The sequence below is a fragment of the Schistosoma haematobium genome, chromosome 2, assembly GCF_000699445.3.
Source record: "Schistosoma haematobium chromosome 2, whole genome shotgun sequence".
NCBI lineage: Eukaryota > Metazoa > Platyhelminthes > Trematoda > Strigeidida > Schistosomatidae > Schistosoma > Schistosoma haematobium.
The window spans coordinates 36,896,616-36,968,704 of NC_067197.1; the positions used below are offsets into that span (position 1 = coordinate 36,896,616).

At 35.9% G+C, this 72,089-nt stretch overlaps 3 protein-coding genes across 4 annotated transcripts in view; 2 read left to right on the top strand and 1 right to left on the bottom strand.

Annotated features, from left to right (window-relative positions):
* The window catches only part of EVX1 (Even-skipped homeobox 1), a gene marked incomplete at its 5' end in the record, with an annotated part of 17,502 nt that extends 16,953 nt beyond the window's left edge, over nt 1-549 (top strand). The window contains one exon of the mRNA XM_035733100.2: nt 1-549. This exon is cut by the window's left edge and continues 978 nt beyond it.
* A 17,446-nt stretch (nt 550-17,995) lies between these two features.
* On the top strand, nt 17,996-42,182 carry RNF6 (E3 ubiquitin-protein ligase rnf6; the record flags this gene model as incomplete). The annotated part of the gene is made up of 6 exons (XM_051215107.1): nt 17,996-18,195; nt 25,032-25,121; nt 30,074-30,465; nt 35,531-35,787; nt 37,378-37,731; nt 39,615-42,182. The coding sequence occupies 6 exons, from the start codon at nt 17,996-17,998 to the stop codon at nt 39,684-39,686; spliced, it is 1,365 nt and encodes a 454-aa protein (XP_051068287.1). The 3' UTR covers nt 39,687-42,182.
* A 1,069-nt stretch (nt 42,183-43,251) lies between these two features.
* Nucleotides 43,252-59,511, bottom strand: MTHFD1_1 (C-1-tetrahydrofolate synthase, cytoplasmic). Of its 2 annotated transcripts, none has more exons than XM_051215108.1 (7): nt 56,514-59,511; nt 56,399-56,478; nt 52,659-52,772; nt 52,562-52,621; nt 49,605-49,681; nt 47,653-48,035; nt 43,252-46,213 (listed from the first exon to the last, which is right to left on the bottom strand). In XM_051215108.1, the coding sequence occupies exons 1-7, from the start codon at nt 56,554-56,556 to the stop codon at nt 45,966-45,968; spliced, it is 1,005 nt and encodes a 334-aa protein (XP_051068288.1). In that variant the 5' UTR covers nt 56,557-59,511; the 3' UTR covers nt 43,252-45,965. The 2 variants fall into 2 exon arrangements, with proteins under 2 accessions (XP_051068288.1, XP_051068289.1); XM_051215109.1 differs by having other exon boundaries at nt 45,620-46,213; nt 52,562-52,772; nt 56,514-56,571; nt 59,024-59,202.
* Nucleotides 59,512-72,089: the final 12,578 nt, after the last annotated feature.

The window sequence follows — 72,089 nt, forward strand, 5'->3', positions numbered from 1 at the left end:
AATCAATTCATTCTAGGAAGAAATCTTTTATTCACTACTTGATATGTATACACATAAGTGTACGGATGAAAAGATTACTATTCGGTAATTGACCATAACTTTCACATGATAACATTAGATAATATAGAAGGCATCAATGAATACTGTATACTTCTAGTATCTCGCAAGTAATGTATGTAATATACAAAACAATTTTTCTCACAAATTGTTAATTAATCAGTTTGTTTAATAACTTCATTACATTGTAGAATATTGATGACTAACAATAACATTGAAATACTTCCATCACAAATCTTACTGTTATTATCATTTTTTATTCTGTTCAAGTCAATTTTTTTATGTAAATGAAAATAATCTTTCTTGAACTACTTTAAATGTATCTTCTGCATTTTTTACCGCATATGAATGTAATTTTCGTTAGAAACGTTATGAGTTATAGTTTGGTTAATGATGTGGTGTGAGTTACTTATATCCACACAAGTAGTATATAACGGTGGTCAGTCATAGAATGTATTTCAGTAGAAGGTCGATGAGGAAAGAACGGGAACGGAACGCAATCAATATGAAAACGCATGAAAAATGAAATCTGAGACAATGGACTGATATTTGCAAAAGGAACAGTGAAGTTTCAGACGATGAATTGACATTTTGCAAATTAACTATTTATTATTTATTTCCTTGAAAAAGCTTGAACCAGAAACGTTGGATTTACTTCCAAATTCATTCGCTGAGATTTTACAAATACATTATTCCTCTTTAATGACTCACATTAACTCGGCTCCCAAATACTATGAAACTATTCAATCAAATTTAGACGAAAGTTCTTATTTATTCAATATATGGTTCTCAAATTTTATTGAGATGCTCTGTAATCTCGTGTCAAATACATTCCATTGTCCCTATTCGTGTTCTTATTCATTACAATGATAGAGTGATTATCAAAGTTATGAATGTGGTAATCACTCGAAAACCTCTTGAATTCTGTATTAATAATAATAACCAACTGTACAATTTATAAACTTATCAATACTATTGGGAGACAGGTTTGAGGAGTACATAATGGAGATAGGAAATATTGTTTAACAGTACAACTAGTTTAATGTTATTCTCTACATACCATTGAATCGATTCTAATCACCTATCAAACATACATCATTATTTAAGAAATATTCAGTCTTTACTTATTAAATTGTTTACTAGTCGATTCATAGTTAACAGTTTCTTAAAATGTACACTTGACCAATTTTATTCTCCTAAATTAGATATTAGAATTGTAAATATACAAATATCTTGTAAGGCAATTTTTGTATTTTGTTTTATTTACAAGTCTTTTAAGCAAATCAAATGAAGAATTCTTTATAAACAATTACAAATTACTAGAATCTAAACGAATCGAAAATGCATCCTTGAAGTTAGACTACTTGAATTACAGGCATAAATTTCATGGAATTACTAAAATTGCTACTACCACTACTACCAATTTTAGCAATACTATTAATACTACTAACACTGTGTTGTATGCAATTTATGTTGACAGACATAAGTAGTATGTCTCATCGGTCTGGGATAGAAAACCTGACAGCAAAAGTCTAAGAAGATCAAGGTGAAGAGAATCGAAAAAGAAATTTTTTAAAGTGTAAACTAGAAGAATCATACAGATAGTGAGAGAAAACGATGGAAATTTGCGAATGAAATAATCAGTGTATGGACCTCATATTTTACCAAGATATCCTATAACTATGTGCCGGAAAATTAATGAAGGCTCAAGTTTTCATTGCTCACAATAGTACAGAAAATAAGAATTACTTAAGAATATATTTTTTTATCATTTTGATATTATGTTTACAAACTAGAGCGTAGTACTCTGTCGGTTTGTTTTTTCATGAAACAATAACTAACCATAACATCAAATCCATCATTTAACATCGATACAAAATTACAGACACAGAAATATACCGCAAACGAAATGAGATTTTTACAAATTCTTTAGTGTTAAACAATAAAAATTGAAATGCTATGCGTTCAGAACTTTGAGATAATGGAAAAGATTTGTAACTCAGATGGATGGTTTTGATGGAGTTTCGTTCTCTGAGCTGAATGGTTTGGTCGTGGAGCTTTCATCCTTATTCTGAACGACATCATCAGCAAACATTTCCAAGCTTCTTAAAAGATCATATTTGACGTAAATCTACTTATTGTAATTGATAACCATGCCTACAGTTTGATATTTCATTTCATAGTGAACATCAAAGATTAATCTTGGTTAAAGCTACATTAAAAATTAGAAAGTGTTAGATCTTTGTTCAGTCAAAATCAGTCCATAATGTTAATTATGAACTTCACAAAATCTTCATAAATCTCCCATAGTCAATATATTTAATTATTGACTATCAAGATATTTGATCTCATAGTTTGTGATTGAGATATATTTAGTGTAGGTTTTCAAATTAATTCAAGCTATTTGATTTTAGCTCCATAACCTAATCAAGTCTTATGACCTACCGCGAAATGAACACTTTGTTGTGACTATCATCTAAAGAATAATGAACAGGAAAAAAGCTTGTTAGATAGTCAATAATTACTTTATAATATTCGTATGATTGACATATGCAAAGTTTAAGATTAGAAAAAAACTTTACTTGCTCACAGCTTATCAAGAAAAATATAAGCTTCCGGGTCACATTCTACACCAATCAATTTCGATTTACATGAATTAACCCATACAACTTATTTACGCCTTTTACTCCTCGTGAAGGAGCATAAGCCACTCACCAGAATTACTTTTTTGGTTAGCGCTTTTTTAGCGAGTTAGTTTTCTACGGGATTGGGTCGCTAACCCCATGCACAACCCTCCTCCTTTACACGGGCTTGGGACCGGCAGTAACTCTTGAAGAGGTACAGGTGTAACGTGGTTTTTTCATTGAATTTTTGTCATAAAACTTTAAACATTCTTTAGTTGTATACCAATAATGAAGCAAATTAACTGCAATCAAGATAAACCTTTACAAAAGTTCCTAATTTTTTAAAAAAAACAAACAAACATTAAGACAAACTAAACGAAGAATACACTGTACGATACTTCACCAACAAGTTTTACAGTGATTAATACAAATAAGGGTTTGTTATGTAATAGCCAAGTTGAAGGCAAATACACCCTTTGAAAATTACAGTATACAGATTTAGAAATAATTTGTAAAATAAAATAGAATTTCCTATTTTGAAATCTTTAGTAATGTAATGTTAAATTAGATAAATTGAGATGTCAATCGAAATTGTACAATTAATAGTTAGAATAAATGAGGATAAACTGAGTGAGAAATAATAAAGTAATCACAAATCCGTCAAAGACTAGGGAATGAATAAGTTAATATGAGCTAAGTAAAAAATAATAAGGTGAATTAAGTGTTAGTTAAATTCTTTATGTGTTATAACTGATCTTTAGTGATAGTTATAAAAAGATATATGAATAATAATAACAATAATATTTGAATTCATGGGTCGAATAAAGTTAGACGGTGAACAGTCACGTTATATCGTGGATTGATTGAAGTTTGACATTAACACCGCTGGATGTCGGCTCAATGGTCTAGAGCTTAAGCGTTCGCGAGTCAAACTGAAGGTCCTGGGTTCGAACCTCGTGTGAGGGATTATGGATGCTCACTACTGAGGAGTCCCTCATTAAGGTTTTATTCTAATTAATATTTTTACAGTTAAGAACGAAATATATATATTAAATAAGCTGTGGTCAGCCAATTTTACAATGTCTTCCGTAAAACAGTAATCGGTTACAAGCTCAACAGATGTAAAACTACAAAAAAATAAATAGGTGACATTGTACCAATGATTAACTATAACAATTTGTTACATAAGAATGAGAATTAAATAATTTTGAAATTAAACAAACGACTATAAATGTTTACTGTTATTTCTAAAGCTAATAGTATATGATTAATATGAAATGGTGCAAAGGAAATTAGAAAATCAGATTTTTATGTAAAAACGAAAAAAGAGGTTTGGCAAAATGCTACAAGTTTGATAAGATTCTAAAAATAACTTTGGAAGCTAAATTCATAATTTATGTGGTGACCGATAACTATTAAATGTAACAAAAGAGAAATTCTTATTGTATTATTTTCTCTTTTAATCAACCAAGAGAGGTAATGCTTAGAAATATAGTGATGTATATACCTGGTTGTAACTCCACCTGGAGTCCCTCCGGGGGCTACCGCTGGTCCCAAGCCCGGATAAAGGAGGAGGGGTAGGGATGGGGTTAGCGACCGCATTCCGTAGGAAACTAACTCGCTAAAAACGCTAACCAGAAAAAATTATTCAAACCATTTAAACTCCGCCCCGTCAGTCAGAAGGTCTTCATTTAGAAGAGTTATGACGCCTCATGGTGAAAGTAGAGTTCCTTCAGAAGTCACGAGGCCGATGCCCCTTGTGACAACCAGAGCAACCATTTATTTAGGTATACGGAATGCTCGTTCAATGTTGGAGACTGGGAGAGCCTTCCAAATTGCTGCAGAAATGAGGATATACCTGGTTGTGCATCCGATTTAACCAATATAACAGTTGAAGTGAAAAATGCACATAAAGGCGGTAGAACTAGGAAGTTTATCTTTAGTTTGTGAACTCTATCGACTGATTAAATAAGAAAAGACATCACTTAACTGTGTTAGCTGTTCGTTCTATAGCTTTTCCTATATTTTATATCACTATTTTGTTGATCATATCATATTTGAACTGTAATAACATTTTCTCCAGTGTTGTCAGTGATTTTACTTTAGGTTCCGTTTTATTATAAAGTTTGGTGGGTAACAGTTTTTACTCAGTTGATCATGAATCTATTGCGTCAAAATAATCATAACAAAATTGATATCATGTCGTCTAAATGACTCAAATGTGGTTAGTGTTTTTGGACTGTTGAATATGACCAAAATTACAGGAAAAATGATTTAACTTATTTTCTCTCTCAATAGGTAAACATGAATTTCATAACACTTTTTTTAAGCAACCAATATGAAAGCTACATGATTACTTCAAATAAACTACTTTACTATAAACAAATCAATCTAAGGTAAATAAATATCTAATCTATAAACGATATGTGGACATCACAAAATCTAAGTTTTCCTTTAAAATTGAGGTTTGTCGTTATATATCAGGTAGATTCAACGTTGTAATATCTTAGAAAAATGTCATGTAGTGTCTTTGTTTTGTTGTAAGTAATGTGATTTTATTAATATTCCAAATATTTCTCTTCTTTAAGTAGTAGATTCTTTGAGCTAAATATTTAATCGCGGATCTGTTATTATCGTTCTGGACAATATCAGCAAACCGAATGGTACAACAATACAAGAATATAGATGCAACTTCATCTGCAAAATACATTGCAGCAGTTATGAGGAATATTACTCTGGAGGAAGTGGATATCTTCATCACATACTCATGGGTGAACACAAATTAGTAGTTAGGTTACAGTGACTTACTATCATTGAGATAGACTCACATGGACAACCATATATATGAGTTTGATTAGAGAAGCTTTGATGTTATGAATCGTGGGAACATTAAGAGTTTTAAGAAATTTCTAAAAATATGGCATTGACACCATGTGGAAATCAATAAACACATCAACGTACATCCAATTTATCAATCTATATTGAAAAGGTCAAACAGTCACTGACAAAAGGTATTCAACATGATCACGGTAAACAAAATGAAAAGTGCACAACCTATAAAGACTACCAATTGCGAAAAGTTATCAGAACGAACTTTAAAGCACTGATAATGTTGTGCAGAATAACAATGAAAGTTCCACAATTAAAGCATTTATTTTACAGAACACATTAACACCAAAAGCTTCCACCTAAGTTATGAATCTTACCCATCATTTTGAAGCTAGTCTTTATTGTCCAACCTGCGTTCTATATGTTTCACTGATTCCAAACACCTCCAGATTGTATCTTTTCATTTCTGCAGCAACTTGGTTGGCTCTCCCGATCTCACACATTGTACCTAAAGTAATGGTTTCTCTGGTTGTTAGATGGGGCATCGACCTCGTGACTTACGAAGAAACTCTGCTTTTGTCATGAGACGTTATAATTCTTCTAAATGAAAACCTTCTAAATCCCAGGGCAGAATTTAAATGGTTTGAATTATTTTTCTGGTTACCGTTTTTTTAGCAAGTACATTTTCTACAGGATGGGGTTTCTAAGCCCATACCAGACCCTCCTCCTATATCCAGACTTCAGCCCGACAGTAGCCCCAGAGGGGCTCCGAGTGGAGTTACTCATCATTCTAATTATGCAATCTATCCTTACTTCAGCTATTCAATCAACGATATAATTCTTAGTAATGAAAATCTACTAATCATAATGAGCATTTTAATTGCTATTTCGATCAATTTGGAGTAGTATTAAAAAAATAATTAGATAAAACAACCTTAATTATGATGCCTATATACCTTTTCATATAATAAATCCAATCAATGCTAAACTACCTAACCTACCTATTTTATTTATATATTACTTTAAAGGTTACAATTATATTTTATTTATTTATTTTTGTTATTATTGTTGTTTTGTTTAAACTAATCATGTACTCACTTTTAAACAATCACACTTCATCTATATATGTATATATTTCATTATTTCTAGACAGTTGGTTATCTCATGGGATTTCGATTCATTTCACCCGATAAGAAAATAATTGAACAATCATATACATATATATAATACGTTTATTTGTTTAGAAGGTGAAGGCAATGGTGACAACTAACTAATTACAATGAGTTGTTTGGAAAAAAACCCAATACAAATGACATTAAATATATTATAAATAATTTGTTTAAAATTTATAGTCACCAAGGCTCATTTAATGGTAACAGAAATTTAATCGACAAACATAAAGAAAACTGTTAATTGTCTGCTTTTTACACCAACCACCCGTTTATTTATGCATACATATATATTCAAAGGTTGTTATCTATATATTATTTTGTTGCTTATTACTAAATTAACTTTAATCCTCTATTAACATAAAACACCCACATACAACTATTTGTCTCCGTAGTCAGAAATTTTCGGGGAAATATTAGGAAAAACAGTGAGTCTTTATATATCTCTCTTTCCGATTGTAACACCCCTAGTGTTTTCTAGCTTTTCATTTCAATCATTTAGTTATGACAAGTAATTAAATGGGCAACAGTTTAGGTGTTAAATTTATTATATGGATACATTTATGACGATATATATTAAGATGCGAACGCACATTAATAAACTTAAATGTGTAACAAATAGTAAAGTCATTAAATTTTAGTTAAATTGTCATTAATATAGAAAACGTAATTATAATTAATGAGAACGTTGAAATCATTTATTTGTGCCTGTATATCTTTGTATATCGATATATATATACCATTGGGAATTAGAAATAATAAAGAGGCTGGTTTTTCTTTTCTTCGCCTAATAAAAATATTTTATGATTTATTTTCTAAAACCTTTTCCATGTTTTACAGAGAAAAAAAAAGTATATATATTCTAGTAATCATTATTTACAGTGTAAGTTATGTCAATTTTGATTTGCCTGGAACTCTGATGTAATCTAAATATATCAGTAATACTCAATACCGACTGAATATGGTAGCGTGTAAGTAATGGGTGAAACTTTTCATAGATTGTTGACTAAATAGTGATGGCAAATCCATCCTGTTTATTAGGATAACTAGATTATTTTGAATTGGGTCTCAAAACCTTATAATTGTACAAAGTCACCATATAATTGACTTCTGTTTTTATTAAGTTGATTTTTATGGTGCTTTTTTTAACATTAATGGATGTATCTCTTTAGATACATATGAAAACATTTTTGGTGACCCATCTTAAAAGTATTCCGATCAAAATTTACTAATAAATTCATGGATAGTTATTTAGGTTTCTTGAATGTTACAAGGGTGATATAGAGTCTACAAGCTTGATCATATTTGGAAGATACCTTTATGGGGCAAAATGTTGAACGTGAAATAAGAGTGATATATAAGATACCAGATGAAATTAGTCATTCAGAAAATTTTATATAGATTATGTAGATATTTCTCTGTTTTGTTGTCCGTCTACATATCTATCTGTTGACTGTTTCATTATTATCTTAATCTATAAATACTTAACACAGGCCCAATAACTGACACTTTGGAGAGTTTGTATTCATTTCAGTACCACACAGATTAATCAAGTCTTTTGGAATCTTGAATTTATCATATTACATTACAATTAATAGATATTCTATTTCCAGTGTTATTTCTATTCTAATACATTTGCTAGTGTTTCCAAGTGCCATTGTCAATATAAATTAAATTCAATTACAAAGAGGACCGAATCAGTTTCCAATTCAGCAATACTATTATTCCAGTTCACTTGTGGTCATACAACTAAGAAATACTTTAATTGTTGATCACTCATGTATATACTTGCGAATTCAATTACTGAAATGTATGTTTGAGAATATTTGTATTCTAGCCCTTGCTTAATGTATTTCTCGTCAGTCATCGAATATAACGATAACGAACATAATAGTTTACCAGAAAATATAACAGTCAGAATATCCAAGCACCAAAATATCCATAGGAAAATTATTTATTCGATCTTTTTTCTCTCTTAGCTTTCACTTACCACTCAATTACTAATTTGTGATTTTCTATCCAGACCATATTGCGTAAGTCCAAATTATATCCTCATCTGTATGCTACAGTTATCATCCTCATTGACGATTTTACTTGTCCCAATTTTAAATGAGTATCCTTCTTGAAATCTATTTTTAAAGTTTGTTAATTATCCATACATTTTATATCTTTCGCCAAAACTATTTTACTTACATACATGATTTATTCATAAAGTAACGATTATTTTATCAGTGGTACGATTTCGTTATACAAACTATCAACTGATCATAGACCCATTCGTATACTTTTATCCTAATTCCATTAACTGTAGACACCTAGTGTCTAGTAAGAAACGATTGAAAATATAAATTTGTTAAAGTGCAAACAATATAATATAATTGTATTATCGAGATTATATTTATCGTTCATTGATTCGCTTACTAAATTTTGTGGGTGATTGGTTGGTCACTTGTATATTTTGGCCCTATGAATACTGCTTATAACTTTAACATAACTGACTATTTCCGTTCAAGTAATTCAATTCCTTAAACTTGGACGAGACAAATAATTATTTAAAGCCAAAACATTTGATCAAGTAATTTATCACAATTTTACTGATCATCATTAATAAAGACAATAAATGTTAGTATTGGTTGTGAGTTATTTTTACTAGGAAACATAGTGTAACAGAAAGAATGTGCTGGAAATCCATCCATAGTATTTTATTGGACAGTATTGTTATTTCATTGTTCTTTTTCCCTGACCTGTATTTTAATCTCTACTCAGGTCTCTTGTAACCACATTTTGTTTTCTTCAGTCTTCTTTGTCTGGACATTTACTATTCAACCTTGGCTCAAGATTTATATCTATTATTTCATTCTACTGTTGTGTGTTGCCGGATCATTGACTATGGGGTCGTGTTTGAATAAACTCGAGGTTACGACGTGGTTCAATCAATAATTGTTGACCTATGATCGTCATCTGGGAGCAGTCACTCGAATCTTTGCAGATAGATATTTGATCACATATTGTTGGGGATTCCCTTATTAATTCTCAGGTACTGGACAATTATTTAACAACCATTCCTTTTTCTGTTTAGCTCGTTATTTTGTGCATGGAAGACCTTCGACTGTTTAGCATATGCTATGCCATTCGAGGTGTTCTGTACTTTTGATAAATTCTGTTTCCTTTCTTAAATTAGGACCGTTTAAATTGAGCTCAGTGTGTGTTTGGATATAATTCAATACAGTTGTTTATAGATTACTGTGCATCTTTGGTGTTGTCGAAGGTAATTCTCCACGTTTTAACTTCATACAATAGAACTGTTTAAATTTTAGTGTTGAAAACTTTGACCTTCGTCATTCACTTTGAGTTCCAGATATTTTCCAGCTGAATGAATTTACCCCTTGCTTTACCGATCTGTGCAATGATTTCTCCACTGGAACTTCCTTATTGCTTAGGAATGCTGTCCAGGTATATAAAGTTGTCCACATTTTCTAGAGTTTCATTATCAAGTGTGATTTAGTTGGTGCTCACTGCATTGTACTACCTGATCTTACTTTTCTCCTTATAAATTCTGAGGCCCACTTCTGTAGACGCTGCTTCTATGGCGACGATGTTTACCTGTATTTATGGCTGTGTTTGGGGATAGGAGGGCTGAAGCATCTACAAAGTTCAAAACATTCAGCTATATACAAACTATCTAGTGTATTCCACGCACTTCGTAAGATGTGGGAGTCCTCATAACTCAGTCATTGGCTAACAGAAAGGGAAAAGTTGAGAGTAGCTAGCCTTGTCTAACGACAGTCTTCACTTGAAATAGGTGTGTTGATTGCCCCTATGCAAAACTTTACAATTCAGTCCCTTATTAAAGCTTCACATGATAGGGATGACTTCAAATTCTTCATAGTGTCGAATAAGATTCCTCAGAGCTTTCATATGCACCCTGTCAAATGATTTCTCATAATCAAGAAAGTTTACGTATGGTTATGAGTTCCATTCAATTAATTGATCAGCAGTTGTCTGAAGTGTCGCAATTTGATAGTTAACTGACATATCCTTACGGCAGCCAGCTTCTTGGTCACAAAGTTGGTCATCTACTGAATCCTTCCTTCAGTTTTGTAACATTCTATTGAATAACTTTCCAGGCACTGACGCAAATTAACGCTTCTGTAGTTCTTACATTTACTATGATCTCATTTATTTTGCATCATGACGAAATGTCATTCTTTGCAGTTTGTGGATACTTGTTTTTCCTAAATATATTTGAACAGAATGTTTCTTGGCTTCGAGATAATTACTTGGGCTGCGTATGTCAGTCACCGTAATAACCATTATTAAGTAAATCTTAACGGTGTATGAACTCAAAAGGCGACACGAAGTGCTAACCACAGTCCATTATAAGACAGCGCAGATCACAAAGCTATTTTATGTAACGCCAAAAAAATATTGAAAAGCTGACGAGCTTTTGGTGATGCACTACAGCAGAACTGTTTGATGTTTGTTCAGTACTCTGGTGGTAAGATATTATATCGATATAAACATATATTTTACTATCGAGGTTCTTAATAAACAGTATTGTTGTATTTTGTCAGTTGAATGGTGCTTTTTATATCAGGTCGTCGCTGATTGTTGTGATGGAAACGCTTATTACTTATACTCAGAAAGAGGGACCTCTGCAGATCCCACGACGCGAAAGTAAGAACACAAAGACTGGTATAACTGAGGATTTATTAACCCCAAAACACTATGACGGCGACGAGCATAGTCGAAAAACACACTTATTTATATATTGATTGTACACCCATTTCGATTCGTAATTAAGATGAAATCACATATATGAAAAATACTCAGTTATAACAAATCACATAGTTCATGTCAATTGAATACAAGAATATCTTATATTATACAGAATATAATATCATACGCGAAAACAACTAATACACTCAATAATCATCACATTAAGTGAAAACGGAAGTAATGTCGAACAAAACTCATAATGAGTAAATCAATCGAAAATTGACTTTACTTTCCATCATATCAAGTGTACAACAATTCAATTAGCAGTGATATTTCGAAAGATTTGAATTATTATTCAAATTCTAAACCCCAAAATAGCCCAATTTAAACGAACCAGATCTAGGTGAGCACAAACGAACCTATTCTATTTGAAGTTCGACATCAGACAGACACCAAGTACCAAAAAATCAGTACTTCATAAAAACACCACAATAACTCTTAAGTTTCTCATGGTATTGTGTGAAAGACGTCGTAACATGGTCTCAGCCAAATACTTATACGGACTTATGGCGTCAAGGAAAATTAATAAAGTATGTCAAATAAGTGTATTCTTGTAATCCTAAAACTTACCATAAATAAGTTTAGTATGTTAACCAGCTTTATACATCTGTTTTTGCATATGTTTGGGTGTATATCATCTTTCTATATTTACCCACTATCGAATCGTCTATAAATGTGCTCTTCTAGTGATTTGTAACTCGGATATTAAACCATATTCAGTCTAGGGTTTCTCCATTATTTCTTCAACTCATTTGCTTGATAAACACTTGATCTGCTGACCAAGCTCATTTGAAACAAATCATGATCATTCCAATAGTGTACATGGTTCAGCCCATGGGAATAAACGAATTTGTCCAGGGCAAATAATGTTTATTCAAAAAATAAATATTTGTAATTTATAATATCAATGGGTTATCTTCTGGATATATGTAATCGAGAGTGGTACTTTGAATAAATTCAGTAGAACTGTAGAATTATGGTCTACTATGATATTAGTACTGCTATAATAATAGACCTGATCCTAAACTTGTACATTTGTCATGATGTAACTGCATAATCTATAAGATCTTACGTGGAAGTCACAGCATTGTACACACTGACTCATCGTATAGAAACAAACCAGTATATGATGAAGAACACATTCAGCCTGAAGATATAACAATATATTTAATATCAGTAAAAGATATGAGGTAACATTCAACAGGGACTACGCCTGCAAGGCCGAGCCATGCCATCCGATCAACTTCAATTAATTCAATTCCTTGCTCCCGCCTTCCTCATCGTTGAGTTTTTCTCTGTGTTAAACGTCAAATATCTATTTTCCCAATTGTCCCGTGTTCAGCTTTGAGGATTGTGTGGTTATGGCTCATTGCCATCACAGAGCAACATAACATATTATTTGCTTACAAAATTTTCGATACAAATCATCGGAACTTTAAGCACGGAGGATAACAGAATGTTATGAGGAACATGGAAAACATCAGAGTTAGAACGTTTATGGCTTAAACAAGATTCCTTTGCATATAGTGATCAGGGATACTAAGTAAGTGTCAAGCTCATCTAGTCAACTTTGAGATGAACAGAAATGGTATCCAGCAGGAAACGCCTAGAAGCCGCAAACGCAAGGCTCGATCGGTTTCTAGCGGGAAACATAACCCGACCTCCTAAATCGTCGAAAACCCTTCGTGATCCCACAGTATGTTTGACGCAACTGTGGTTGCTTCTCCTAGCAACGTTGACGACTGGGTACAAATTGTAAGGAAGAAACAACATAACCATATAAAAAGGGATCCTGTCCCCATAAAAGTAGCCGAGAAATCGAAGGCTGATCACAGTGACAGATCAGTTATTTTTCATAGAACCAAAAAAACCGTCTTAAGCATGACATTGTGCTGATAAAACAGCTACTTGATCAACTCATGCCTCCAAATATCACCGGAGTCACCTTGCTAAAGGTGTTTAGACTAGTTAGTCTAGCGAACTTGAAGCCCAATCAATCCAGACCGCTTGAAGTAGTATTCAAATCTTCGAACGAACGTGACCTATTTTACAGAACGGACACAAATTAAAAGGTTGAGGAGTTTTTATCCGTAAGGACTTACCGTTGGCAGACCGCGTAAAAAGACGAGAAGCTGAAAAGAAACTACAACTTGGGTTAGACGCTGGCGAAAAGGACCTGAACATTGTAAATTTTCGGGTTGTAAGGCTTCGACAGAGAATGATGCCGAAGCCACTCTGGGTGAAGCACGAAGCCACTTAAACAGGCTTCGGATCTGTTACACCAATGCCCGGAACTTACTTATTAGGCTATCGGAACTAGGTGTACAGACTGACTCTACAAAGCCAGACATAATCGCAGTAACAGAAACCTGGCTGACACAGGCTATAGATGGTATGGAACTTGATTTCGAGGGTTTTACGTTAGTAAGGGCTAACAGAACACAAAAGCGTAAAGGAGGGGGAGTAGCTCTATTCATTAGGAATGCTATCCCATTTGCCATTCTCGACAGTATATCCCATGAGAGTGGGACGTGTGAATTAGTTAGTCTCCGCTTGAAATGCAAGGGACAAGAGCTGCTGATTGGTTTGGTCTATCGCAGTCCAATCTGTGAGGCAAATGAAGTCCTGTTAAGCAGACTCAATACTTGGTCACAAAGTGGTCAATGTCTAATTCTATGGGACTTTAATGAAACTATGGTAGACTAGAAAAATCTGTGGACTGAAGCGTCAGATAATTCCTTCAAGCAGGAACTTGTTGATGCGGTTATCACATGTGCTCTAGTGCAACGTGTGAAAGAAGCGACAAGGTACGATCCGGACACTGTATCATCCTTATTAGATCTTATACTGACTCACTATGAGGATGATGTTGCGAACCTCCATTATATTCCACCCCTAGGTAAAAGTGATCACACAGTTTTAACTTTCGACTTCCATATAACTGTTAGTCACTTGTTAAGAAATCCATAGAATGTCCTACACGCTTGTATTCCTATATAAACCAAAGGACAAAAAGAAGAGGAAATATTCTCGCACTGTGGGGAGACAGTACTGCCGCGTCATTAGCGGAGGACGACTTTGGTAAGACTCAAGTGTTCTCGAACTACTTTAGCAATGTATATACCATAGAATCTCCCTTCCCGTCAGCGCATACAGATCCCCCACACATACATTGGATAGCGTGACCATTAAAGAACTCGTTGTCTTTGATCTACTAAATAAGCTTGACATAGGTAAATCCACGGGGCCCGATGAATTACATCCTAGGCTACTGAAGGAGTTATCTAACCGTTTAGGTATATGCTTTAACCTATCCGTAACTCAGGGTCGTTTACCAAAAGACTGAAAGAACACCATAGTAAGTCCTGCCTTCGAAACAGGTAGGAAACACAAACCTGAGAATTACCGCCCCGTTAGCCTGACTAGTGTGGTTGTTAAAATCTTATAAAAGATTATTCGGAAGCAGCTGTTTAAGTATCTCGATACAAACCGGATGCTTTCGGAGAAGCAGCACGGCTTCAGAATAGGTTATTCTTGTCTCACTAACTTATTAATTGCTCGTGAAAGCCGGTGCGCTCTTAAGGACCAGAAGCTACCTGTAGACGTAGCCTACATTGATTTCAACAATGCTTTTGACAAGGTTCCGCACAACCGGCTGTAACATAAGCTAAGAAATGTCAGAATTGAAGCCAATTTATTGATGTGGATAAAAGATCTCTTAGTTGGGCGTCAACAAAGAGTACGGGTGAACTCAAAGTTATCTAGCTGGGAAACTGTGCTTAGTGGAGTGCCCCAGGGTACAGTTTTGGGGCCGGTGCTATTCCTCTTGTATGTAAATGACCTTCCTCATCTCCTATCATCATCGGTCTTGCTATATGCTGACGATGTCAAGATATGGAGAACGACACGATGTAAGAGTGGTAGCTTAGAAATTCAAAATGACCTGAAGAAGTTATCTCAATGGCCTCAAACCTGACAGTTGCCGATAAATACTTCCAAGTGTGTTGTGATGCATATCGGTCATCAAGGTACAGATACAGATGAATAACACTGAGCTGACTGTCATCCAGATCCATAAAGACTTGGGAGTTATCGTTAGCCAAGACTTAAAGACTACTGCACACTGCCGTGCAATAGCCGCCAAAGGTTTTAGAACGTTACGGTCAATACGAAGGGCTTTTAGTCATGTCGACGCTAAGACATTTTTGACTTTATATACAGTGTTCGTACGTCCTAAACTTGAGTTCTGCATACAGGCGGCTAGCCCCTGCTTGAAAAAAGACAGTGAGCTTCTGGAAAAGGTTCAGAGAACGGCAACTAAGCTGATTCCCGGAATAGCGAAGCTTCCGTATGAATCTCGACTGGCCAAGCTGAACCTTTTCCCGTTGTCATATCATAGAACTAGAGGCGACTTGATTACAGTTTTCAAATTGCTTAGTGACAAATTTGCACCTGATATGCCCTCATTTTTCTTGTGATCCAAAACAGAGAATTTACGAGGACACTCCAAAATAGTTCGCAAGCCCAGAACAAATTACTTGTCAGCTGACTATCGACTTTCCCACTGAATCATCAACGAGTGTAATTCATTACCTCAGCACGTGATTGGGGCTCCATCCATCGACTTTTTCAAAAGAAAGTTGGATCAACTGAGAGACCATCATTGCCAGGGCTAACACAGGTCATCAAGCCTTCTGTCCTTTCCGAACTGAAACTGAAACTGTAGTCGCTCTTTTATATATGGTTAATCTAATAGAGCCTTATTTTACTTTCTTAAACATGGTCACTAAACGTGTTTAAACATTTCATCGATTACCTACAAGTAGTATGGAGATAGGTGTTCTCATGACAACAATTCAATCCAATTAATTTCCAGAAGATAATAATTGTTATTGAAAATGAACATTTAACAAAACTACAGGCGAGTAACTTTGCATAAATAACTATAGTAGGAATAGATATTGAGGTCAGTAATTTCCGTTTCACAGGACGACAGCCAGCTGAGAGCGTACGACTGAGGATTCGCTGAGGCTACGTCACAGCCTGCCACATTGCTCATGTCTTACTCAGTCTAGATATTTTAGAAGTCATACATTACTCCACATCCGCGTAGGCATCCGACATACTTTTAAATCAATGTTCACCCTTATTTGTTTTAGCTAGATTGCGAAGTCTTTGTGAATAGCTAGTGTGAATCAACTTGGGATAAGTTATTGAGTTCAAAGTAGAGCCTCATCTCTTTGGTGTCGTCCCGTATAAGTAGTCTACCCGCTCTCATGCGCAGGTATGAGTGAATTCGATAGTTATATATATGCAAGCAAAATCTCGAACTTAATTCAATCTCAACCATTGAAATTACTATCATGTCCACAAAACCCCTCTAGAAATAATAATACGTATTTGTTCAGTAACAGTAGAGTTTTCACAACCATTAGATCTCACACTATAATGAAAAGTGTTGCTACAAAACTATGTGATTGAAATGCCGAGGAGAAAGGAAAGGAAGTAAATGGGTTGACTATGTAAAAAGTCGTTTGCAATGGCGCAGGTGCATCCACTCTTTGTGTTCTCCCAAATTCTAATCTTATAAATTCTTCGTGTCCCTTTTTTCGCTTTACAAATTTATTTCGCTGGATTATACTCCTTGAATAACATCTTCAAACCCTAATGTTTCCGATTACTGCTTATACTTTTACTATCTCTACCACTATGGGATCTGAATCAATAACTGCTTCACTGTGGTAATGTGGTTTAGCAACCCGAACTGATGTGCGTACGTTCGAAGTTCTACGTTGTTACTGACTGACTAGATGAATAAACTGTTAGAATGACAGTTGGACGGATAAAAATCTGAACCGTCTGCTGGGACAGCAAAATATCAAAACAGGTAAACTTATTTGGCTTTCGAAGGGATTCGATGTTGTGCCACGTATGCTATAGGTAACATTTGAAAGATCATTTTCAATCCTTTTCTGGCTTTAAAATTATTTGCAGAACCAAATGCTGCTCACTAAGCAGAGCTCTTGCAAACTGGAGGACCAAAGTATCAGGCATGCAACGAAAAACTTTATTCCTGAATTCCAGTTCAAATTTGTCGGTGATTCTCGATTATATATGCGTTACGGACAATGACGTTGACATGCCTGAAACGTTTATGACCTCTTTCAAACATTTAGGGAACACTACTTTATCTGATTTAATTTCACGATCTTCAAGAAGAAACTAGATCGACTGAATTTATTTTTTTCCTAAGAAACCAATTTTCCGTTCTATGAAAACCGAAGATGATTCCAATTTGCTTCAAAAGGATCCTAGAACACGTAAGATATTCGTATTTGACGAATATTTAAATTTCCGCTTCGTCAGAAGTAACTTAATGAACATTTAATCCTCAAAGGGAGAACAAAAAAACACGCTTACGGCGATTGTCGTCAAAAAAGTCGGTATCCAAACCATTATCTTTCTTTAGTGTCTTCATTTATATTAGGAACTGCTACTAGCTACGTCCGCGTGGTTTGAAATTGATCAATAACGACAATGTTCGGGGATGACTTGTTTTCATGCTTTTTGCCGGGGAATTTCTTTTCGAATTCGATGATGAATGATAATCATTTCAGTCGGGCGCTCATGGCGCATGAGAGGGCATTCAGGCATGTACATCAAGAATTCCAAAGAGTCGCGCAAGAAATATTTGATTCTTCAGCGCTACCTAGACAATTTTTCAATTCGCAATTCAGGTAATTAAAGTTCTGAATCCAGTTATGGCACTAAAATATGATAAATTTAACGAATAAAATTGCATTTAGTCCTTTCCCTAATGCTTATGTTTTGTTCGATTTAGGTTATTGTATACTGTATTGCTTTATTTGAAATCATATCATTCAGGAGTCATCAGACCAGTGCTTTGAAGTGTTAGCGCAGTAATGAACTGCTTTCGATGAAACTTGAAAGTGTTTTTTGAAAAATATACTAAGACATAAAGGCGTATGTGTGCATGGTACTAAGCTCTATGTAATGTTTGTGGCTTGTGAAGATGTAAATAAAAAAACGCACGGTGATGCAGTGACTACTGTCTTGTTCCCCGGTGTAAAGTTTACCTTTTTCAAGTTCTGAATAAACGCTTCGCGTATAGATTCTTTATTCTGTCAGTTCAGCGTTTATGAATGTTACTTTGGCATTAGTTGACAGGGGTTTAAGAGAACACAAATTTATAGAGGATTCTTCGAAAGCAGTTGTCGTACTTGAGATAGATAAGCGTGTAGAAAGTTTATTTGTGACATCGAAAGCAAGCCTTGTCAGGACTTTATTCTCACACTGTATTTACTGTAGCATATTTATACAAACATGAGGGATCTTTGTTATGATCTACTCAGGTGATCCTCTTAATTCCTTATTCGAAAGCTATTATGGGCATTTCAAGTCCTTCACAGAACTTTTCAGTACAATGCAACTGGTAAGATATGGCTTCATAATCACTTGTGTCATTAGTATGTGAGCCATTTTGCCAGGCGATGTAAATACAGGTTTCCCAATAGGTCCACGGACTATTCTTAGCTGGAGTACTAGATGAACGATTATTATATGTTTGTGAGTTTTTCCTTAATGTTTACATGACTATGGTGAACCAAGAGTTTAAATAGTGAAGAAATAAAACGTAACCCATTGTGCTTTCTTCCTCATTTTCGTAGTGAAGTCAATATTTTACTCCATGTGCTCTATCTCAGTTGCTTATTGTCGATTCCTTAGTCAATTACAATTAATGATAGCTTGCATAAATAACTAATGGTCGAATATCTCGAGTTTGCCCAATTTTATTGTTCAGTAGCAAAGCCACATCACGATTCTCCACTTTTTTATGATACGCGTCAATTAAATGATATACTGTTATATCAGTTACTTTATTAATTTAAGAGATTTGAAGATACCAGGACCCTTTTGCTAACCCTTTCTAGTGGTTTATTTCGATCACTTGTATTGCGGTTTTGTTTATGTCTGGCCTCGCAAAAACATTTGTTCTTTTATCTCTATAGTTTGAGTTACTCGGTTCATATTCATATATAACAGTTGTTTTGATTTTTCCACTAATTTTTGGGACTGGAATTTATCGGTCTTTTTGGCATATATACATCCCATAAGGATAGCCACGACGTTGACATTAGGTCACAAGCATCGTCAGTGGAGGTGAATGATGGATAGCAGAGAAATTCAGGACAGGCTTTCTGTCCCTTGCTATCCACCATTCATCTCTGCTTACAATTGGTTCCCATTATTCTCACTTTTAGTTAACAAAGGGAAACAGGATACCGATAAACAACAAACACTTCCTTGCTTCGCGTATTAGTTACCTAATCCATTCTCGGTATGTAGCAACAAAATTTTGTTCTGTATATAGTAGCATTGAACTTAGTACACGCCTTGGTAACTGGATTCGATTGTCTGCATTTCAAAGGCAGTAAACTCAATATAAAGATGAGTAAATGGGTGATCGTATTACAGCTTAGTCAATAGGGCTTGATTGGCATTAAGAAATTGGAAAAACCACTACTGGTCTCTAATAAGTAATCAACCGGTATAGTAGTTTAGCATTTCTTTTAAATTATAACCTCGTGCTGTCCGAATTCATCAATTAAAAATCCATGATTACGATTGAAAACTAAGGACCTGATTATGAGAAATGATTTATATAAACTCCTGGTGGATAGTTTTAGGTACTCATTCTCGTTAAACAGGGTAATTGTAGACTATTCTCAGAATTAAGCTACACAGAGTTCCCCATTGCAATTCTTTTAAGGAAGCGTAATAAATCAAAGAAAATATTTTGTCCATAAACTGGTTTCGCTTAGGGTTAAAATATTTATCTGTATGTCAGTCAGCCAGTCAGTAACAACGTAGAACTTCGAACGTACGCACATCAGTTCGAGTTGCTAAACCACATTACCACAGTGAAGCAGTTATTGATTCAGATCCCATAGTGGTAGAGATAGTAAAAGTATAAGCAGTAATCGGAAACATTAGGGTTTGAAGATGTTATTCAAGGAGTATAATCCAGCGAAATAAATTTGTAAAGCGAAAAAAGGGACACGAAGAATTTATAAGATTAGAATTTGGGAGAACACAAAGAGTGGATGCACCTGTGCAATTGCAAGTGATTTTGAGCCATGTCATTCAGAGTCTCTAACCATCGGTTGCTATCATCTCGCTGATCCCAGCCAGGTAGTTTACGCCTACCAACATGACTCAGTCCACTTGTCAGTGACTTCATGGACTTGTGCCATGCTTTGGTCTGACCGCCCTTAGCTTTCTTCCAACCTACTCCTGTACCATTGAGCATCGCACGTCGAGGCAGTCAGTGGTTGTGCATACGTAACACGTGTCCCAGCCATCTCAACTGATTAAGTTTCACCACTTCATCAATCGATTTGCCATCCTTACCTAGTACCCGTTTCCTAACAACTGTGTTACTTACTCGATGGTCCCATGATATACGAGCAATGTTTCGAAGACACCTATGATCGAATACTAGTAACTTACGAATATCCTCTAATCTTACCGGCCACGTTTCACTGCCATAAAGTAGGAAGGAACAAACTGCTGCGTAGTAAACGCGTCCTTTGGCTGATGAGACTTCCAAGATAAGTGAAGTGGTCGACACGCTCAACTACTTCACTCCCCATCATTAGTTCGGGTGTCGATGCAACCCAATCCTGAAGCAACATTTTGCATTTCGAGGGGGAGAATCGCATGCCGAACATGCTTGCATTGCTGCTTAGAATGCTCAGAAGACTCTGCATTTTGTCAGCGTCTTCACCAAATAGAACTATGTCATCGGCATATTCTAAGTCAACAAGTGAATCTCCCGGTAGAAGTTCAACTCCTGGAAATTTAGATGAGGAAAGTTGACACTTTATCTGTATGTCCAGTGTCAACTATCTATATTCTGTAGTTGTGTGCGATAAAACAGAAAAACCCCTAAAAAGTGGTATGTTCTAGTTATTCATGTTTTCCTAAATAACCACGTTTTATTTTCATTTTTACCATTGTGAACAAAATTAATTGCTTCATCCTAAAGAATTTTGAAGATATCTTCGTGGCTTGTTCATATTCATATGCCACCTCCATGAACATTTCTGTTCAACTCAGCCTATCTGTTGACATCTTACTCGCAAATTTTACTTTACAGTGAAATCACTTTCAATTGCTATAGTTATACGATCTTGGTCCTGAGTGAAATGATACTGATAAAAGTGAACATAGCAGAAATAGCTTGTGGAAAAAAACAATAGTTTTTCTCACACTATTTTTAACATGTACATAATTCGCTAAATAAAATATTCCATACGATCAAAAGGTTAAAATTTAGGTTTTCTGTAGTACTTAGAAGTATTCAAAGTAATGTGATAAGAATTCTCGGAGTAGTGCAATTTAAGGCACGTAGTACTAAATGAGCTCTTCTAGGGTTACTGTCGGTTCAAAGACTAAGCAATGGAGGAGGGTTGGAGATGAGGTCGGCAACCCCTTTGCTTAGTAAATAACTTTGCTGAAACAACCCTAACCAGAATAAACAATTTAGACCATTTAAATTCTGCTCTAGGAGTTGAAAGATCTTCATTCAGAAGTTATAACGCCTCCGAGATTGTTCGGAAGTCATGAGGCCGATACCCCCCCCTAGCAACCAGAGCAACAATTTACATAGTTACTTTTGTGGCCCGGTGTCTGACTTCAATCGGATCGCATGAGTGATTGTCATTGCATTATTGCTGTCGAAATATACATTCTGACTATTTTAGTATATTTCACCGAATTAAATCGCGTTGGTGAATAACGGAATTAAGTCAGTCGAATACGAAAATGGATTTTTGAATACATATATTTTGTACACTCAAATGACTTAGCTCTTCTATCCCATACACATGAACAAACGCAGGTGGAAACAACCAGTGTAGCAGGGTCCACTGCATCAGTAGGCCTCGACAGATACAAGGGGAAAAGTATGATCCCTAAATCAACACATAGAGAACCAACCTAGTCACACTTTATGGAGAAACTGTGGAAGAGATGGAAAGTTTCATGTATCTGCACAGCATAGTCAATGAACAAGAAGGATCTGATACAGATATGAAGGGAAGGGTTGGCGAAGTGAAAGCAGCATCTCTACAATATAAGAACATTTGGAACTCAAAACAACTGCCAACCAGTATCAAAGTCGGAATCCTAAATATGGACGTCAATACAGTCCCACTGTATGGAAGTGAAACGTGGAGAACTACTACAGCTATCGTCAAAAAGGTACAAGTATTTATAAACGATTGTCTACGTAAAATACTCAATGTCCGCTGACCGGAAGCCATCAGCAACAAGCTACTATGGGATAGAACAAACTAATTTCCAGCTGAAGAAAAAATCAGAAAAGCACGTTGGAAGTGGATAGGACAACACATATTGAGGAAATCACCAAACTACATCACAAGGCAAGCCCCAACTTGGAATCTTGAAGGGAAAAATAAGAGAGGAAGACCAAAGAACACACTGCACCGAGAATTGGAAGCGGACATGAAAAGGATGAATAGCATTGGAAAGAACTGGAAGGAATCGCTCAGGACAGAGTTCGTTGGAGAATACTGGTTGGAGGTCTATTCTCCTCTACGAGGAGTAACGGATGTAAGTAAGTGAGTACTAGACAAGTACAAATGAATTTATTGAATTTGGAATTTGTAGTCAGCGCGCAATCAAGTACGAAGAAATCATCATTTACTACAAATACCACATTTTTCTCAATTTTAAAACAATAACTTGCTTCAGTTTTTAAACGCAATTCATCACAATTCAAGGAGCTAATCTTCACAAAGTGAAATAAGTGAGCTGCTACAGTCCTTTTTATTTTTGTTGGAATATTTTGGCGTATCAACTGATTTGAGCATGTAAATGGTTCATAGGGCCGACCCATAGATTGATTTGATTATCAATCCTTTTATAACATAAATATCGTAGAAAATGTCACACGTAAAATACTTTGACACTGATCAAATACCAACAATACCAACCAAGTAAACCAATCCTTTAGTACACGTCTTTACTTTTTGTAAGCGATTGTTGTAAATAGTTCATAGAATAGCTTCAATTAAAAAGGGATCCATTATAAATCTTGCTTATTTATATGTCACACTATTCATCATTTATTAGATTGAGAATGCCCCGACCGTAGCTGCTACCTTGACGTGGTGGTCGGCCTTGCTTATCGTGATGAAACAACCGAGCTATATTGGCTGAACACATGTTCCTGTAGGTTTTACCATGCCAGGCAGGTCAATTGAAGAACTGTAAGACTAAAATCACCAAATCAAGGTCTGAGGGCGAAGTCGTACTGCTGACTGTAGAGGGGTGTGGCAGCAGTAAGGTGTTACCCTCGGACAACCAGCATCTGCAGCGATGCTGCTTTCTCACAAAGAAGGAACGGGTTAGAAATGGTCGACCCTAAAAATGTCACACCTCACCTTACCTCACGGATTTCCGTCTCTGGCAGTAAGGTCTTTTGAAGAACGAAGCTAACATACTAAAAACCTCCCACGAAAAGGCCGTGCGCGACCAGCGCCAAGCAGTTGTCCCTTGGGCTCTGCGGTCACGCTCCCAGATCGTTAAGACCAACACTAATCCAATTTCCTTTTCAGGTACCTCAAGAAATGCCCTTCCACGGTGTGAGCAGCCGGGAAGTGACATCAGCCCTCATACCCGTAACATATTGAGAATGCAAAAGGCTAACCTGCTTGTTGTAATATTTTCCACTGGTTTGTTAACAGACTAACCTGGGCTCTCTAAAGATTATATCTGAGCATTGAAAACTAAAACTAAAACTGTGTAGGGAAGGATCAAACAGATCGGAACTGATGGTTTTATGTATAAAGTTATTTCATTTCTCACCAATACATGTTGTATGCATTCATATTTACCAATTAATAATGTTGATTACAATTATCAATCAGAGTGTTACTCGACCTCCATATGCTGACACTGCTGATTCGCATTCAATATAGTTTGAAGTTGACGATGTATTTGACAAGAGTAATTATCAATAAATAAATTCTCTATGAACAATATGCTTTATTTTGTCTTGGATAAAGAAGATCATTAACATGTCTACATTTTTACTCTATTCTTGTATTACTTTCAGCGAAAACAAAACCCGACAAATTTATAAGGACTGATTTACATCTTATTTACAAAAAATCATTCTTAAGCAGTTTTGTCATTCATCCCTGAGGAGGGAAATATTTTCTTACATGATTTGATATGGCCTTTAGTAATTTTAGCACGAATACTTAGGTGTAGAGACACTGAAATGAAACAAGTCTAAATTTTTCACTCTCTAGGTTCAGTGACATCAGGTATATCACATTCTTTAGCTCAGAATGACTAGTCATAATACTTTTAATTCAATCACTCATTTATAGTTTTTACTGATAGTCTATGCATGTTCAGATAACAACATTTCCCAATTTAAGAGGTCGATAGCTAGTTTGTGATTTCAATCAGTATTTTAACTATTAAACGTTTGTCATTCGTGTTTCATCCTCTTCAGAGATATTTCCATAATTCCACCTGATCGAGGTACTCAAAGAGTAACGCTAAGCGATCCAAATGATGTAGTTGGTAATTCACGCGTACACAGGTTAGTGTTATCTCGTAAAATTTTGGTGCGTAAGTATTTCTTCTACATAAACTGTCAGTGGTGTTTCATTTATTGCTTCATATTTTTATTATGTCCGTTTTCCTGAAAGGATCACGAGACTTTTAAATAATTAATTGTTATTATCCATCATTACTGATTATTATTTTTGTAAACCAGTCAGTCAGGAAATAATTTTCATTTCTTTAGTTAGGCGATTTATTGTTTGAAATGACGCTTGAATTTAGAACCTTAGTGATTAACTTGTTTCTTAAACTACCATAGTTGACTTATTCTGATGTATAAATAACACTTCAAAGTTCACAACAGAGATGCATCCTGTTCTATGCACATCTAAACATAACCTTTTTTTTATTAAGTTTGAGGTTACCTTAGTATTTGTCAGAACTGTAAATACCTTTTATAATTTAAATCTTTCTTCACTGCTTCACTGTCCAATCGTTTGATTAACGTCGAGGTTCGATAGTGTGTTTGGGCATGAAAATAATAATTTAACTAATGTTAATACGGGATCAGGTGGCTTGAGCATGTTTAACGAGTTTCATTCCAATAGCTTCTACATCGCATTATTTTTCGACTCTGAAACCGCAGAAAGGTGATTGGTTTATAACATAACATTATTAAGTTCAACATGGCTCCGTAGGACTGACATATATTGATTTATCATGACATAGCGGTAAAGGTCCTGGAGAGCAAGTAGCTCGATGGCTAATTCTATCACTTTATTTCTAAAAGTAAAATGAAGACGTTTAGCCAACTCATTTTAGTCTCTAGAATTATTTTTAAAGAAGGAGGATTTTTGTTAAAGATGTCATAAATTTCCAACAAGCAGAGTATATCATTTTGGTGGGATTGAGTTCTATCTAAGTGGTATGATCTCGAAGCTTTCATCATCTTCCTAGATAATATCATCAACACAAGCTTTGTCTCAAATTTATTTCATCCAAACAGTATGTGTTTTGGTATAGAATTGTTACTTTTTCTTACCATAATCAATAGTTGATTAAAACAAACATTTTTTTACTTTGAGTTAAGTCTGATTTTCGCTTGAGGAAAAAAAACTGTATGAAATCTAAACTTATCTATGTAGCTCTACTTAAGTTAAATGTCAAGTAAATTTTACATTTTTGTCCATTCTATTCACTTACTTTTTGTACTCGAACTTATTTCACAAAATTTGTCAGTAGCATAGTTAACTGATAATCTCTTTGTTAACTACATATTGAAAATCTTAGAGACTTCTTCTTATCACCTATTAACAGATAGTCGGTATCTTCCTTCGGTTTCTCTTTTTCTTTCAACTTTTAATTTAGAGGAAAGCTATATGATATGATAGAGATTAATAAAATCAAATGAATTCATTTTCTTATGTAAATTATGCTCACCATAGTGTCATGAAAATACTGATATCAATGTGTGTGTCTTTTTTTCAAAGTTATTACATAATAGAGACATTATGAGTAAAATGTCTGACTGATTCAACTTGTTTGTAACTTACAAAAGTTATTTATTGTCTTGTTAAACTGAACCGTTGGTTAGAGATCTTGAATGACATGGCTCAAAATCGTTTGCAATGGCGCAGGTGCATCCACTCTTTGTGTTCTCCCAAATTCTAATCTCCTGAATCCTCCTTGTCTCTTTTTTTCTCTTCCCAAATTTATTCCACTAGATTATACTCCTTGAATAACATCTTCAAACCCTAATCTTTCTGATTACTGATTATACTCTTACTACCTCTACCACTACGGGATTTGAATCGACAACTGCATCTCTGTGCTAATGTGGTGTGGCAACTCAAACTGATGTACGTACTTTGGAAGTTCTACATTGTTACTGACTGACTAAAGTTACTAACATTATTTCGCCTATAATGTTTTCTAGATCAATCAATTTGTAAATTAAGATATGAAATAATCATTTTTTTAAAAAGATTCCTACTGACAATAACCCACTGGTTGTCTTATCAGTACATATAGTTTCCATGAATGATTTTTATATCCTCTAATAGCATTATGAGTAAATATTGTGTTCTAAAATTTGCAGTTTGAGTAATTGCTTATAGGGGTTTCGTGATAACTCGACGTATATGTGAGGAAAGCTGACTGTCATTTCCTTATGTATATATATAGAGGAGATTCGTCTCGTCAAAATAAGAACCCTAATTCTATGTTGATTCTGAGTTCATTTACATATAGTTCTCATTCATCATAAATTTGTATATAAAAATATTTAGAAATGAATTCGACTTTGGATGATTTCTGAAGTTTGATTATATCGTAAACCTTCATACACCAAATGAATTGACAAGTTTTTCAAATAACTTATAAGCTGACAAATACAAAGCGATGCACACAAAAGATAAATAGAGCATTCGTCTTAAAAAGAAATATTTCATCTAATCCGAACCTTCGATTTCATTAGTATGATTTAGTAGGAAACATTGTACTAATGGTTATAACACAATTTTTGGAAGGGAAAAAAGGTTCGAAATGTGTTCCAACCTACTTTGGTCTAGTCTTCTGATTAACATCATTAGCCCTTAAACTCTAAAAAGGAATTGGGTTAAATATGAGTACCCTCATTTGTGTCGATTAATCAGTGAGAATTATTTTATACTAGTAAATTCATTTCAGTAAAGTTGCTTGCATACAGTTGATCAAAAGTTATTTGTGATAAATATCGTTAATATATGAAAATTTAGTATTCATTGAATTGGGTACGTATGTTAATTATCTTTATCAATTAAACATATTGAAGAAGTCTACCAATCGGAAAATATATCCTAGACGATATGAAGTGAAAGAATACACTATGATTTCATATAAGAGAGTATGAAAAGGTTCTTTAAAGTAATTTTTCATTTGTTTTAGAGAAATTTAGAAAATTTATATTTCTCACCTTCATACGTGCTTCAATAGGCGGCCAAACAAATGCATATGAAATACCAATATAATAAATAAAAATCAGTCGAATTTCACTTGAATATTAACTGTAAAAAACGGTACCTAAGCAACAAGTTTGTCGGTCAAACTATGAAGGTCATTTCACATTGATTAATATGTGATTTACAGTGAATTCAGATTCACTTTTGTTATTCTTCTTAATTGAAGTCATCAAAAGTCATATAAATATGACATAGCTATTAAGATGCAATAAAAATTATCTCGATTTATTGACTAATTTGTAGATAGCCTTCTTTATAAAATGAATGAATTTTACATAGGCTACTGTGAAAATTTACATTGATCACTTACGTTCTGACATAATAAAAAAATCTCCTTGATGTAAATTTTACATTCTTCGGTAAATATTAATGATTTTATAAATTGGTTTGGGCTTATAATGACTAAAAGCAAAATAGTACTCATCAGGATACCATAAAAGTACTAAAATATATTAGAGTTTATTCTAGAACAGGTAATCGATAATCTTTGGTAAAATTCCATCTAAATATGGTATTTACTGTGAATTTACATCATTCCCTTATTTTTGTAAAACAAATTATAGTCAAGTTTAGTTTATGTCCATTAAAATTTGACCACTTATTGTTTAATATCAATATTCATATTACATATGAAAACTGTACTGTTGTTTTAATGCTAAATTTATTTCTTCATATTTAACAAATTAATTTGTCCGACCTTTCTTCAAATTCCGACTTAAATATTTTCACTGATGATATACATGAAATTATAATCAGTCTAATTGAATAAAGAGTAAATTTGTTGCTTTTCTTTATAAGCTATTAAAATTACTAGAATTTATTGCGTGCGACACTTAAGGTCCTGGGTTTGAGTCCCCTATGTGATGGGGGTCATGGATGCACACTACTGAGGAGTGCTATACTGTTACGAAACAGTCATCCAGTACTCCCAGGTTTTCAATGGTAGTCTAGCTTAGATCTACTCGTGGATTTAACTGTAAAAATACTACAATCTACACAAATCCACATGCTGATAAATGTAAAATTATTTTGATATTAATTCAGTGATAAAATCGGTTCCTTTTAATAAAAAAGCATTTCTTGAACGTTTAATTATAACCAAAACATTTAGGTTTTCTCAGGCCAACAACAGTACGCATTTGTTAGTTCATCAAAAGTCATTCGTTTTATTAATTTCATATTTCCTAAAGTATCACGCTTAATCTATAAATCCCGTTCAGTCATTTCCATAAATACAATATTCACTGTCAGATAATGTTTCTAGAATAAGATAATTCTCATATTCCACACAACTGATAATCACTAGAGATATTCGCCTGTTGAAAATGGCTAGATTTTCAATTGTCGAAAAAAACGACAGGCAATGAAACTAATTATTTGCTAAGAACATAATATCGTTGATCATTTAATAAATAAGAATTAGTCGATGATTTTATGTACTTCCATCAACTTACCCAGGAATTTCGCAACAATTCCTAAGCCACAATTAAATTCCTCGTGCTTTGTTAGCTAGTACAGAAAGAGATGGAAATGGTCGGATCGAAATATGATACTAATTTATCAACTGTGCGACTTTCAACCTAAAATAATTAGGAAATGGTATACTTCTGAATGACAATTTATATGATACCTAAAATCGGTTGAATATGTTAAAATATGTAGATTATAATTGGCTACACTAGCGTAGATGTATTCATCTTTTTTTTTCTTTTAATACTGTTCATTTTGCACTACGACGTGTTTCTCTTAGCTTCATACAAATCTTCATATTCTTATTTCTGTTTGCTTCCATTTTTTTTAATCGTTGGTAATGTGTTTTTTTTAAATGTGAAGAGTAGTAATATTATACGATTCATTTGGTTCAGATCATAGGTTATCCTCACTAATCTGTTTCAAACAATTATCTACTAAGTGAGCATTTGAAACATAGTTAGATCAAATACCATTTACTAAAGTTATCCCTAATAGCTCATTATCTTTTTAAATTTAGGCATAGAAATAATGATCCTGTGACATTTGAAAGAACCAGACTGCAATGGTATGACTCGAATACTCGTAGGTCATTCTTGCCTGAGCCACCTGCCCGTCCTAAAGTATTAGGATTTATGAATGCTGATGAACTGAAAAAACTTCCTACGAGCATTTATAGAATTAAAAAGACCTCATCAACAAGTGAAGACACATTTACATCACCTAATGCGACTGCAAATTCATCAAATGCTCCTAATATTGTACCTGTTCTTAATGAAAACCAAAGTAATATGACACCATCTGGTGGTACACATTATCTTGAACCAGAATCAAAAACAACTACTCTTGTCCAAATTCAACCAATACAATCATCTCCAGCACGTGGTCATCCTGAATGTGAAATATGTTTAAGTGAGTTGAAAGTAAATTATGTTATTAGTTTTATACTTATATGCAGGGCGGAAAAAGCCTTATTCAGTTATGGTATTTGTTATTTCTTTTTCTAATTTAACATAACTTCACTTTTCTTTCAATACTGAGGTGTTTTAAGTTTGGAATGAATCATCTTCGTTTTGAGCTACAATAGAGAATAATTATCATGTTACTGACCATAAGAAAAGTAAGATGTCATAATGGTCTTCTTTTTTGCTGATTTCCCTACCTGGTCATCAATCATGACTATTAAAATCAATATATTATTTTGTATGTTCTTATTTTATTCATTTTAATGTTTTAGACTGAGTGAAGTATTTCATAAAATTTTACTAGTAGTTTTATTTAAATATTTATGAATATGAGACTTATGTTAGTGAAATCCTTCTTGATTTAACAATACTACTTATTCGGTTCGATAGAGCCATATACCGTGGAATTTCAACCTTGTATTTGATTCTGGAGTGTTGAAGCATTGAAGATTTAACTAAACGTTTTGTATTAATAAGTTTTATTTTGGAGGACGATTGGTAGAAATCTCATGTGACATAAAATTAATATTCATACACCATCCGGAACCATAGGAATGGGATTAATTTGGAAATCATGTTCGTTTGTACTTACTCTATGACCATTCTATTATCAAACTATAAAAACCAACCATCATATTGTTGACTTCTACCTAGTTCTACATTCACATTCCTCAGTTTACAGAAGTCTTGATTTATATATAATATCTGTAAAATAATTTATGCACATTGGTAGGTTAAGGCTATCATCAGTTATGTGGATTTGTCCAATATCCGATGACGGTGCCAGCGAGTCTGGAAACCTAGCCTGAAAGGGTTGGGCAAACTATTTCACCACCATCGTGACTTGGAATTATTCCCCGCGAACCGGGAATTCCTGGTAAGTGCAAGTCATAAGCTTGCACTGATTACGTCCCTGCTCTTTGTACACACCACCCGTTGCTACTACCGATCGAATGGTTTAGTGAGGTCGTTCTATTAGTGTCGTTGTAGTGGTTTTGCCGCTCGACCGATGCTGAGAAGATGACCTAATTTGACTATTTAGAGGAAGTAAAAGTTGTAACAAGGTTTCCGTAGGTGAACCTGCGGAAGGATCATTATCATGACCCAAAAATATATAATGATGCATTCACCTGGCTTCGTGCCGGACTGCATGTACACTGGCTTAGTGGTATTTACCCTAGGCTTCAGTGGTTATTATTTCATATTTCATGATAATTTTTTTCAGATAAATAGTAAATTTATGATGAGAATGTGAGCTATTCATTTGGAACTTCTTATTTTTCTCCCTTATATTATTACTGTACACAAAGTACACATATGAATAATTTTAAGTAATAGATTTTAGATGATTTCTGTCAACCTTACAATTCAATTACAATAGTTCATTTCAAATTATGGTCATTATAGTACAGGGAAATAATAAAGTAATCACAGACATGAATTTTGTAGATAAATTGCTTAATTATATTAAAATGTTCTAAACAAAATACATTTTTGACTAATCATGCGGGTTGATATAGGCTAACCCAATGATTTCTACTCAGTAAACAACTTCAACCAAGCTATTATTTCACTGCTTACCAAGCATTATTAACCATGTTTTAAAACTGACCTGTATACATACATACCTGTGATTGCTCAAGGCTAATACATTTTAATTTAACAAACTACTATGATATAAGTTATAAATAACTTGACATATAACATTCATATTCTAATTGCCAGTTTTAAATACTCTGAAAAAAAACGAGATTATCTTTAATTAGACTGCTCTAGAACCAAACTGATCCGTTTCGGGAACCTAAAATGATATAGGAAGTTATGTATCATGCACTGAAACATTGCGGATGTTTTATCATACTCTAAGCTACATTCCTCATGGATCTTTGACTTTCTTCTAAACAGATAATTTACTAAATTGGAATTAGACATTAGTACTGTTGGATCCCGGCTCAGTGGTCTAGAAGTTAAGCGTTCACGCGCCAGACCGAAAGTCCTGTGTGCGAGTCTCGCATGAGAGACCATGGATGCGCACTGCTGAGGAGTTTCATATACCCCAGTGCTTCTAGATCTCCAACGATGGTCTAGCTTAGATCAACTTATGAATTGAACTATTAAAATTACTACAATTTCCACAAACCCCCATACCAAGTTATTTGTAAAAGTTACATTATTTATATTAAAATTAAAATACAACAGGATTATTTACACTTAGATGAACTATTTTTCGTTCGTTTTGTGACTTATTCGGGGTCGTGACCCTATCAATAAAACCGGCAGTTTATCATGTTAGCTGAGTGATATTTTTGTCCGTTATATGGTTGAATACTATTCACTCTTTTATACCGATGATACATTTGATTTTTTGTAAAATATATTCTTATTTAAGTGATATTTAATTATGCTAGCTAATCCATACATAACAATTCAGTTCGTTGGTTTCACAAAAATGTAAGAATCTTTTTGGTTACGTAACTTACATGGTGTGATACAATCTTCATTTCAACTATTTAAACTATGAGCTGATTGTAAGTGACTAGATTAATATTTAATTCATTAAACTATACCTTAAGTATTTGGGAAAACAGTCAAGTAAATCACTTCTAATCAAAATAGTGTAAGATTTTCACGTAATTCTTTAATATTAGTCTTCCATCGAAGACTGTTGCACATGAAGATATTGATTTTCTGTCACCATTGTTACCCTTACTGTTGTTTAATAGCTTCTGGGATTTTTAGATAATTAATTACGTATATTCTATCAAACTAATGAAAGACAGTAAGATGAATTCAGAAATTTAATAGGTTAGTGAAAGTTGGTTAGGTTTATGGAGGTGATACGATTTATGGAAAGAATATTAGTGGAGGCATTGAAAACGGTACAAGAACCTGACTCTAAAGAGTTGCATACTTACCATGCATTCAACGATATATATATATATATATATATATATATATATATATATATATATATAAGAGAGAGAGAGAGAGAGAGAGCATACATTGGAAGAACAGAGAGAAGAGTACATGCTCGCATTTCTGAGCATGTTCCCAAGAAATCGAGGCTGCGAGGGACTAGGGCTCTCAACAGGGCGACAGCTCGGCGTTTACTTGACACCGCATATACCATTGACATTCCTCATGCTTTTAAAATTATTTGCAGACAAAGAAATACGGCTTCTCCCCGTTTTGCCTGAGCGTTCGCGATAAAAAAACTCAAACCTGATCTATGTATTCAAAAAGAGACATTAATAAACTTATTAGTTCCCTGGTAATCCATATTTTTTTGGTCATTAGTTTTATTTTATTAAAGTTTAGTTTGTGTTATATTCTTCTCCCATTACTGAATTCTTAAACCACCCCTTCACTCATGCATTTCCACTCACTTGATTCTCTTAAATTATGTGAACTCTTCAAATTCTACTCAATTTTTACGTAACCCATCTTATCAGTTTTTAATTCAGTGAATCTTATGTAAAAATTATCACAAAATTTATCTTATCTGTCTCTGAACTCCACTCAACTGTTACACCTCCCATCCTTAATGTTTCCCTGATTCTAACATCATATAACCTCTGACCTGTTCTTGCATATATATATATATATATATATATATATATATATATATATAACCTTTGTCATTCCAATCCTTTACATTCACTTATGTCAATTGTTCCACAGTATTTCTTATCTCAATGTAAAATTCTAATACATATTTGGTTGTAAGCAGCTGATGGGAATAATGATGAATTCATATTATTCTGCATCAATATCTGTTCTGGGTTTATTTAAATTCATAAAGGGAACTAATTGTATGAGATAATGACATGTGATTGAAATCACGAATCGATCTCGGTTAGACAACCGTTGAAATCCTGGAAGTACTAGATGATAGTTTCGTCCTATTTCGGGACTCCTCATCAGCATGAAGCACCGATTCTGTGACCAGAGATCGAACCCATGATCTTCGTTTTCATGCATCAATCCCTAAATTCTAGATCGTTAAGTTGGGACTGGTGCTTCTGGGTTCGATTCTTCAGTGGAGGCGTTGTGGTTGCCTATGTTTGTTGGTCCTCCATTTCAATAAAATTCAACAACTTTCACAATCATATACCATTATGACATATCGTTTAAGATTTGTGAAATTAACAAGCGATGATGGAAAGGACTTCATTAGTTGTTAGGTTGGTTCTAATATAAACCATAGGTCAATCATTAGGTCATTATTTTCCTCTGTTTTATCAGTATTCAAACGTTCGGATTTATTGTGAATGGTTAAACATGTTCCTGAAAAGTTTTCTTAGTACTTTAAATATACGTATACTTATGTACTTAAGGTCTCAAATCTATTTACCTGAATAGAAATTCTATAGATTCACATGATTATAAGGAACACAACGCTGTTTTTATATCTGCCCAAATGATTTAAACCTATGTACAGCTTAGAGAGGGATTTTCATTGAATCAAAAAGTACTGTTATTATTCCTAGTGAATAAAAATAAATTTTGTGAAGAAAATTTTCATTTGAACGAAACCATTTACTTAAGCTGTACATTCGTACTTATAGTTGCTTGGTAAATATGTAAGTCTATAGAAAAGAGCGCGTCATAAAGTGATTTGAGATTTCAATTATCAAAAGGAGCTGAATAATAATTATAGGGTTAGAGAAGAAGAGAATAATGAAAATAATTTTTGGGTCCAACTGATTTTATAATTAAGTATTTTGTGATATCCCACGTTATTCAAAATTCCAAGGAAGAACAAACTAAATCCGTTTAATCCCCAAGTAAACTATTGCAAGAAATGCTTTGGGATTTGATACCAAATTTATTATTTGAGCTCTGTAACTTGTTATTCATCTCAATTTTGAGCAAATTACAAGATTTACTAAACTTTTTGTCATTTGGACAATGGACGGTTAATAATTATAAATTAGAATGTTCTAGATTATTGAACCGGTTGAGAGTTCTACACTGATTCAGAGGAAAATAATTTCATCACTTATTTTTAGTTGAATATCAAGATAAAGATCGCCTCCGCCATCTTCCTTGTGGACATGCATTCCACATGAAATGTATTGATGCCTGGCTAAAACAGTCAACAACTTGTCCGAAATGTCGTGCTGGTGTTCGTGCTGGACTTGCTCGGTTAGAACGCAACCGTCAGCGACAGAGAGCTCAATCAAATAGTGGGACAACTTCGAAACCGACGCCCATACGAGCTGTTCGTTCACGTCCAGGTGCATCAACTTCAAATGTTCAAGAACAGGTACACGATCCTCTTTATACACAAGATTTTTTAATTTTCATTTAAATTTACAATCAATAGAGTTTCGCTTGTATTATATGGATGAACATTGATTTCCTTCGGTTTTGTATTTGCTACACTACTGAATATGAAAGTGGATTTTATGCAATCCGACTTAATCGTAAACCGTCATAGAAACTATTCGGTGCATTGAATACAAAGTAGTAAACAAATGACACCCAACATTGAAACATGTTTTATTTGATCTGAGTTGTTACTATCAAGCGTGACTGATCGTTCGTAAGAAGACTCAAAGATCACTTAACATCATGTTTCTCAGTATGACGACAACTATTCAAAATCGAACCTTGAAGGTATGGACCGATTTAACAAATGTATGTCCGTTTACAGTACTGAATCAGATTATTCATCCTATGTGGTAAGTTCTTAATAAATAAATAAATTTATGGATATCACCTACTCAACGAATATTGCCAAATGAAGTCATAATTTTAGATAATCTTGATTTATCATGTACATCAATATATACATTTCTCAGCCTGATAAAAGGAATGAATTTAATTGACATTTCTATTAGATTATCGTACCTAATGATGAGACTGTGATAGTTTCGTGAGTGAGAGATTTTTGTAAATATATCGCTATCGTTTTTTTAGAGTATCACCTATTTAGCAATCGTTTAAAAGTAATTTAATTTTGTAATCATTCACCCTTGAAAACAGTAGAAGAAATCTAATTTGAATGCATTATATTTTTAAGCTTTAGCTGAGTGAAATTATTCTATGCCTGATGGACACTTGATACTGCGTTATCGTTTAACCCATTCGTCGCCAGACTACTAGTTTAAATAACCATATATTCGCCTAAATCTTTCATTTCGATTAACCATTCAAAGTGAAATATAGAGTTACCAGTTAGTAATAAAGAATGATTACTCCTATGACTCCGTAACATACTTTTCGTTCCATTCCAAAATCTGAATGACATTCAGTTTGCATAGTAAGATCACCATATTACCCTAGAATCTCTCAACCATGAAGAGTTTTCTAAAACTACGAATGATGGAATTATGTTAATAGGAATTTGTTTGTATCTTAGGGATCAGCATATAAGACTAGGTTTAATTGTAACTACATTATGGTAGTTATAGCATTGATTCTGTTTACCATAAACAATCTACAATTCTTTGCTTTTAGTGATTTCCTACTTTTTAATCTTCAATAACTGGTGAGTAGATAATATACACGTTGAAACTACTCATGACTGTATTTCAACCAAGTTTTTCACTTCAAAAAATAGTGTATATAAATATAACATCTTTATGGTATTTTACTTTCATGTTACATTTCCTACTTTAAAATTGTGCTCCAGTAAAAAAAACCAAAGTGTAAGCTAAATGTTCATAATATCCTCTTCCACGATTAGTAAATTTTACATGTCCTCTGAATAAAATCATGTATGACTTACACTTTCCTACATTTTCTCTTAAAGAAATGTTTTCATTATTAGACGCTTTCTTAGGATTTCACTTGTTAATAATTATTATTCTTTCAAAGTGGCATTTCTTATTTACATTGAAATAATTATTAGCATCGTCCATCGAATTCCAGACAAGGTTCGCAAACAACCAATAGAAATCAGATAACCAATCAGAGTTCTGTTGTTGGGACTGCTTCCGATACACAGAATAATCGTACTACTCGCAGTCGACCTAAACCTTCAGCTGCTTCAACTTATGCTACGTCTACCATTTCTACTAATCGCACTACAAATGCTCCAGTTAATCAACGAAATCAACGTTCCGTTTTGCAACCTAGTTCCAATCAGCAAGGTTGTTCATCAGAACTTAATAATGAAAACCACGATGAAGATGATCTTAAGCATCTAACTAATATTAAACCCAGTACTCGTGAAAATACAGTGTCTCAAAATAAAGTTAACGAGGTTGGTCCTAGTTTTTTTTTACAAAGACAATAATCTAAGCCGTCTTAAAAGTAATCCAAGTTCATTGTAACTTCGGGTAACTGATCTCAGCTGACATGATTTACTAATTGATCGGTTAAATACAAACAACTCTTAAATGAAGTATATTATTCAGTTGGTATTGAAATCCAGGTTGGGTTTGTCATACGCCAACAATCAATGTATTAGTTTCGTTTAGTATTAGATTCTACTGTGCTGTTTAAGTATAACTGATAAATCTGACAAACTTGAATTTATGATTGGAAGTATAATAGCTACTTTTTGACCACCCACTATTCTCTGTTGTTCAATTCTTCTAGAGAAACTATATTACTTGACTAACAATCTTTATTATAAGATATTTTGTTAGGTATCCAAATACAATGCAATGAGATTAAATCGGCTTACACTATGTTAATCTTTTAGACTAGTTACATGTGGCTAGAGGAATGTGCATATTTTAGAGTTACTAAGTGTGAAACGCTCTGTATTGACATTTGTTTTGTAAAGAACTGATAACTAGCGTTCGCTACCTAAGAAAATTATACTTTTTTCAATAACACAAAAAATGAGTGGACCATTCCATGTACGATCATGGACAGTCAATATATCTGTGTCAGGAATAAAACAAGCATATAATTCAGTAATGTGCAATATTTCTCGGTAAAGTTAGTTAATTTATGGGTTTTCGAAATTCTACACACATATTAGATTTTTGCTTAAATATTACTCTAATTCATTCAAAACAACCGACTGACCAAGTATTTAAGATATGTAATTTGTTAACATCATTCTTAATGTCGTATAATTAGTGATTGGTGGATAGGTCATTACGCTTCTACAGTTTTAAGCAGTGAGAATCAGATAAATGTGATTGTTTGACAAACAAATACAATACTTGGTGATATTATTATGTTGTCTCCCATTACTCTCTAGGAGTATTAGAGACAGGATTTCTGGTCTAAATACGTGTTTGATCAGTTTGTAAAACGTATGATCTAAATCATATTTCATCTTCTATGTTGATTGCTTCCGTCGTTACTATTTCTTTGTAACTGAAACTAACTTCATAATTGTCAACCTAAAAAAGTGACATTTGAAAATTTTTGGTGAATGATTCATCTAAATGGGTAATATTTTAGTAACTAATGCTGTTGATATAAGCAATGACGAAAATGATATTAACACTAAATAATAACTGAAAATAAATTTCACTTACTCACCTCTTTTCTAAGACTATACTGATTCAGTCGCACAGAATGAACGACAGAGTATTCGAGACTAAGTCTTGGCAATATAAAAGGGTTACATTTTCAGCATTACTATCCTGAGTTAATAATTCTGTTTATCGATTTGAAATGAATTTAAAGTTCTGTTTCTAACAGTCTATAAAGCACATAAGGTGAGTTTATATTATTGACTTAAAATGATCTTGATTTGAATATCACCAGTACAGCAGTCATATTAATTTTGAGATGGTGGAGAAGATTTGTAGCTCAGGTGGGTGATTTTAGTGGAGTTTTGTTCTTTGAACTGGATGGTTTCGTCGTGGAGCTTTCATCGCTCTTCTGAACGACATCATCAGCACAAACTTTAGATAGAAGTGAAGCGTTCGAATTTCTATCTGAAGTTTATGCCGATGATGTCGTTCAGAAGAGCGATGAAAGCTCGACGACCAAACCATCCAACTCAGAGAACAAAACTCCATCAAAGTCAAATTAATTAAATGATTCAATTGTGCGAAAGTGTATATAACAAAATGATACTCAAATATATGAATAGTCAACAAATCACATTGTTTAATGACAAACCAAAACGAACATTAGGGCAGTGACGAATAATATTCATTTTTTTCCCTCTTTCAGTCAATTATCGCTCGACGGAAAGCTGTTGAAGCAGCTTTGAAAAGGGCGGCCTTATCAGAAGCTATTCAATAACAGATTGAAGGAAATCCACTTCCAACCTCAACATAAGACATATAATTATCAGTTTATTCTATACGCCTAATATCATTTGTTTCTTCACTTACTCATCTATTCATTAAACAATTGCCCTCGAACTCAATCGAAATATGATTATTGCAGATATTCAATGACTCATGTGATTATATTTTACTATCATTTTCATTATTATTGTCATTGTTATCATTAATATTATTGTTCTAGGAAACTTATTTCTTTCTTTCGTTTGTGTAGTTTACTCGTATTTTTTTCCACATTCTATCATTACATTAATTGTCTTATGTATGTTATAGTTACAGAGCAGTATGAAAGTATCTAGATAATTTGGTCAGTTTATTTGTTAAAGTTCAAACTACTTTAAATGTTAACGATGTTTTTTCTTCAAAACAGAACACATAAAAGATAAAAAGGGAAAGAACTCTATCTTGGTCACATATTCAATTTTGTTGGCGTAGATATTTGCGCATTTCGAAAATGTTCATGGTAATAATATTACAGAATTTTCTTCGTTCAAGAATTATATAATCTTTTGACTTATAGATATACATTTTTAAAACAACGATGTACTATCATTTTAATCGGCTTTCAATATTTGTGTCATTCTATGAGTTACTTATTTCAGACTCATTTTAATGTACGAGATACAGTGAATTATTATGAGGGGATTTTGGAGGAATCGTTCATTTGTAATTAGCTTAGAGATTGATCCTTGAAGTTGGAGTAAAAACCTGTGATCAGAAGTTTATCTAAATCGGTAGGCGATATAACTATCTTCGATGACACCAAATCGTCATGCAATACTGCGCATTGATGGAAATTAGACAGACTCCGTGAGTTATCATGACTTGAAAATTCTCAACCAACCATGTATGATGTTTACAGTGTGTAGTGTTCAGGGTTCCAGAACTACGAGAGATCCGTTATTTTGCACGCCTTGGTTTTTAATGGTTATCCAACCATCAATTTGTAGTGAGAATCTGTTCTATGTTGAAGTTTGTAATGTTAATAATAGTAATACTCTTGAAAGTTTTACAATTTCGTCAATCGATGAAATTCAAATACCTTCCACTAAATTTATATCGCTTCACTAGGTTTCATGAATGATATCAACCTGTAATTTAAATAGCGCACAATACTAAGCAATACGTATTTTAATTTTGTAATTACTATATGTGGTTATTCATTACAGAAAGGAAATCCTCATTTAGCTGAACAGTTACCTGACTATGTAACGCTAATACTATCGGTGACAAAAATATATATCAGAAGGGGTTTTGTGATTTTAGAAATTTCACTGATTGAAATGATGAGTCAATTGAAGCTAGACCACCATAGTCTGCTCACTAGTGACTGACTTCAAGAGATACTCCTGGAGTTCTAGTGAGAAGCCGTTACCAGTGGAGTTCAACCAGGTCTGTTGTGAGATATCAACTCACTGGAGACAATGGCGCAACTTCGTGGGTTGGTTGAAGTTAGACATTAATATCGTTGGATGCCGGCTCAGTGGTCTGATTGGTTAAGCGCCTGGCGAGAGACTGATAGGTGCCGGGTTCGAGTCTCGCGGGGTCGTGGATGCACACTGCTGAGGAGTCCCGTACTAGGATGGAACGGCCATCCAGTACTTCCAGGTTTCCCATGGTGGTCTAGCTTCAATTGACTAATGATTTCAATCAGTGAAGAATATATGTTGTTCATTCCCATACAATTACAGCAAAATCAGGGAATGAATGTTTAACGCAGACCAGACTTGGAAAACACATAGCTGTTCTCGGTATTGTAAACTAATTGGAATGCTTTATGAAGCGCGCAGCAACAAATATTAATCGGTTCCGGGAGCATTTTCTAAGACCACCTGGCTTGCATCCTTATATAACATATGTGGGATTTCCAACTATAGAGGTGTCTCAAGAATTAAAGTATCTAAAATAAACACTTCTTATGAGCCCAAAGATCTAAGAAGTCTCAGTCAACTTCAGCAATGTTTCAATGGGGGCTTGTGAATACGGCCAGCGCCAGTCTGTTATAGATTTTAGTGTTTACTTACTGGTGACATGGCTCAGAATTGATCACAATGGTGGTGTGTGCACTCTTCGTGTTCCCTTAAATCGTGAGATTAAAATTACATATCCTTATATGCAATCTTTCTTTTGTATATTACCACCATTGTATTAACTACTATGAAATCGGTGTTCATCTTGTGCTAATGAGTTATGGTAATTTGGAACGATGAATATATGTGCCTGGTCCCACGTTGTTGCTGACTGGTGCAACTATCGTCTTCTAACGTAAAGTCTAAGGAGGGATGGGAGACATTGGAAACACCCAACTCGGTTCGGTTATTAATCAATTTAACAAATATATGGAACAAGTGCCGATGGACTGGAAAGAAGGACACCTCGTCAAGATTCCAAAGAAAGGAGATCTGAGCAAATGTGAAAACTACAGAGGCATAACACTACTGTCAATACCAGGGAAAGTCTTCAACAGATTGTTGCTGAACCGGATGAAGGATGCAGTAGACGCCCAACTTCGAGATCAACAAGCTGGGTTCCGTAAGAATCGGTCGTGCATAGACCAAATTGCAACACTACGGATCATCGTCGAACAATCAGTTGAGTGGAACTCATCACTATACATCAACTTCATTGATTATGAAAAGGCATTCGACAGTGTAGATAGGAAGACATTATGGAAACTTCTTCGACACTACGGAGTTCCTGAGAAGATTATCAATATTATCCGGAATTCATACGACGGACTACAGTGCAAAGTAGTGCATGGAGGACAGCTGACAGATGCATTCCAAGTAAGGACCGGAGTCAGACAAGGCTGTTTGCTCTCTCCCTTCCTCTTTCTTCTGGTGGTCGACTGGATTATGAAGACCTCAACATCTGAAGGAAAACATGGCATACAATGGACAGCTCAGAATCAATTAGACGATTTGGACTTCGCAGATGACCTAGCCCTCCTATCACGTACACACGAACGGATGCAGATGAAGACAGCCAGTGTAGCAGCAGTCTCTGCATCAGTAGGCCTCAGTATACACAAAGGGAAAACTAAGGTCCTCAAATTCAAAGCGGAGAACAGCAATCCAATCACACTTGATGGCGAAACTCTGGAAGATGTAGAGTCCTTCACATACCTAGGAAGCATCGTCGATGGACAAGGAGGTTCATATGCAGACGTAAATGCTAGGATTAGCAAAGCAAGGGTGGCATTCCTACAATTGAAGAACATATGGAACTCAAAACAACTTTCAACCAATATCAAAGTCAGAATCTTCAATACGAACGTCAAGGCAGTTCTACTGTATGGAGCTGAAACTTGGAGAACTACAACAACCACAATCAAGAAGGTACAAGTATTTATAAATAGCTGTCTACGCAAGATACTCAACATCCATTGGCCGGATACCATCAGCAATAGCCTTCTGTGGGAGAGAACAAACCAACTTCCAGCTGAAGAAGAAATCAGGAAAAGACGATGGAAATGGATAGGACATACATTACGCAAATCGTCAAACTGCATCACGAGGCAAGCTCTAACTTGGAATCCTGAAGGGAAGCGGAAAAGAGGAAGGCCAAAGAACACATTACGTCGGATAATAGAAGCAGATATGAAAAGGATGAATTACAACTGGAAGGAGCTGGAAAGGATTGCTCAGGACAGGGTTGGATGGAGAATGCTGGTGAGCGGCCTATGCTCCTTCACGAGGAGTAACAGGCGTAAGTAAGTAAGTAAGTACTTCCGTCACGTTGACTGTATCCTTTCAACAAGTGCAAACTATTACTTGAGCCACTTAAAATGTATGTACAACAGTTACACAAAAATTGTCATTTGAATTAAGGTTCGACTAAAGTATTGGCTAAACATACCGTTACTGAGTAAAAGGGACATCAATTTTCGAAAAATGCTTCCAAACGTTAGATGGGAAAAAAACAATTCTGTAAATATGCCACGTGACCTATATAAATATGTTTAGTGTAAACTTGAATGACCTAAATTATTATTTTTCAAATAATGTCTTAAAACAATCCGAAAAATGTAGATTGAGGAATTACCGGTGTAGGTGTTAAACCGAGGATTATTAGTTAAAATGAAAAGTTCACGCGTTGACGACTACTTTTCATTGCTTTGTGATGCACATCAAGTTTGATTATTTCCTGTGATCTCTGCTTTATTTAAAGGATAAATTTTTGTTAGTAGCATTTAATACGTGCTTGACGATATAGTGTGACACACTTTTCGATTATTTTACCAAACTAATATTGTGACTCAACAGTCACAGAAATTGACGAGTCTTAATTCTTCTATTGCTCACGGCCCATCCATTAAATAGAATGGATGTAGTGACTGGGAAATAGACCTATACATTGTTGAACTACTAGGATTCATACCATACATCACACAAGAAGAATGGTGAAAATTCTAAACGCAATTAGATAGTAAGATTTTCTCTAAAAGTGCAACAACGGTTTTCGTACTAGGAGTGCAACATTTATGTAACTTACGACAGCTTAATAGCATGTGACAAAATAGAATGGGAACCTTTACTTTATTTCGTAGTTTAACTAAATTACACGACCAGTTATTCTCCATCGGTAGATGTTTTAAATTAGGGAATGAACCACCACGAATCATGAACATGCTTTATAAGTGACAGTGAGATTTATTGGTGATAATACCAATAAAATATTTAACAAAACATCTAGTGAAATATCCAGGAACATACTGTATGAAGATTACGTCCTTAAATTAATTTGTGTGCATAAATAGTAAGATACTAATCTCAGACATTTATGTCCGTATATCAGTCTACATTCTTGTGTTGAGCCATTCTAGTCAACTGAGTTAATAGCCAACTCGAGCAAACAGGTTCTGAAACACCATAGCTTGATTAGCCATAAAAATGTCAACTTCTTAATTTGACTATTCATTCAAAACAATCTTCAAGGTCCAATCGCACCAAGTTAACGGACTTTGTTAAGTCGATTTCAGATACGTGAATCACCGATGAAGTTCAATTTTAAACCCGATTTTATTTTACAAAAGTGAAATATATATATTCAGATCTGACAGTAAATTATTTTACTGTATCATTTGATCTACCTGATTGCTTTCAGCCAGTATCAAGAAATATGTATTGTCTTATTCCCACTTTTCATTTGTTACTATGTTTTCGATACTGTTCTATACCCAGTACTTATCTGTTTCAACGTCAATGTCATGATGGCCACCAACTTAACCGAGGGATACGAAATTTTTCATTGGTTACAAATGTTTATAAATTCAGGTCTGGATTTAAAACTGCACATTCACAAAAACCCTTGAAATTGCCCAGTTGGGTTTAGTCTTTAATATTTAAGAGTAATAAAGACCCTCACAATGAATAAAAAACATCATATTCGTTCGCTAATGAATGAATGGTTACTTTTCAAGAGTCATTATTCCTGATATTATTCTGAGATGCTATGTGGTTGAAGGTAGTCAACAGGAAACTCTGGAACCAGGTTTCGTGCCATTTGACACTCGTTATTACGAAGTACCTGCAATCTTTAGGGAACTGCTGCTACCTGTGGGATTTTAACCTGCATCCCCTAGATTTGCATTCTGAGATGTTACCACTGACCTATTTCGGTCACGACATCCGACCACATAACATCTCACCATAGTCAAGTCACACTAATGTTCATACGGTAACCTGGTCAACAGAATTCGATCAACACTAAACGCTTATACAAACAAGATATTGATCACTATTGATTGATCGGCCAATTGTAATTATTCTTTAATTTCCTTGTGGCTACTAAGTTTTGCACAAATTCGAACGTCAGAGTCACACAGCCAACACCTGAAAATATGATACATATTAACAGAAATAATTCATAATGAAAACTGAACCGATATACATAAAATATGATGTTTTTATTTCATATGAACAACAAGAACTGTATGTTTTATTATGTAGTTGGGTTATTTTACATTATACATCACAAGATGCTAATTGCACGAAGTTAAAATACTCACTTAAAAGTAATAATAATTGAGTATACAAATAAGTAACATAAAGTTTAATATCTCTTTCGCCTATATTACGATTAGCAAAAGGCTAATGAATATAAGTTAGTAGAAACAATTTACAATAAATGTATGGTGTATATTCTGTTCAAGATAATTGAATAAGTACAGAATATATTTAACTAAAAAACAATATCCATTGATTAAATTAACTAAGACAGCTATCATCTTTTTTTATGTAGACACTTTTCTATCGACAAGCTCTTTAGATAGGATATCGTTTTCACAATAATTTGGACAAGAACATATGGAATTATTTAACCCTACAGACCATTTAGCACTATTCACAGTATTACGAAATAACATAGCGATTGAAACTGGACCAACACCACCTGGAACTGGTGTAATCCATTTTGCGTTTTCTATAGCTGTTTCAAATTCTACATCACCGACACATCGTGATTTGTTTGGATTTTGAGGATCTGTTTAAACGGAAATAACAATAATTGTAATGATAAATATGTATATTTATATAACGTTGCTTAAAATGTTCGGTTTCAGATCATTCAGTAGAATTAGTGAACCTGTAAACAAACAAATTCTGATGATAACAGTTTAGTAGTACAAGTTTTCTGCTTCCATCCAATATGTTACAGGTTCAAACTTCGCCCTCCATTACTCTGGTTTGGCTTGCTGGGTAATATTACCAGCCCTCATACAAACAGTTTGCTCAAAGCTTAGTACATAAATTCTTGCATTCAGTAAAGGAGTTACACTAATAATTGACGAATTAAATTTGATAATGATTAGTCTGAACCAAACCATAGTTGCTATCTTGACACCGTGGTAGGGGGTTACATATCGTAATGATCTATTCGACATATATTGCACGAAACAACCCTTTATGACTTACCATACCAAGCAGGTAGATCGGGGAACGGCAAGACTAAAAGTGGTAACTTAGGTTAAGAGGGAGAAGCTATTCTTCTAACCTTACACGGATGTGGTTGCTGCAAGGTGTTTCCCTCAAACAAACAGAATCTCCAGAGATACTGTATTGAATGAGAACACAAGTGGGGACAACCAAATGTATTTCAGCACAAAATCTCTTGGTAAAATCTGAGAATCATACAGTAAATACTTCATTTGCAAAATATTAATCAATCGTCTCAGACTTCACTGCTCCTTCATTTCCACACCAATTATTCTCTGTTCTCGTTCTCTTTTCTTTGATCTTCTTAACCTTCTGTCACCAGGCAATTTACCTTCGATTGATGATACAGTAGCATACACCACAATACCATCCCCAATAAAGAGAGGAGGTTAGAAAAGGTAGACCCTAAAATGTCACACCTCACACTACCCAGAGAATTTCTGAATCCAGTGATAAGGCCTTTTGATGTACGGAACTAACACATCAAAATCTGACCACAAAGTGGTCGTATGTGGCTGGCCTCAAGTAGTTGTCTCTTGGTCTCTGTGGTTACGCTTTCAGGTAGCTAAATTAACTACTAAGACAGATTCCTTTTTAGATCACCCATGGAAAATTATTCTTTCATGACGTAGGCAACCGGGAAATGACAAACCGTCCCCATACCACTGATAGCAAACCATACATACCACAGTTTACGTCCTTCAAGTTATTACAAGTACATCAATAACCAATGTATAACATATTCTTCCTGAATCATTTTCTCGTGCACACCACCAATCCACCATGTCCATCACATATTCGAGTTGTACAAGTTAGAACGAAAAACCGTCAGTTCAAATTGCCATACTTCAGTAGCAGTTCAGTGAACGTAAATTAACAAGCATGAAAGTAATGGTATTGAAATTATAGGTAATTATTCAGTTACGTGAAAACTTGTTTACAAAAAGACATATTAAGGCTTAAAACAACAGATTCAATTCCACTTACCATTCAGAACAGAATAGCCGCAATCAATTACCAATGCTCCTGGTCTAATCCATTCACCCTTTATTAATCTTGGATGTCCAACTGCTGAGATGACAACATCACCTCGCTTAATTTCTTCGTTAATATTATTTGACTGTATATGACATTGTATAACTGTTGCACCGCACGACCGTGACAACAAGTCCGCTGTGGGTGCTCCAACAAGACGACCACCACCAATGATTACACAGCGTGAACCAATTATAGGAAAATTTACATGACGAACAAAAGCATAACATGCGGCTGCTGTACAAGGTATATGAACATGCTGTTGTTTTACGTTTTCACAGTGAGGACATAGTATATCCCCACGACTTAATACAGCTGTATTATAAGCATTTAGACTAAAGGTAAAGAACAAGCAGAAAAATTGCTACGAAGATAAGTGTCTATAAAAGGTATGATATGCTTTAAGGCACAAGGAAATTATCAGTGAGTCTTTAAGACTAACTGAATAAAAATATAGTTGCCTTAAAACTACGCGGAATTTAGGCCTATAAATTTTTTAAAAACTATCGTACAGATTGGAATATGTAGCGATAAAGTGAACATCCGTAACGTAAGTGATGTTCGTTGGCAAGCATATATCAACTAATGATAAATGTGATTTGATGTATTTCCTTTGATACCAACAAAAACAAGCACTGAAGATTATTTAAAAATTAAACATCAACTACTAAGAACATTAAAAATTGTAATATAAAAAGAAAACGTATGAGCAAATAACCTACCGGCCTACCGATTGAATTAAAAATTAATAAAGCTATGCAGTCACAAATGTTTTTGCCAACCTGAGTACATATTTCAGAAACATATAGCCCACCCAATAATGGACCAGTCTTGTTTAAATGTCACGTTATTCATTCGAAATATACCGCAAAAAGACATGACTTGGCAAAGAAATATGTAGATACCCGATCGATTTGACAACATTCTCACTCAAAAAAGGTAACTGGAGAGCCACAAAAATATGAGCAGTTTTTGTCTGCATTTTGTCAGGTTGAGGTTCTCAAAACACAGAATAACTGCAGACTCTGGATGGAAAGGTTTAAAATCTGTTGTAGGGACATAAACGAATATTATGATTATCATGCTTCATATCTAGATGCTGACTTAGTTTTGAATAATAACGTGGTAATCGAACCACGTAATTAATAATATATCATTCTATACCTACTTATTGATTATCACAAGGTTGTACTTACGTATTTTCCATTTGACTAATTGTACCAACATACTTCTAAACCCTACTTTCGTTTTAGTTTATATTCCCTGATCGTTAAGTTTATGAAAATTTCATTCCAAATGAGGACTTATCAACGCACTCATTCGACCACATATGAAGTTGAGTAAGCACGGCATTGTTATCAATTTCAAAGGTTTTTATTTCATTGTTGTTAATATTCCAAATGGAATTTCATTATTCTTTGACAGCAAATGAGGTCTTACGCCGAATGGAATTACATCCAACTAATGATGCCTAGCAGGGTGAAATGTGAGTCCAGGATTCTGTTGCTTGATAGTTTCTAAAATATCATCAACTTCTAAATAAAGATACCCATTTTAGAAAGTTCATGCTACAACAATGAGCGAATTTATCCCTTAATATCAACAATAGGAAACTACAAACCATAGCACGTAGTAAGCAATGAGGGGTAGTTTCAATTACAAAGATAATATATCATCTCAGTGTCAAACAAATAATGATAACCTGTTTAATTATACAAAGTTATTTTGTAAAATGTTCAGAAGAGTTATTTTGAATGTAATTAAAAATGAATGGACATTAACTTCTTCAACAAATCTAAACCCAACTGACGTTTAACACTATTCCCGATTACTGATAAAAAGAAAATAGCGGAAAAAAACTTAACGGTATACAAAGAGAATAAGTGGATAAATAAATAACGTACCCTTCAACATCCTTGAGAGTAGCAACAGCATTCAGTGAATTAGTAACATTAATATTTGAATCGGAATCAAACGGTAACTTCAAAAAAGGAAAGAAACATAGAAATGAAATGTGAACACAATTTTAATGATCGATTTAGTGCACTAGAATTGGTTTTGATTAGAATTTAAACGCCCTTACAATAAAAATACTTTAATAGATCACAACTAAACAAATTATTTCCTAATGGTTATGTGATGACTGGTTTGGTGAATTGTGACTAACCAAAAATGAATAACTTTTATACTAAGATACTATTTTTATGCTTAGGAAATTTTTCTAGCAAAGCTTGTCAGAAGTAAATGTAGACATTGTTAAAAGCTCTATCCCTTTTTGGAAAGGGAAAATCCCACCAGTCAATAGAACACAGGATGAAACACGTCTGATGCTTAACGTACATCAGTGTTCACATAAAAATATGTAGGTGCATAATTCGTAACAGAGTAAACAAAGAATATACGCAGGCATGGAAATATACTGAAAAGTAGAAACAAGAGTTAAAAACGAAAAGCAAATAATGTGAAAATGATCAGGATTTAAATAAGAATAAGGAATGAATACACCTATGCCACTGACTCACGTCACTTAAGGGACCCCGAATTCTATTATTACAGAATAAGGATAGGTATAATAAAACGCTAAGATAAATATCATTAAACAGGAGTCCCATCTATAAGATACCTACCTACACAACAACCTAGTGCTTTTGTATCATTATTCTCGGCAACTACCAATCTAAATCTCCTTAAGCCAACAGGACATATCGGGGTAGACAATGATTTGGGAATTTTAACATATGATCTCCACAACTTCAAAATATCCATTAACTTACGAAACATTTATACATAAAACTTTAACATTACTTACTTAGTAGTCACAGAACATACAATTATTTTGAAGTGCATGTGGTACATCGACGATCTATGACATCTATTAGATAGACTAAGTTAAATATGCTTTTCTTATTCACGTTGAAAATTCATCAGTCACTGCCTCACTAAGGTTGGTTCAACTTTTTAAGTACTCACGTACTTTATATTCTAATTTTAAGACAAATTATATTATTTTTATCAAGTGTCGTGTGCCAGATATTTTTTTATTTATTGTCATTTTATTCTTTATTCTTAGACTCACTCAAGACGTTGATGACAATATACTATATGTAACAGTTTTTGAATTTCGTACACTTTGGGTAGATTACAGTAATTTCATGTGAGCAATATATTTTTTAAATGTACGGCTAAATATCGTTGAACTCATTAGTTTTTTTTTTGTAGAACGAAACCGAATAACAATGGTGAAAGTATACATTTATGCCCAGTAAAATACCTTAACTTAAACAGCAGTCACAAATAGGTAATTAACTAACACATTTGGGGACAGATATAATTCATCTAAACATACAGTTAGTCCCTGGTTATTCAGACTTATTATGTTAACTAAATTTGGTGAGGAAACGTAAATTTTTCTCTTGAATAATAAGTCGGTATATAGGGTTGCAGAAATTTTGGGTGCTCGAGCAATAATTTCAGTACCCTGCTCGTACAGTTAACCACTGAACGGTTGTTTTCAAACATAGTTTTAAAATCCCAAATGTTTTTGTAATATGGCTTATTAACTAGTTTGTATTAGACGTTATCTCCCTTCCAAACATCTTTCAACGCTATACACTGCTTCGGATTATGGCAAAACAAGCAAGACTGAAGAAGTACTTTATCATGGCACTGTGTTTCGACAAGTCTGTCAAATATAGGCAACTTACAATGAGATTAACAATCTACGAAGTTGATTTTTTTATTGGAAAATGTTTTGAGTCTAGTGGAGAAGCTGTATTGAAAAGGAAGGCTAAATTAAAGCTAACATGTCAGTACATAGAAACCCCAAATACTAGTGCGCAAGTCACCAAACCAAACAAGGCCCAGGCTAAAATATCTGCCAGTAAATCGGAAATGTCACAAAAGTCGTATATGGTTAATCGGTCAGACAGAAAGTTTGTAATTTGGCAAGTATCTGCATTTATCCACCGATGCATATGTGCGCCTGGTCCTATGTTGTAGCTGACTGACCCTATCTACATTCACACAATATCAGCATAAAAAGATATAAGTATACAGGTGAATAAGAAATTAGTAGAAGTACCGGCGCTAGTGAAAAATATAAAGTATGGACAATATGATCAGAGAAAGAATTAATTGACGGAATAAAATGGGTAAAATAATTCTGAAGCTAATTGTGTAAGGGAGGACAAAAAATAAATGAATCTGTGATGTTGAGACCACTTCTAAGCCACGTCACCCAGTCTCCAATTCATAATTACGATGGTTGTGCGGATCCCAACCACGTAATATGGCTGAGACCAATAGTCAATGACTTTGCATACTGATGTCACGTTTTGGTTTGGTCACTCATAGCCTTCTACTTTCATGTCGGCCAAAATAGAGCATTGAGGTAAGTAGTAGTCGAGGATACGAAAAGCACATCCCAAACAACTCACTCAATAAAGACTTACAATCATATCAACAAATTCGACATCTTAATACCCTGAGCCTAACCTCAGCAATGTTTACTCAGTGGTTTCAACATATAAGAAAAATGATTCGGATACATCTCTGATTCAGTAACAATGGTCAACAAGCATCTTATACTCTTACCTTATGGGCCACGCATCACAAACAGAAGTTAAGAGAAAAATGTTAAGTAGTATACTCATTTGTTAGTTACGTGATGGTTATTTAGTCCACACCATAGGTAAAACAAGGTGACAAAAGCCAAGCAAGCCTTCTGAATTTGGACCGACATTTTGTTAAACACTAACCCAATATGGCTGATGAGACTTCAAATATAAGCTAAGTGGTCAATGGGCCCAACTATTTTACTGCTGGTTTAAGTAACAATTGGAATCATAGTTAAATAACTTACTTGTAAAGTGATACCGTGCACTGATGAATCAGAATTCAACTTATAAACGTAATCTAAAAGCTTTATTATCATCAACTTCTTTGTTAATCTATCTTACCACTGACTCAGGTATATGTGATGGAAATCGCATGTGAGACAAAAGTATGCCATACTTTTCTGCAAATTTGGATTTTTGCGTTATGTACAACTTTGACTGAGGTAGATTACCAACCTGCATATAGAAAAATCATATGGAATAAAAAGACAAATTACAGGAACGAAACACGGTGAGAGAAGCAAAGAAAGTGAAACAGTATTTTCTCCCTAGAAAGAACACGAGGATTGTTTTTGCTTACCAAGCCATAAATCAGAGACTAATTCATCTTTAAAAACGACGAGCAACTGTTTTGGGAAAAACTAACGCACAACAGGATTTCCAAGTTGTGAAAACAATAGATTACCGATAACATGAACGACTTTTACACTGGTTAAACCTTGCGAACGACGTTCAGCACTGGTGAAAAATTTATTATTTACTTATTTGAACACATAAATATTGGTACAAAGGGGCACCAAATACATATGCGCCACATAAATCATTCGATTTGTGTGAGGGCTGGGATACTGCCCGGGTGCCCAGACCGAAGCAGGTGGTTTTCTTAGGGGGCCACTCCCCGAGCCTTCGACCTGAATGTCTGATCCACAAGGCAGTGGAGCATCGTAAGGAGATGCAGTCCCATGGTAACCGGTGACCAACGATTGGTTCATACGCCATTTAATCCCTCAGGATCCTGGAGCCCATGTGCGCCATTGTTTTGAAATCCGGTTAAAGCGCCGGATATTCGCTTTTCGTCCTCTCATTTTCGTAAACAACACCCCCGCCACGAGAAGGCAGTGAGTAGGACTTCCTGGCAGTGGCTGTATACGCGTGGCCGTGTGACAGCATTTCGAGAGGGAGGGTGGGCCCACCCCACTCTCGGCCATACCAGGGCACTTGGGGGCCCATCCCTAATATCCAAATAAAAATGGATTCTCCGCATTTCTATGACTTTCAAAACATATCTTTCAATCACAAACAATCTAGGTTACCAATGTTGAGTTTTTATTTATTTGCCTTTTTTTCTTTATTAGTTGTCTTGTCCAAATTGTTTTTGGTCTGTCAATCTTCTTTTTAGTCAATTCATTTTCCGAAGTGTTACCTACTTTTGGTGTTTACTTGCGTAAAGTTTGTGAAGATGCACCTCACCTCATCCACTTTGTCACGTACTACAATAGTTTACGAGCAATCATCCCGATAATAGATGTCGTTATAGCTAGCTTACCGTGCATGGATGCTATGTGTTGTTACTTATCAGGTAAATAAACTGCTATATCGAGTGTACTTTTTCCTACCTTTTATACACAGCGTAATTTTTTGTAGTTTTAAAACTGCTCCACCGTATGCTTACAGAGAAATATTATTGTCTAGGCTGAAATTTTGATGTGATGCCAAAGCTCGGGAAAGTAAAGCTAAATTTAGGAAAAATAATTTCTTTCTTCCAATATTCACTCACTGTTCATACTTTCTAGATCCACATATCCTTCCTTCTTTAATACACATTGCTTGTGGTTGTCAAAAACAAAAGTCTGAACTACCTTTGGTTCGTGGAATTTTGGCCGATTTAAATGTATTATATAAAGATATCATCAAATCAATCAGTTCATGTTTAGAAGTAAGATAAAGAATTTTTTTATTTTCAAACTTAAATTATTAATTCCATCTTAATTTTAAGTAGAAAATTAAATTCATAATATGAGTCATTGGGAAGAAAACAGTTCAGCTAAATTGTAACTTCTTAGTGAAGATAATGCTAGTTTGAACCGTCTTTCCTCTGGTTGTAAACGAAGTTAGTGTTTTTCTGTATACATGAACTTCAGAACTAGATTTATTTAATTATTATTTATTTGAACACATAAATATTGGTGCAAAGGGGCACCAAACACATATGCGCCACACAAGTCACTTGATTTGTGTGTGGGCTGTGGTACTGCCCGGGTGCGCAGACCGAAGCAGGTGATTTTCTTAGGGGGCCTCACTCGGAGCCTTCGACCTAAAGGTCTGATCCACAAGACAATGGAGCAACATCAGAAGATGCAGTTGCGTGGTAGCCGGTGACCAACAATTGGTTCACACGCCATTTTTACCTCAGGATCCTCGAGCCCATGTGCACCATTGGTTTGGAATCAGGGTTTCCCAACTCCATTAGGTGGATTCTCCATATCCACCAACCCAGTTAAAGCGCTGGACATTCACTTTTCGTCCTCTCAATTTCGTAAAGAACACCCTTGCCACGAGAAGGCAGTGAGTAGGACTTCCCTGGCAGTGGCTGTATACGTGTGGCCATGTGAGAGCATTTCGAAACGGAGAGCTAACTCCCCACCCTGAGCCGTACCAGGGCATTTGGGGGCTACTAGTGACAAACCACTGGAGAGTCAGAACGCCATGGAAATATAGGCTTCGAGTAAACTAACAGCGTTGTAACACAATTAAATACATTCATAACTGATCACTTATCAGGTATTCGACGCACCCAACGAGGCTTTTTTATGCAATTGTTTTGATATGAAAGGAAGTCTTCTTGAGTTCCGTATCTGATATTTATAACTGCCAATCAACACATTCAGGGTTTACGATGTACGCGCATCTCAACTAACTTTATGAGTAAGCATCAGCTATTGCTTAAAAACATGAACCTGTGTGATGGAAAGTGAAGTACTGTAAACTGGTTACCTTGAAAGTGACACTTTTGAACTATCTTATTTGATTGAGCAATAAAAAACTATAATTATGAATTGTAAGGATACAATATATGATAAATACAATGGGGTCTGATTTAACAGCTATCAGGATTATCTCTAGTGGTTGGGCACTGACAAACAGTGAAATTGATTAAAATCTAATAATAACACTAACTTTGCAGATGACAAAAGTGGTTGCAACATCAAATAATTTAAAAAGGAGCTATAAGATTCTCCAGAGACGCACTTGTTATCAGTTGTGGATAAATCCTTGGTGTAACTAACATAAGTACGGTGCAGTGTGGCGCTCGAAAAGTTACCACATACTTGGGCACAAACTTAGATATCGATCAGTTGATTTCATTCTCGAAACCTCGAAAATCATGTTAACCTTAACATTCAAGTACATTGAAATTCAGGTCGAAAAAATTAAATTTTCTTAACGTAATCAATACTTCAATTAACGCTTAAGTGCTTACAAAAGCTGAATTGATCGTAAGCACAAGTGTATAGTATAGTAGGTCACCAAACAACAGATGTGGCTTATAGTCTAGTGAATTACCCAGTACGTTAGCAATCACTTTTACGGTTTATTTCTTTTTACACTAATGACCGGTCATCAGTTAACTAGATTCAGTCGTAATGCAGATAAATCGACCGTAGGGTTAAACTTTGAAGTGTCGACAAAGTATAGAAAGACTTAGAAAACATCATAGTTACGTTTATCTAAGTAATTCCATGAAACGGACTATTATAGTTATTAGGCAAAGAAAACGTTACTCAAGGTAAGAGAACCGCATGTATAAAACTATATATTTTAAATGTGACAGCCACAAACGAATCCTGAGGCTAATCATATAAATCACAAACTTTAATGCGACTAAGTTGTAGGGTTTTAACAGGAACAGTAATAACCCAGTAAGTTATAGATGTTTTGCAGATGGCGGTAGCATGAATCCAAGCATGTGATATTAACAGTTGCGATGCGTCCAGTTAAGGAAGTAGTCAATAAGCTACAAGCATCTGTTAAATTACAACGCATTGCGGAGACTAAAACGATAAAAGACCCAGGAAACTTACTTCAATAACGACCAATTTGGGAGAAATGTTGAAGTTTGATTTTAAATAAGCCACATCCGATCTAATTTTTTGACCAATAACTGAAATGATGAGCACAAAATTAGTGTAGTTATACCTTGGGCAATTTGTTGGCCACACAATGTTATTCCCTTAGACATTATAGAGATTGGATTCTAAAATAAAAACCGAAGAAATCACACTATTCAACATCACCATCAGAATCAAGGTATTCTACAAAAAGACGTTGATACATTGCACAAACGTCGAGTCAGAACTTTTCGGAAGATCAACAGAAGTTCAAGTGGCATTCAACCTCTATTTCAAAATATATATAATAAAGTTCCTCTAAAACTAGTATAAAGATCATTAATGCGCGCCATATTAAAAGGACAGTGGTATTTTGCCTCGCTCAGTTAATTTTATTGTTGTAATCGTTTATTCCGCATCAAGACTACTGTTTTCATCCTCGCTACGTATATTCCAGTCAACGTAATCGCTAAAAGTTTCGATTTTCTCGAAAATAACTCGAAAATGTACTTTTCGAGTACATTGGTTTTCATGAATTGGTTTACACTTTTGGATCTTATACTTCTTTTGTGATCATCATATTTTTGTCTCTGGGTATTTTGTATGTTTAGTTTCTTGTGAAAACCTATGATTAATGACCGGACAGTGCAAAAAAGTAGTTGCCAACGCCCAGTTTATTGGTACCCTGGGGACAGTGGTATCAGGTGTTTCGAATGGTTTGGAATGGGATAGAAGCTTTCGCTTAACGGGCTTCCGTATCTAGTAGCAGTGGATCACCGATACCTCCAGACAGGAACCTAGGTATATTACCATGAGGAAAAAGAAATTGGTGAATCATAGTAAGATACTAACCTTAGTCTTTAAGAACATATCAGGTTTCCTCTTGAAGGACTCCTGGGAAGTCGCTTGGACTAGCTGAGCCGTCAGCGAAATCCAGCATTTGATTACTCTTAGGGAGTAGGTGTATCTACAGTCCACTCTGTTTTGTTGTCTCCAGTTCCTGAGTGTTACCCCCTAAGTTTGTGTTGGAACTAAACTTTAGGTATTTAAAGGGATGTCCAAAAGTACTTAGGATGCTGTAGGTCATTAGAACGTCACCAGTTATACGCCTGAACTCGGGTGGGTAAAGGATCGGTGACTGGAGGTGCTCTTCATAAGGCTTGAATTTGAGTCCCCGACCTGATTTCGTGGATCGCCGTTGGATACGTTCGTGTGTTCTTATACTTTTTGACTGAGGGAGAAAATATTACACTCCCATGCCATGAGATCGAATAAAACTGTTTAAGGTTAATTGAAAATTTCTTCCCTCGAACTGCCTAAAAATGCGCTTTAGTGATACCAGCGTAAGGTTTGCTCGGAAGGCATTTACGTCGCAGATCATGGGATACCAACACTCAAGGGTTTTTTTCCAACTTGAAATACCTCTAGAGGGGAGTAACCTAAGTTGTATTCGCAGTCTGTAAAACGTCTCAGATGTATTACTTTGTGCTTTGAAATGTTAAAGGTAAGTCTGCTGTTGTCTGCCCAACTTTGAAGTCGAGTCAGATCCTTTTGATACGACAGTTTATTGTGTGCTCTTCAGAGTTTTACGCTATCAGTGAAAAGTAATCAATCTAACGATACCTACTGTGGAAGATCGTTTACATAAATCAAGGAAAGAAGAGGTCCTAGTACTGAACCTTGGGGGACCCCAGTACGACACAGCATAGCCTGAAAGTGAAGTTAACCCTGACATTAAAATGTCGATTTCTAGATATGAAGTGAGCCAATCAAACAAACGTGGTTTGATATCTAATCGTTTCAGCTTATTGACAAAATATATATGGTTGGCCTTATCGAAAGCTGTTGAGAAGTCAAGGTGCGATTAGTGCAATAGATGGTACTACGACGTTTTCACGAATCTAACGCCCGCGACTTTCAAACAGCTTAGTAAAGCAAGTGTAATCGAGACACATTAAATGGTACCAGTTTAGTCATTACACAAATTTACGTGAAGTTACCTCAAATAAGCTCCGAGACGGGTGACCTACATGGACCAGAGGAGGACGGATCGACATCAAAGTCTTAGAAATATAAGCTCAAGAGAGGGTTTCTTCTGTCTCTCGCCCTAGGTCTGTTTACAGCTGGAAAAACAACAATCTAATCACCCAGGTCCTCGACAATCCTCCAGGATCTTACGACATGTAGCGCGACTGTGATCACTACTCCAATGAGAGCTGATGAAAAGGAATAAATCAATAGCCTGAAATGACACAATGTTGCCAAAGAATAGCTAGTCCTACAAACAGCAGCTCATAAACTGGATGCTATTTAAATTTGACAGGTCATTTTTTATCGATTCAAGCTAAATGAGGGCTCAGAACTCTCTTTGAGCATGAAATCGAGTTGATAAAGTATCTACCAGACCAGATCAGGAAATCTCTAGTCATCTTGCTAAAGGTATGGTGACTAAGTACTTAAATGTACTTGAGGACAGAGTCAAACCTGGCTTCTAAAATTAGTACCTCACTCTCTCAATGTAAGGGACTTGATACTACATAAAGGATATAAAATAGAGGGGTCATAGGTTTTGACAGAAAAGACTTGCCTCTCACTGACCGTATAAAAATATGAGAAGCTGATATGAACTAAAACTAAGGTAAGACGCTGTTTAGAATGACGTTCTAAGTGAAGATTCTCGGCTGATGAGGCTTTGACGGAGAACGATGCCTAAGCCAATTCGTGTGCAGCACGAACACATTCTTAAGGTCATAGTTCACACCGAGCGCTCTACAAATCTATTTTATAACAACTATAAACTTTAAAAGTTGTATTGCATAAGTACTTAGCACGACCAGAATTCTAACACAACTATGCTGAAATTGGATCTGGTGTTGATGATGTCACAGGTATTCAGTGTTTGACAACGCTTCTAACAGTAACACCTAATATATTTCGTTCCCGCCCAGAGAAATCAAAAGACAGAGTCGAGGAGATCGGAAGAGTATATTTGACGATGACCAATATATCGGAATTCTCTGATCTAATCTGGCTAGCGATTGCGGTTGATGTTGAGCACGGCGTTACCACACGTGATCTGGTGCGGATGCCTGACCGAGCGCCTTCAGCTAGATGAGTCCACTAAAACATATGGTCAGCATCCAATGTCGAAAACTTACAGTGCTATTTATTTTGGGGATTTATTTACCGCTACAGATCACTCCCCCTCTAGTGGGGCAGTGACGACCCTAAGACGTGGCCAGCCAGAAGTTTAAAACCAACGAGTTTGTTGTTGGTAAACACTCTTCTGATAGCTTACTAAGTGTAGCAGCGTCTGGTCGTCTTTCCTTACTATATGGGACCGAGGTACAACATAGTATAAAAAGAAAGAGTTACAACGAAAATTTCGACTCCTCGTAAACTGCATCGTTCTTTTCCAGTCGTCGTGGAAAAGAAAAAAATGTAAGTGCATGTCGAAATACACTCGTATGTGCGTAAAAACACAATGTCGGCGAAAAAATGGAAAATATACTCAAGTACACGTAATAGCGTTAAAAAATTTTTTGTTTTAAAAATAACAATATAAATATATAGGCATATTAAAATTGTTTTTTTAAATATATTATATATCGTAAGAAGAAAGATCGAAATAATATAAAATGTCGAGTAGTGCCTTACGTGCAGTAGTCGTTTAAATGTTCTGGAAATCTTACTCTTCTTCCAGAACGCGTCGTTTTAGGTATATTTTCAGATACATTCGGAGTATCATCGCTAGTGTTGGTTGTCGGTTGAGGAATTATAAGTGTCGGAGTCGTGTTGTGCGATTGTACCGAAGGAAAGTCGACGTGAGTAGGATTTCCTTCTAAATACGCTGCTTTTAAGCGATCGATGCTGATGCTATCGTTTGTTCCGTTCTTATCGACTATATAGTACTTAGATTCACGTTGAAGAACTTTGAAAGGTCCTTCGTATGCTGATTCGAATGGTCGTCGATGCGAGTCTCGACGAACGAAAACGTGTGTACTATATCGTAAGTCAGGTTGGACGAAAACATCAGTTGATTGAGGTCGAGTGGAAGCAGGTTTAACTGAACGCATTGCGTTTGTAAGCCTGTTCGTGTAGGAGGTTAGACCCATGTTCATTGAAGAGGATGAAGGATCCACGAATTCTCCTGGAAGTCGAAGTGTCGTTCCATAAACGAGTTGAGCCGCAGTGTATCCAATGTCAGCTTTCACTGCATTGCGAATACCTAATAAGACAAGTGGAAGAGCGTCGGTCCACTGTCAAACGTTTGCAGCTGATAGTGAAGCTTTTAGTTGTCGGTGAAAACGTTCTACCAACCCGTTTGCTTGTGGATGGTAGGCGGTCGTTCGGAAGCGAGTGATCCCTAAAAGTGTTGTCAGACGACGGAAAAGATCAGATTCAAACTGACGTCCGCGATCTGTAGTGATGGTTGAAGGGCAGCCGAAGTTTGCTACCCATCGTTCGACGAAGGCGCGAGCCACTGTTTCAGCAGTGATGTCCTTGATAGGTACTGCTTCTGGCCATCGAGTGAAACGGTCTACGCAGGTTAAGAGGTAAGAGTATCCATTTGAATCTGGTAAAGGTCCTACCAAATCCAAATGAACATGGTCGAAACGAGCATCGGGAGTTTTAAACGAGCCTAAGGGGGATTTATTGTGTCTGATAACCTTAGATTTTTGGCAGCTTACACAGGAGCGTGCCCACTCCCTCACGTCTTTATTCATTCCAGGCCAGCAAAATCGTTCTGCTATAAGCTTGATGGTTGCACGAACGCCTAGATGAGAAAGTTTGTGCAATGTGTTGAAGACATTGCGTCGATAATGTTTCGGCACGATTGGGCGATCCCTACCTGTAGATGTGTCACAAAGTAAGGTTTCCTTACCTGTTCCCATGTGTTTGATGCGTAGTTTAAGTGTTGTGGACGATAACTCGTGCTGAAGATCACTGTCTTCTTTTTGAAGCTCGGCGAGTTTAAGAAGGTCGATACCTTGGAAACTGTTCAAGGAAGTTATGCGAGATAAGGCGTCTGCAACTACATTGTTTGCTCCAGAAATATGTTTAATATTTGAAGTAAACTGCGAAATGTAGTCCAGTTGTCGAGACTCACGGGGAGAGTACTTGTCAGAAGGAGAGCTTAACGAGAAAGTAAGAGGTTTATGGTCCGTGAAAAGAGTGAATTCACGGCCTTCAACATAGTGTTGGAAATGCCGTACAGCACAATACATAGCTAGGAGTTCCCTACCGAATGTGCTGTACCTCGATCCGGTGTCTAGCAACCTTCTAGAGAAAAATGCCAAGGGTTGCCAGGAGTTGTTAACCCATTGTTGTAAGACGCCACCGATTGCCGAGTCCGATGCGTCTACTGCGATACTAATGGGTGCTTCGGTGTCCTGATGTGCGAGCATTGTTGCTTTAGCAATCAGTTCCTTAACTGTGGAGAATGCTTTTCGTGCGGTGTCGTCCAAATTGATTGATTTCGCATTTCCGCGAAGTTGGTCGGTCAGAGGTTTCATAAGTAATGTGCATTTCGGTATGAAACGTCTATAGAAACTTACGAGGCCGTTAAACGTGCGTCATTGCTTGACGGTGGTCGGTTCTGGGTAATCCAGAATGGCCGCCACTTTGGTTCTAAGGGGTCGGATACCTTGAGCATCGATAGTGTGTCCCAGAAAGTCTAACGAGTCGGTTCCGAATTGGCATTTCTGAACGTTTACAGTAATGCCATGTTTTTGTAATCGTTCGAAAACAAGATCCAGATGCTTGAGATGTGTTTCTCTGTCCGGACTTGCGATTAGACAGTCGTCAACATACGCGTGTACGAAGTTGAGACCTCGAAAAATGTCGTCTATGAATCTTTGGAATGTTTGAGCAGCATTTCTTAGACCGAAAGGCATTCGCAAAAATTCATAGAGTCCGAAGGGAGTTATGATAGCTGTTTTCGGTATGTCGTCAGTAGCCATAGGGATTTGTTATACGCTTTAACCAAGTCGATTTTCGAAAAGACAGTTGTACCTTTCAAGGTAGCTGTCAAATCGTGAATGTGAGGCAACGGGTAACGATCGGGAATGGTTTTCGCGTTCAATCGCCGATAGTCACCAGTTGGACGCCAATCGTTGCTGTCCTTTTTAGGGACCATGTGCAACGGAGATGCATATGGGCTACTTGACGGTCGTATGATTCCTAAGTCTATCATATGGCCGAACTCGTTTTTCGCTAACCTTAGCTTTTCGGGAGCTAGTCGTCGTGCTTTAGAAAATACAGGTGGTCCTGTAGTCGTGATGTGATGTGTAACATTGCTGGTTACACACGGTAATCTAGGTTGAGTTTGTTGTATCCCAGGGTACTTATCGAGTAGTGGTTGATAGAGTGGGTCTATCATATGTTTAACTGTGACTGGGGATACTCTGCAACCAGTAAAAGAAGTTACGCAAACGGACAAATTAGTGTTTCCGTCTACTAGCCTCCGTTTGCGCGTGTCGATGATCAGATTATGGTGTTGTAGAAGATCCATACCAATGATTGGCATAGAAACATCAGCAACAACGAAGATCCAGTGAATGGGTTTGCGTAAACCCACGTTAAGGTAAACGTACCTTTTGCCATACGTAGCGATCGGTTTTCCGTTTGCCGCCTGTAAGTTTAGGGTCGATTCGTGTAGTCGGTCGTTAGGATATGCTGGGAGAACGCTAACTTCTGCGCCAGTGTCGACGAGGTAGCGAACTCTCGTTGTCACATCCGTGACGAATAACAGACGGCTTTGTTCGCCGGCTACGGTTGCCGTTAACGCGTGCCGGCTTGGAAGTTTCCCGAATTGTTTTTCGAATCAGTCAGTTTCGTGTTGGGAAAATTGCAGGGTTTTCTGCAATTTCTGGAAAACTTTCCATACTGGTTATGATACCAGCACCAGTCGGGGTTATCTGTCTCTCGTGGTCTAGAGACAGATCGCTTACGAGAAATGCTTCTACGTGGTGTGCGCGATCTCTTACGGTCGGTACGAAGACTAAGATAACGCGTGAGTGTGTGACATAAGTCGTTTTTATCATTCTGAGTCGTGTGAGGTTTTTCTTTGACTGAAAATACCTCGGTAGTAGGTTTCGTAATTTCTAGAATGCGGTCGGCAGATGCAGCTAGCTCGTCTAAGGCGTTGTTCTGGAACGAGACCAGAACTGCTTGCACCTGTTGGGGAAGTTTTGACAAGAAGAGTTGTTTGAATAGATCTTCGTCGAAAGTTCTTGGGCCTATTACCTCTCTCATCCGTTGCAACATGTCCGTCGCAGAACCGTGTTGCAGGTCGATGTTATTGAAGAGTTGATCTAACCTTTGTCGATCGGTTAGGTCTCCTCGTTTAAGAATCGAGCGTTTTAATATTTCGTAAGGATCGGGAACATCACTAGTAAACATACTAGGTGTTACGTACCTGTTGAATTCGCGCGGTAGTGCCTTGACTACTGAGAGGAATTGTGCACGTGTGTCGATCACGCCGTGCTCGGAGAAGTCGGCTTCTGCGTAGCGAAACCAGGCTTCGATGTTGTCGGGCCAGAAAGGCATCAGTTGAAACGAAGGTGGGGACAAAGTCTTAAGCTTGAGTACTTTAGGTGTCTGTTCAGTCATGATGAAGTATGAAGTACGATAATGAACGAGGGGAAAATATATATATCCAAGAAAAAACACGAAAAAAATCACAATGTTTAAAAAAAAATAAAAAATAAGGCAATGATATATAAAAATCCCAAAAAGGAACAGACTCACAGTTGCAATTAGGTGTACCAGATCACGTCGGTCTCGCCAGTGATTATGTCACAAGTATTCAGTGTTTGACAACGCTTCTACCAGTAACACCTTCTAATGTATTTCGTCCCCACCCAGAGAAATCAAAAGGCAGAGTCGAGGAGATCGGAAGAGTATATTTGACGATGACCAATATATCGGAATTCTCTGATCTAATCTGGCTAGCGATTGCGGTTGATGTTGAGCACGGCGTTACCACACGTGATCTGGTGCGGATGCCTGACCGAGCGCCTTCAGCTAGATGAGTCCACTAAAACATATGGTCAGCATCCAATGTCGAAAACTTACAGTGCTATTTATTTTGGGGATTTATTTGCCGCTACAGTGTGTAAAGTGGACCAGAACTACAGACTTATAAATACCACTCGTTATGTAACGCATAACGGAAGTGATACAATATCAGTCATCGGATTACTTATTCGAGAAAAGTCTAATCGACCTGTCACAAGACGGCTGCGTTATAACAAGGTCCTGGGTTATATGCATGTTAGACTTCTTTAGAGTGGTTACTCGCATACGTTATCAAAAGTAACTCGTAGTTGTACTTTGCTTAGACATCAAGAAAGCTTTTGACAAAGTACCGCATAACCTCATAATCAAGAGACTTCAGTCAATTGAATTTACTAATCTCCTATCGGAATGGATTAAATCTTTTCACACAAGCAGATACTGAATGGTCAAAATTAACTCTACAACATCTATACCGCAGCTAACAAACGGTGGTTTTGTTCAGAGTAGTATCTTACGTCCAGCGGCAAATGCTTTGAGTCACGGTATTATTATACCGGGTTCGGCCATCGATATGACGTTACCGGAGGCGTGCATATTACTAAAATCCTAGTCAAATTTACTTATATTTGCTGATGCATTTGATATTAATAATTGCGGCATGGGATTTATTCCCATCGTGAGAAAGCCATTCATATATACCAGTCTAGCCATAATACGTCACACAGTCGTAAAACAAAGGTCTTACATCGTGATCTACACTGTTTCTTACGTGCTTTTCGAGGGACGATGTAAGTTTTGAGATTAATGTGCGTTAGTAAGCTAATTACGTTAAGTTTCTAATAAATTAGTCGGAGCGGAAGTAGTCGTGGGTATTTGTTTAAAGTTATGAGTTCGTTATATCGGGGGATAACCGACTTTCCGTCATTAAAACAGGTCGAAAATTGTTTAAAAATACCAGGGTTCTTATGTGGACCATTTCATTTGGTAAAGATAGAGCACTGACTAACATTTTTGTCAGTGTAGCGAGCATTTGTCTGATATCAGGGCGTTATGTGTACCTGTTGGGTTGTTGGTCATGTCATCAGGAGAAGAGGAAGAAGTAAGCACACCGGCCTCATACTCATATTCGTTTGATTTATTATAAATGGGAGATATGTAGTCGGAGGGCAGTTTAGCGAAAGAAATGCATTACTTACTTACTTACTTACGCCTGTTACTCCTCGTGAAGGAGCATAGGCCGCTCACCAGCATTCTCCATCCAACCCTGTCCTGAGCAATCCTTTTCAGCTCCTTCCAGTTGTAATTCATCCTTTTCATATCTGCTTCTATTATCCGACGTAATGTGTTCTTTGGCCTTCCTCTTTTCCGCTTCCCTTCAGGATTCCAAGTTAGAGCTTGCCTCGTGATGCAGTTTGACGATTTGCGTAATGTATGTCCTATCCATTTCCATCGTCTTTTCCTGATTTCTTCTTCAGCTGGAAGTTGGTTTGTTCTCTCCCACAGAAGGCTATTGCTGATGGTATCCGGCCAATGGATGTTGAGTATCTTGCGTAGACAGCTATTTATAAATACTTGTACTTTCTTGATTGTAGTTGTTGTAGTTCTCCAAGTTTCAGCTCCATACAGTAGAACTGCCTTGACGTTCGTATTGAAGATTCTGACTTTGATATTGGTTGAAAGTTGTTTTGAGTTCCATATGTTCTTCAACTGTAGGAATGCCACCCTTGCTTTGCTAATCCTAGCATTTACGTCTGCATATGAACCTCCTTGTCCATCGACGATGCTTCCTAGGTATGTGAAGGACTCTACATCTTCCAGAGTTTCGCCATCAAGTGTGATTGGATTGCTGTTCTCCGCTTTGAATTTGAGGACCTTAGTTTTCCCTTTGTGTATACTGAGGCCTACTGATGCAGAGACTGCTGCTACACTGGCTGTCTTCATCTGCATCCGTTCGTGTGTACGTGATAGGAGGGCTAGGTCATCTGCGAAGTCCAAATCGTCTAATTGATTCTGAGCTGTCCATTGTATGCCATGTTTTCCTTCAGATGTTGAGGTCTTCATAATCCAGTCGACCACCAGAAGAAAGAGGAAGGGAGAGAGCAAACAGCCTTGTCTGACTCCGGTCCTTACTTGGAATGCATCTGTCAGCTGTCCTCCATGCACTACTTTGCACTGTAGTCCGTCGTATGAATTCCGGATAATATTGATAATCTTCTCAGGAACTCCGTAGTGTCGAAGAAGTTTCCATAATGTCTTCCTATCTACACTGTCGAATGCCTTTTCATAATCAATGAAGTTGATGTATAGTGATGAGTTCCACTCAACTGATTGTTCGACGATGATCCGTAGTGTTGCAATTTGGTCTATGCACGACCGATTCTTACGGAACCCAGCTTGTTGATCTCGAAGTTGGGCGTCTACTGCATCCTTCATCCGGTTCAGCAACACTCTGTTGAAGACTTTCCCTGGTATTGACAGTAGTGTAATGCCTCTGTAGTTTTCACATTTGCTCAGATCTCCTTTCTTTGGAATCTTGACGAGGTGTCCTTCTTTCCAGTCCATCGGCACTTGTTCCTCCTCCCAAATCTTTTTGAATGGAAGGTAAAGCATGCTTGTGGTTACTTCGACGTCTGATTTCAGTGCTTCAGCTGGTATGTTGTCGGGTCCTGCTGCTTTCCCGTTCTTGATTTGTCTGACGGCCATTCTGATTTCTTCCTTCGTTGGTGGGTTGACATCTGTAGGAAGATCTGTGTGTGCTGCTTCGATGTCCAGTGGATTCGTTGAAGCCGGCCTATTCAGGAGTTCCTCGAAGTATTCTACCCATCTGTTCCGCTGTTGTTGAATTTCAGTGATTGGCTTGCCCTCTTTGTCTTTGACTGGTCTCTCTGGTTTACTGTATTTCCCTGCTAGTTTCTTCGTTGTAACGTAAAGCTGTTTCATATTTCCTTCTCTAGCAGCTTTTTCTGCCGTCGTTGCTAGTTCTTCCACGTATTTCTTCTTGTCGGCTCTAATGCTCCACTTCACTTGCTTGTTTGCTTACATGTATTCAGCTTGTGCTCGGACTTTCTCTGCTTGTGTTCGGCTGTTGTTAATTGCTGTCTTCCTGTTCTTCCTTTCTTTGATCCTGTCCAATGTTTCTATAGAGATTCATTCCTTATGATGATGCTTCTTTAGACCCAGAACCTCTTGACACGCTGAAGTTAATGCTTCTTTGATACCTTTCCAGTTGTCCTCCATAGTAGTTTCTTCTTCCTTCAGTAGATCCTGTAAGGCTTGAAACCTGTTGTTGAGAGCTATCTTGAATTCATTGAGTTTGACAGTATCTCGAAGGAAGGCTGTATTGAACCTTTGTATTGCTGTTTGTCCATGTGTCCAGTTCTTTTTTAGCTTCAGTTTCAAATTGGCCACAACTAGGTGGTGATCTGAAGCTATGTCAGCTCCTCTCCTGCTTCCCACATCTTCCATTGTCCTTCGGAACTTTTTATTGATGGTGATGTGATCTATTTGGTTCTCTGTGGTGTGGTCCGGTGAGATCCATGCAGCTATATTTATGCGTTTGTGTGGAAAAATTGTGCCTCCTATGACCAAGTTGTTGAATGCACACAGATTTGCAGATCTTTCCCTATTTCTGTTTCTATCTTCTAGTCCATGTCGTCTCATGATATCTTCATATCCGGTGTTGTCTATTCCGACTTTATCGTTTGGATCTCCCATCAGAATGGTGGGGTCCTTTCTTGGGCACTTCTCTATGATTGACTGAAGCCGCTCGTAGAATTGATCTTTAATGTTGTCGTTGCTATCATTGGTGGGTGCATAACATTGTATAATATTCATTGTGATCCCCTCCTTATTTGTTTTGAATGATGCTTTGATAATTCTGGATCCGTGAGATTCCCATCCTACAAGTGCATTTCGTGCTAGTTTGGACAGCATAAGAGCGACTCCCTGAGTGTGTGGAGCATTGTCCTCTTCGTGACCGGAGTATAGCAGCATCTCTCCCGTAGCTAGCCTTTGTTGCCCAGCTTGGGTCCAGTGGGTTTCGCTGATTCCCAGTACTGCTAAGTTGTATCTCCTCATTTCCGTTGCTATTTGACTGGTCTTCCCGGTTTCCCACATTGTTCGAACGTTCCATGTACCTACAAAAATTGTTGCTCTAATTGTTAGAAGAAGCATCGACCTCGTGGCTTCCAAAGGAACTCGGCTTTCATCATGAGGCGTTATAGGTCTTCTAAATGAAGAGCTAACTCCCAGGGCAGAGGTTAAACGGGTCGAATTGATGTTTCTGGTAAGCGTTATTTTAGCGAGTTAGTTTTCTACGGGATAGGGTCACTAGCTTTGTGGCTACACCTTCTCCCTTACTCGGGCTTGGGACCGACAGTAACTCTAGAAGAGCTACAGGTGGAGTTTTTTTACTCTGTATACTATTACATAAATCTACACGTATTCATCCGACTGCACTAATGGTTTTGTTTCGAATTGATGGTTTACTTCAGAGGTCGATATTCATTACACTCTTATTATCATGGTTGAACGCTTATATCAGGTCTTCTTTTCTTTTCCCCCCTTTTTCCTTCTAAAAAAACTATTCCTAAGATTCCGAAATTTGTAATTAAGGCAATATATTGTATTGCACTTAAACAAACTTCTCTGACTCGTTTAATCTTCACTGTGTATATATGACACATACATATTGACATTTAATTATCCTTTGCACTTAATTAAGACTTAAATAATATCACTCCAATCTATGACTGCACGAATACTTATTGTAACGTCATATCTTACTGCAATAATAAGTTATTTTCTTATTTATATTACTCATCTGACGATACACGCATAGCCGTTTATTCTTTTTCTGTGTTCACAAACACGCTTATTAAACTGTTTACGTGTTTCGCATTGCGCTTCTGAAGAAACCCGAAATGGTTTTTTCACAAAACTTATGTACTCATAAGATGTTTGTGAATAATAATAATATGATTCGATTTTTCAGTGTCTCTTTACGAGGCACAAATATAAATGATTGTGGCTACAAGTCAACGGTGGTGATAGGATATCTGACCACTCTATATAGAAGTAACTATGAAATATATTTGGGCGTAATAAATGTTACAGGAAATTATCTAATGCAATTGTGAAACTCGCTTGGATTACTTCTGCTTCTACTTAGTGAAGATTTGAAGTATAATTTTTCGGCGGCATGTAGATCGGAGAGAATCTGGATTAAATGCGTAGTACTAATGATCTAGTCTTTGGATTTTCATGGCACTGTAAATTGATTCGGTGTTTGCTCAGAAATAAATCAAGCCAAATAAGTAGCATTGACTAAGCGAACGATTTAAACAAAATTTGAAATTGCAGAAAATTAATAGTCCAAAATCACCGTAAACTTCGGGTGTTTGTATCTTCTTTTTGACTATGGAACTCGGCAGACGGAACTTAGGCAGGCAATAGTCGAGTAAGATGGAAATTCTAGGGGAAAATTTCTAACGGAAAATAGGGTATACAATAAAAAAGCTGACAGATGAATTCATAATCAATAGCTGACCGAGTCTTGTTTACATAAGCTCCGGACGCATATGCATTTGCGTTATTCGATTAGTATGTTTATGAGTGTTTGATATTTTGACAGACATATGGCTCCGCTAGTGTCTGCGCAACACATTGTTATTACTGAAATATTTTAGTAAAAATAGGTACAAGAAATCAAGTACGACCACCACTGCATTGGATAGTTCATGGTGTGCAATCCTTAGATGCTCACTGGTTGTCCCTGACTTTGGCGAAGACCGGCAAACTGTCCAATATTCAATGATCCGGCTGCCAGATGACTTGGTAAGGGCCAAGTGACAATTCATTGGTTCCGCAATTTTCCTAAGGCCATCGTTTAATGAGCTATGCTCTGCGATCCCAACGTTCAGAAACACTGGTTAGCCAGTAACTTTGAATAATCTGTGTCACCAGCGGCAATCATGACTGGATTTAGGAGCAAGGAAAAGACTTCAAAAAATGACTTCAAAACGTTTCATAAAACACTTGTACATATCGTATGCCTTATATGAATCTGTTATCCATCTATACGGAGTTAGTTTATCCGATAATAATTTAGTACTGAATACAAATTGAACAATATGACAAAAATTATCTTTTATCACATACCTGTATAATTCTGAATCTGTTCAAATAATACTTGGCTAGAAGTACTCATTTTGTATATATAACCTGTTACAATATCAACCTAATGACATCACGTGGTATTTATCAGGAAGTCTTGTGCACAAAAATTCCTATACCCATGAACGTGAGATGAAATAATGTGCATCATTCAGTTGTTTTATTATCGTATTATGCGATGAAGTCTGTTTAGTTAGAAAAGCAAATAAAATCCGACTGAATCGATTCCATAAATACCCACATCGCGAATAATGATTTTACTTTGTACCATTCCACTTTTACAATGTAGGTAAAAATGGAATTGTTTTTCAGCGATGGGCGATCTCATCACTCGTTTCAGTAAATAATTACGAGCAACATGAAATGCTAATAATAATTTATTCTCAAGTATGTAGTTGACCACACAAAGAGCACGCACACTAACTTTTGCAGTTTTAGTAAAAACATGTTCTTAATAAGCTTAACATTGCTGATAACGTAATTTCTAGAAACTGATGTACTTTTGTGCATTGGCACTCAAGCGTATGTGCAAAGATGCATGTGGTTATCTGGAAGAGATAATGAGGAGGCACGTACGAGTTTTAGTGAAGAGGACGATCCAAGAAGCCAAAGTTCTTTTGCTTATGCTGAACTGTTATGACCTTGAATCGCTTTTACCTCGTCAATACTTTGTTATGACCTGACCTTGATTTGTCTAGTCTAGATTATGACCTTGGTGCAATAGGCTGAGACATTTGACCTTGAGTCCAGTACGCGTGAGTTCGAGATGGGGCGGAGAGAAAAGTATTCTAGAACCTGATTGGCTGGCAAGCACGCAGGTGAGAGAAAACAAGACAGTTGGAACACTCTGAATCCTGAATTCGGATTAGTGCAAAGACGTACATGAATAAATAAGTGAATATCCTGACCACAACGTACGATAATTTGGGAAAATACAATTATGTCCAAAACTAGGAATTAGGGCAGAAAACAAGGTGCAAAATATCATGTTTAAATTACAATAGTTTCGGAACAAAAGGGTATGGCGGTGAATGATACATCGAACGAAAGCTCATGTTTTGTAGAATAAAATAGGGGCAAAAATAAATGTAATTGTTTTACAAGGTTTGAATAAAATGAAATAACGTCCCAAGAAATAGCTTTCGTAGTTTGTCTGGGCTTCTTATTTCCCTGTTCACAACATGAACTATGTCTGTCTGCAAAGTATACGAAGCCTTTTCGAGTTACTCGTAACAAATGACATTAAAAGGTGAACTTTGAACCTTAGTTTGAGGGTTCTAATCCAGAAAAACAAGAGCAAACAATATCAAAAATAGAAAATAACCCAACGATACGCAGCAAAACAAGTCGCCATACGGTAGATAATGAATAATTAGTGACCACCACGTACCTGATAAACAATTAGTTTACTCCTGACAAAATGGAATTTATCTTCAAGGATGAAAATAATCATTTTCGACAGGTAGTT

What these genes read in the sequence shown, in the direction of transcription:
- MTHFD1_1 (XM_051215108.1), bottom strand. Translation starts at nt 56,556, where the DNA reads ATGTCTAAGGGAATAACATTGTGTGGCCAACAAATTGCCCAAG. An exon ending in CCAAATTGGTCGTTATTGAA is followed by an intron (nt 52,773 to 56,398) that starts GTAAGTTTCCTG and finishes TTCTATATGCAG; the next exon opens with GTTGGTAATCTACCTCAGTC. An exon ending in CGGCTATTCTGTTCTGAATG is followed by an intron (nt 46,214 to 47,652) that starts GTAAGTGGAATT and finishes CCGTTTAAACAG; the next exon opens with ATCCTCAAAATCCAAACAAA.